General features: G+C 37.8%; 3 protein-coding genes across 3 annotated transcripts; 2 read left to right on the plus strand and 1 right to left on the minus strand.

Moving 5' to 3' along the window:
• The first annotated feature begins 7,473 nt into the window (after window positions 1–7,473).
• On the plus strand, window positions 7,474–8,406 carry LOC142847254 (olfactory receptor 7E24-like). Its single transcript, XM_075967971.1, has one exon. It carries the CDS (start codon window positions 7,519–7,521, stop codon window positions 8,404–8,406), a length of 888 nt encoding a protein of 295 aa, XP_075824086.1. The 5' UTR covers window positions 7,474–7,518.
• Window positions 8,407–19,633: 11,227 nt separating this feature from the next.
• On the minus strand, window positions 19,634–25,618 carry LOC142847255 (olfactory receptor 7E178-like). Its single transcript, XM_075967972.1, has 2 exons — window positions 25,592–25,618; window positions 19,634–20,578 (listed from the first exon to the last, which is right to left on the minus strand). Exons 1-2 carry the CDS (start codon window positions 25,616–25,618, stop codon window positions 19,634–19,636), a joined length of 972 nt encoding a protein of 323 aa, XP_075824087.1.
• Window positions 25,619–60,781: 35,163 nt separating this feature from the next.
• Window positions 60,782–61,720, plus strand: LOC142847256 (olfactory receptor 7E24-like). Its single transcript, XM_075967974.1, has one exon. It carries the CDS (start codon window positions 60,782–60,784, stop codon window positions 61,718–61,720), a length of 939 nt encoding a protein of 312 aa, XP_075824089.1.
• Window positions 61,721–72,089: the final 10,369 nt, after the last annotated feature.

A 72,089-nucleotide genomic window follows, 5' to 3' on the forward strand; every position in this document is an offset into this window, starting at 1 on the left:
TTACCCCTGTGAATCTGCTGCCAAAAGGACAAACATCTTGTCTATACCCTACATTATTACTTCCTGTCTCTACCCCATGCTTTCTCTTCCTGTCTCCTGTATTTATAGACCACCAGACTCTATGGTTAACTAGTGGCTAGCTCCACTTTCTATCTCCAGGCCAGATTTATTTTTCAGAGCACAAACAAAATATCACAGCAGAAAATATGATTGTGAAAGTCATTGATTATGTGGACAGCCATTGTAAATATGATGAGGAGGTTTTCCTCTAGGAGTAGCACATACATTTGGTTTGATATGTGTTATTTTTTTCCCTGAACACTCTGTTTATTAACCTCTGTGGGTAAGGCCTACATTCAATGTCTTTAATAAACTACATCCATGCTTCAAAATAGTGCCAAAATGTATTCAATTATTTTCAAACAAAGAAGTTGTAAAAAATCAATTTCAAAAACTTAAGACTGAAATGTCAAAAGAAAAATATTTTCAAAACACTTCAAGATGCACACATAGACAAAGACTTTGAAAAAAGACTCCAGTAGGTTAGAAAATAACAGCATTAATCAGTGCATAGAACTGAATGAAATTTAAGCACTTTTGAGAAATGAACACTTGGCAGAGTGAAAATGCTGTCAGCAAAACATTCCAAAATAATTCATAGCTATATACCTGGTAATGAACTAATAATTTAGAATCTCTGAAATTCTAAAAATGTAAACACTTTATAACTGAATGATCCAATGACTAAATGTACCAATGAAATGAACTGGCACCTTTCAAAGGTAGAGGTATATGTAACTAATAAGTGTACGGAATAGGTCTCACCATGATTTGCCATTAAGGAAAATCTAATTCAAGATACATTAATATTTAAAAAAAGATACATTAATATTCTAAGTCATCCCTAGAAGAATGGATCTTTAAATAAATGGACATACAAAGAAAGCAAAAGCTGGTGAGGCTGTGGGACAAAGGAACTCACATACAATCTTGGACACAGTTTTATTCAGTGGAACCACTATGGAATTTAGTATGGAGGCTTCTAAAACTGAAAATAACTGGCAATAGATGCACCTACAACAACTCTGCTAATAAGTGCAATGGAATGTATGTCTGTACAGTATAGAAATCCCTGCAGTCCACCTGTTTATTAAGGTGATAATCTTAACAGTCATTTGATGAATTCATCTTAAAAGCCAATGAACAGGTGAGATATGGAATTAACTTATATGTTGATTAATATATAGATAAGCAAATATATTGCATACATATAATGATTCTCTCATATTTCATATAATCAAATTATTAAGAATTCTATACATTTTTACATTTTATTGCTATTTTACCATGTTTTTATTCTTCATATCTGAAATAAGCCAGAATCAGAAAGACAAATTAGTGAATGTTTTCTGTATATGGAAGCTATATTTTACACACACACACACACACACACACACACACACACACACACACCTCACATTTGTAGAGAACAGGCTGTTTTGGAATAGAAAAGAGAACAGTGGGAAAGGAAAAGAAGAGCAAAATGAGCAAGAAATAAAACCTAAATGGATATGTAAATTGAGTAAAGGTGTAACTATTTAAAATGGAAAATCTAAAATATGTTATTTGTATTCTGAAACAGAAAAGCATGATCTGAAGACCTATGTCATGCACTGTAATGCAATTTGAAAAACCAATAGTTTTTTTTTTATTTAAAACACTGCTTGGCCCATCATTCGCTCTAGCTTCTTATTGTTAACTCTTAAATCTTAATTTAACTCATCTCTATTAATAAAAAACCAATAGTTTTAACATGCAGATTTGTAAGTGTTGCAATATTAATTTTGCGATTTCATCATTTTAGTTTCTCATGAATTTGCAAAGTGGGATTATTGTTTCAATTATTGTGTTTTGTGTGATAAAGTTGTAAAGTGATGATTGATTTTCAATCTGAAAGATTAAAAGTTTCTAGTGAAATAGGATTTTGATTGTTGTAAGATATAGAGGATGCAACTAGAGTGACAAACATATTTTAATTATATTTAAATTGGAAAGTGTAAATGCATATGTTTCTTAAAAATATAACTAAGCAGACAAATGACTTTTAGAAGTGCACAAAAATAGCATGTTCCATTTTGTCCTCAGGCCACATAAATGTGACTTTTATATGCAGTAATAAAAGAAAAAAGCAGTACTTAAGACGTTTTCTGGAGTAGAGAAAAAAGTCTAAAAATGTTTTTGTTGATATCCATTTTCTTTTCTTATTCTTCCAAATTAATTTACGAAGTCCTTAGAGATTGAGACAAACTGAATCAGTCTGGATAATAATCTCTGTGCATTCAGTCTCCCAGTCCTAGTGGAGTCAATAATTATCCTGTGCTTCCAGTTCTTCACTTTCACGTTACGGTGAACTTGGCTCGTGCATCTTTCTCTTTGCATGGATAACCACACAAGAAAACTATTAAATGCCACTGCTCATATCTTCTGTGGCACAGAGACTGCACACCCCTCAGGATCTGGTGTGATAAGGTGAATGTATCTGTACTTCCTGATCATGACAGAGCAGAACAGTAGCTTAAACTGGTAGGTGGCGAGAATGCAGATATGTGAAGGAATATTGGAAAGATTCTTTCCACATTGGTGTAGATGAACTTGACAATCCTTGTATAAAGATGGGAGAATAGCGACAAACTATTTCAGTTATTTGGAATATGAAATATATGTTCTTTTGTATTGAGTATACAAGATACTTCATTCACAATTTGTTTTTCATTGACCCTGATTTTCCATACACTTACCTCACATAAAATGGATACCTTTAAACTATTTCCTGCAAATTCACACATGTCTATGATGTACATGGTGAGGAAAAGTTGGACTAGGCTATTAAACATAAAACTGAGTACTGTTTTTTATTAATAACCAATCATATTACTTCCTGTTACTGCAGGAAGATACCTCATCTCCCTGTCTTCTTCTTTTGGAGATGCATGGTTGATTCCAAGTTAAATTATCAGATACTCAGGCTGTATTATCTGTAGGAAAGAGCTATAGAGGGAAAACAGAGTGCACATATCATACATACATCAGAACAGATCTGTCTCTGGAGTCACTATATGATATACTTGCAGGCTTCTATTGTTTCCTCCATTCTCACATTAGGCCACACATTTTCAAAAGAAGAGATAGTGTCAGAACTTGTATTCTATATTGTCCAGAGAATGATCTACAATGTACCAAGCAAAAATAAAAGAATAGCAAATTATTAGTAGTTACATAGCAAAACATCACCAAATCAGACACTCAGAACAAGCAACATAAATCTACCTGGAACTCTTTAAAGTTGTCAACTGGAGCTCCCCATAGGATAAGTCTGTGAAATAGCAGAATGAGTGATTCCAGGTGAGAGAACAAATAACAGATAGGGCTGGCAGCATCAAATTGGGATCTCATGACATCCAAAAGAAATCAGCTGGTGAGATTGAGGTGGTCAGCTAGTTCTACTTGAACTGTTCTTTCATGCATGAGCTCCCCACGTGTGAACTTCCTGTGACTGAACTTTCAGATTCTCTTTTCTAATACATGCCCTTACATTACATCATAAAAATAGTCATATTTATTGGATATAGGTTACTTTCTAGCTATTTTCAAGGACAAAGTGATTTAATCTTAGTCTGTTTTATTCTTCTCTTCCCTTTTTATCAGAAAGACCACCAGAGCTTTAAGGACATTTGACACAACTTGTTTGGGTATGAAATGTGCTCGAGCCAACTCCAATATCAGACGTAATTTCTCAGTGAACTCAAACAACACACTACAATTTACTAATGTAATGAGCATTACATCTAGTTTTTATTCCTACTGAGGAAAACAGGAGTCAGGAAAAAAGTACCTGCAACTAATTGTGATAAATATCTCTGAGCACCTGCTTAAAAATTTCTCTTGACTAGAAACTGATAGAAAGAAATTAGTGAATCACATGCATACTATGACAGATCATTTGTTGTGCTTTGTTTTGAGATAGTCTTGTTAAACCAAGACTACTCTGGTACTCACAATTCTCCTATACCAGCTCTCTGATTACTGAAGTTACAGATATGTGCCACTATATACACTCTGATTATCTTATTTTTAGTATTTTGGCTCCAATTACTTCTATGTGTGGGAAGTTATTATTAAAGTTGATTTCTGGGACCTAAACACAATAGGTTCTCCATATAGGTTTATATATGTATATATATATGTGTGTGTTACATGTAATATATATATTAATATTGTATATTGTATAAAATTGACAGAAAAATTAAGATAATTTTACTTGCAATAGTTAGGCAAATATACATGCCATTCAAGTAATATATAACTTAACTGTAAATATTCAGATTAACATAATTCAATTCTTTTATTTCTAATTCTCTGGGGCCCATACTTTTTAAGATACAGGAAGCATGAACATGGAAACCTTTATTAACCACTGAATGAACACTTCCATGGCTTCCAATTGTTCGGAATTGACATAGTTTCAAAGTAACAGATTCTATCCTGTCTGCACATTAATTTAACTAGAGACAAAATAGTTTTAATTTGTGTCTTTATAATTATTTTTTCACACAGATATCAAAATATTGAGAGAAAATTTCCTCAATGAGAAGGAAGGATACATTGGCAGACACAGGCAGATGTACTTTAGACTGAAACATATTATGGAGGGTTCCATTATCCAATTCCAATGTCATATGAAACTATTCATCAGCTAATTATTTTTATAAGGATAGTATTTTGTATGTTTTAAGTCTACTGTGATTGATTTGTGAGTGAGCAAGGGGTGTAGATGTTTAAGACTGGAGGGAGTAAAAGGAAGAGAGGATGGTGTATTCTATTAAAATAAAAAATTAAAAAGTACCATGATTAAAGAAATTATGAAATGCCAGAGACCTTCTCCAGGTTAAGGTCCCAAAAAAGATGTGTGGAGTCAGTAGGGGCAGGGACTGATATGATCTGAGGATGAATCCAGATTGCTGCCTGCATGTTTGTGGAAAAAGGGAACCCACAGAGGCAGCTGACCTGAACTCTGGGCCAACAGTTAGGGAAACTGCATGGGACTGACCTAGACCCTCTGCATGTGTGTGACAGTTGTATAGTTTGTTCTGTTTGTGAGGCTCCTAGCAATGCGATCAGGATCTGTCCCAGGCACTTAGCTGACTTTTGAGAACCTATTTCGCATGCTGGATTACATTGGCCAGCCTTGATGTGTGGGTAGATCAGTCCTACCTCAACTTGATGTGATAAACTTTGCTTAAGACCAAGGGAGCCCTGCCCCTTTCTGAATAGAGAGAAAGGAGGAGTGGATGGGAAGGGGAGTGGATGGGTAGGGGGACTGCAGGAAAGGAGGGAGGAGAAACTGTGGCCCATATGTAAAATAAATGAAAATGTTAATTAAGTAAAATAAAAAGAAAAAAGCTACACATTTTATACTCAATATTTTAGCCACAGACAGGATTGAAAAAAGCAGGCTCAATCCTCTGGGACAAGATTGGTCATTAACTTCATTACAACATTTTTTTTTTCTGAGATAAAAGTGAAAAGTTCAACAAGGATCTAAATGTCTATTGTTTTCTGAGGTTTATTAACTCCCCATTAAGCCAGTGGAAGAGTCACAAGTTCTTCTTGCTAGAGATAAGGTTAATGACTGTTTTTAATGAACAGGAATTTTCTCTCCTGAGGCAATGGAGACTCTTATCCAAATGTCTGACCTTGGGAAAAGGATGTTTTTCTGGGGACCAGATACAGTACTGCATTTTAAGAGTAATTTTCATTCCTCGAGGGTCTCGATGCAGCATTATACTGTACTATTCCCTAATTTCACTCCTTTGTGTGTTAGTCTTACTGTATCTATCTGTTCTGCTCATATGTTCCCAAATGGGAAGGTCCAAGGTCTTACTCTTTTCTCACTACATAGCACTATTCTGATTCCTCTATAATTTTTAACTCTTGTCCTTAATGACCTTAGGATCTGGATCTGGATTGTGTGCTTTAGTCCTTGGTGTGATGTGTGTCCAATTAGTAAATCTCTAACTTTCCTGTTCTTGGTGTAATCAGGAGGCATAGTGGGGATTCGTATGTGCTAAGTCATCAAACTTTATGGTTTCACAGTGGTGGGGATTTTTCCAAAGAATTGTTTTCTTTAAAGAGGCTTCCATTTTATATATTTTCATTCTTCAAAGTCTGCACAAAGTTTCCCAAAGGAAAAGACAATAGGGAAATCCCATAATACGTACTAGGAATCATTAAAATTGAAAGTAAAAGGGTCCTGGAGAAGTGTGATCTGCAATATTGAAATTCTGAAACATTGTCAAGCAGTACTAATTGCTAAGCAGCCCATGCCATTAAATGCATTTTTTTCAACGACTTCAAATCCAAGACCTTCTTTAGGTTCTACTCATATTGCATAGGTAGGATTTTTCTATCTTTTACCATCTTATTGAAATATTTTGTTTCTTTAATTTTATTGAATTATTTCAATTACTTAATATTTCATTTATTCTTTGAGAATTTGATAGCCAACAAATATATTTATTTTCTGAACTCCATTCTGTGGCACTATTTCCTTTACTGGAAAAATGGCATGTTGAAATTTATTTGTGTATCATGAAACTGAACAGACTACTAGTATAATATTGACCTGAAATCTTACTAAATAGGATATTGGGAGATAAGGTTATCTCTTTTTAGAGAAAAACTAACACAAGTGATTAAGAATGACATCAAAGGTAGGTGATGCACTGGCAATCAGAGAACTTTACCCAGTCAATTTATTTAAAGTTCTTGTTTGGGTGTCCTCAAGAGTGGTAGAGTTAGATCTTAAGGTTCTATTCCCACCTCCCATTGAAAACACTAAGGACTTGTGACTGTACAAGTTTATGCTCCCATCAGCAATACCTAGGTGTTCTAGCTTCCTTTCATCCCCACCAACATGAGATGTCATTTGTTTTATCCATCTTGGCCAGTCTGGTGGGTATTAAGTTCAAATCTCAGAGTAGTTTTGATTTACATTTCCCTGATGACTAAGAATGTTGAACATTTCTTTCAGTATTTCTTAGCCATTTATGTTTCATCTTTTGAAAACTCAATACTTAGTTCTATACCTCATTTTTAATTTAGTTACTTGTTTTCTTGATGTCCATAATTTTCCCATATACTTTAGATATTAAACTTCTAATGGATGTCTAATTGCTAAAGATCTTTTCCCATTCAGTAATCTGTTGCTTTGCCTGAATGGTGTCTGTTTCAGTTTCGTGAAGTCCTATATATTGCTTGGTCTTAGTGCCTGTGCAATCCATGTTAGTGGGCTTATGAATCTCAAGTGGTAGACTTTTATTCCTGAGGATCTGCATAAGAAATATATGAGTTTTGGGTGCTTTTTTACTTGTCTCATTATTTAAATAAATTCTCTTTTTTAAAAGGGTTGTGGTTAATGAAGAGATAGAGAATCGCACAGGTGTCTTGGAATTCCATCTCATGGAGCTCTCAGAGGATCCAGAGCTGCAGCTTCTCCTCTTTGGATTATTCTTAGCCATGTACCTGGTCACGATGCTTGGGAACCTGCTCATCATCCTGGTCATCGTCCTTGACTCCCATCTCCACACACCTATGTATTTCTTTCTGTCCAACTTGTCTTTGGTTGACATCTTTTTCATATCTACTACAATCCCAAAAATGATTGTGGGCATTAACATGCACAGCAGAATAATTTCCTATGCAGGCTGCTTAACACAAATGTCTTTTTTCCTCCTTTTCGTATGTATGGATGACATGATTCTAACTGTGATGGCTTACGATCGTTTTGTTGCCATTTGCCACCCCCTTTATTATACAGTAATTATGAATCCTCAGGTTTGTGTTATCTTAATTTTGTTGTCATTCTCAGTGAGTATTTTTGATTCACAGCTGCACAATTTGATTGCCTTGCAAGTTACTTGCTTCAAGGATGTGGAAATTGAAAATTTCTTCTGTCACCCTTCTCAACTCCTTAATCTTGCCTGTACTGATACACTCATGAGTAACGTAGTAATATATTTTATTGGTGTCATACTTGGTATTTTTCCTGTTCTAGGGATCATTTTCTCATACTGCAAAATTTTTTTCTCTATTCTGAAAATCCCCTCCTCAAGTGGGAAATATAAAGCCTTCTCCACTTGTGGTTCTCACCTGCTAGTAGTCTGTTTATTTTATGGAACGGGGATTGGTGTGTACCTTGGCTCAGCTGTGTCACATTCTCCACGAAAGAATGCAGTGGCCTCACTGATATATACTGCAGTGAGCCCTATGCTCAACCCCTTCATCTATAGCCTCAGGAATAGAGATTTCAGTAATGCCTTGAAGAGATTACGAGGTAGAGTTTTCTAATCTCATAGCCCATGACTTCCATTTAGGACAATGACTAGAAATAAAATCTGTTGGTCACAATGTTTTTGAAGCCCATGAGTTAAATTCTGCATCATGTTTTTATTGTTGTTGTTTGGTTGTTTTTAATTTTTCTTTTTAAAATAGTATCACATTGCCTGGTGGTGTTGATGCACACCTTTAATCCCAGCAAATGGGAGGCAGGGACAGGTGGATCTCTGTGAGTTTGAGGCCTTCATCGTCTACAAGAGCTAGTTCTAGGACAGCCAGGGCTGTTACACATACAAATCCTGTCTTGAAAAACCAAAAAAATATGGTCACTGGTTGTTGGGATGAATGTTGAATGGCAATAATTTCAACAAATTGTTGCAAAAATTTCAGTTCAAGAATGTGAATAATTTCTGAATATGAATGGTATTTTGACTGTTGTCCCCAAATGTGTATGTGTGTGTGTGCGTGTGCACACATGTGTGTGTGTGTGTGTGCGTGTATGTATGTGTGTGTTATGTACAGCTGGGTCTAAAATCTCTATTCAGCAATATTATCAATATGTAATTCAAAGGTCAGATTAGAGGTTTTAAAATTGATCTAATGGACATTTCACTTAATTCTAGAGCCAATTACTGCTTAATGTTTATGGTCTTCAGTAAGCATTCTCATGATAATTGAATTCATTGTAATTGAATTCATTTCTTTTCATTTATTCTTTGAAAATTTCATAAATAAATATGATAGATTATGGTCCAAAATAATCATCTCTCCATTATCTCTTTTGTTTATTAAATTTTTTTAAATTAAAAATTTCCACCTCCTCCCCACCTCCCTTTTTCCTCCCCCTCCCCCCACTCCCCACACCCCCTCCTCTCCCCCTCCCTCTCCAGTCCTAAGAGCAGTCAGGGTTCCCTGCCCTGTGGGCAGTCCGATCTCCATTATCTCTTATACTTCTCCAAACCCAACAAACTCTCACTCCTTCTACCAAGTTCACATTCCACTTTCTTATCTCTCTGGGGTTTTTTGTGATCAACTGGGTTAACTTAGGCTACACACATATACATGAGATGAAGTGATCTACTGAACTGCTAGTGTCTCACAGTGCTTATTATCACTGCGGACAATGACTTCCCCTACATTAGACTGATATTAGCTTTGATGTATGGGACAAGTTCTATGAGCCCTTTATGATATGTTAGGTTTCTGCACTAGGTCTTGTGGAAGCCCTACACAGACAATTATTGTGAGTATATGAGTATAATGGCCATAAAACAGCATTTCACTGCTATCTAAGTAGTTATCAGGCTATTATGTCTTTCTGCCTCCTTTTCTGTGATGATTCCTGAGCCCTAGATGGGTAATACTGGTTTGATATTTAAAGATATACACAATTATTCTTATCATTTTGATCAACTATGAATCTTAACATTAGTTGTCAAACTGTATAAATGGAAAGTTCCTTGAACAATTATGAGAGTAATGACAGTCTAATGGTACAATATTTAAGAGGCATTTTGATAGAATGTATATTTTACAAAACAAAAGATATATATACACTCTTAGCACTTGTGACCACAATATATCTTGGACTTTGTCCAGTCCACAGTACTGAGTATGAGCTGCCTTAGGCCACAGAAAATAGTTGATTATCCTTATAGCATAGATGACATGACTGCATAAGTACAGAAGTTTAACTTGGCTGCTTTCATTTAGGGTGAAAACAAATATGACTATTGATTTATACAAATAAAGCTTATTTTTATCATTCTCATTATATTAATCTCTCTTATCTATTTCCTTCTGAAAATCTCATTCTTACTAATACTTTTTCTACTTTCATGTCTTTTTTCTTTACCTTTTATTATTCTTTACTATTGTGTGTATGTATGTGTGTATGTGTGTGTGTGTGTGTGTGTGAGAGAGAGAGAGAGAGAGAGAGAGAGAGAGAGAGAGAGAGAGAGACAGAGAGAGACAGAGAAAGACTCACTGAAGTTTTTCTTATGCTTTGTTGTCAGTCCTGGGATTAGTTCTTGCAGACCAGGCTGGCCTTAAACCCACAGAGATCAGCCTGCCTCTGCCTCCCAAGTGTTGGGATTAAAGGCATGCATCACTGCCTGGCTTGACTCGCTGAATTTAATCTGGTTTTCTGACATGTGTGAGGATGCTAAAAACACATATTTTAGAAAGTTTATATAGTAGTAGGTATCCATATTTCTTTTTGTTTTGAAAATTACTGTTATTTATTCCTTTCAGCTTCCCTCTTCTAACATTCTGTCATGTTCATCCCAATTTCATATTTTCCATTCTTTAATTCCCCTAAACCCTTTTCAGTGCAGTCTATCTCGGATACTTTCAATGCCTCTTCTCATGTTCATTTATTGGCAGGTATTGTGAATGAAGCAAGACACCTAGAAATACAAAAGTAATATCCACAATATTTTATGTTTCTGGGTCTGAGTTATTTTACTGAGAACGATTGTTTCTAACTCTATTCATTTATCTGTGAGTTTCATAATAATATTTTTATTTATAGATCAGCAATATTCCATTATCCACTCATAAGTTTGAGGAAAACTGGATTTTGTCCAGTTTGTGGCAACTAGAACTTTTATTGACAGGCATAACTATTTTTGAAGATTATGGCATGTGAGAACAGAGAAAATTAGGGAATCAGTAGAGTATATTTTTTTCAATTTTTCTGTGAAGTCTGGCATGCACGTATAGTATATGATATAAACAAAGCTTAGAGAAGTTGTATTTCATTTCAGGTACACACCTTGAAATATGTTGTTTCTATTTTTTACAATTAAGTATAATATCAGATTCTTTTTCTTGGCTTAGTTAGTTTGAGATATGTTGCTTTAATAACTTCCATGAAGAAATGTTGAATTTTACCATGTATTTTCTTGTTTTTCTTAATATTTATATTTTGCAACTCATTATGATAATACATAAGGAGATCAAGTCTAAGAGTAGAAATAGAGTAAGGAAACGAAATCCAGGCCAAAGGCACAAAAAACATATTCAAAAGAATCATCAATCAAAAAGGAGGTCCTTATCAAGGTACAGAAATCAAATAGACTGTCCCAGAAAAGAAATTCCTTACAACACATAATAATCAAAGCATTAAGCATACAGAACAAAGAAAGAATATGAAAAGCTGCAAGGGAAAAAGACCAAGTAACATATAAAGGCAGATCCAATAATGGCAGATGATTTTTCAACATAGACTCTTAAAGTCAGAAGATTTAAATACCTAGATAGATATTATGCAAACTTTATAGATAATAAATGTCAGTAGAGACTACCATACCCAGAAAATTTTAAATCACACTAAATTGAGAAAGACATTGCATAAAAAATACTAAATTTAGCAGGGCAGTGGAATCACACGCCTTTAACCCCAGCACTCAGGAGGCAAAGGCAGGTGGATCTCTGTGATTTTGAAGCCAAGCTGGTCTATAAGAGCTAGTTCCAGTACAGACTCTAAAGTGCTTTGGAATTCCTACCACCAGTAGCCTGTAAGTTACCTGCCCACTTGGGCATGGCCTCTTATACTATATATACCAATGTAAAGCACACCCCCGGCCTCTTTTCCAGCTGCATGATTTGGTTGCTGTTCCCTGTTTCAGCAGAAGACTATGATCTGTGAGTGTGCCCCTAAATAAATAACCCTTTATTATTCTCAATTCTGAGCTAGTGTGAGATTTCTTTTAAGTGTCCTTCTTCATCTGGCGCCCAGGATGTAGACTCCACACCTACCAGGTGGACCAGCTTAAAGGTGCACAGTCTAGAAAGTCTCCCAACCCTGCCTACTTGGCTTGCTTTAACCTAAGCAACTTTTTGTAAAATTCCCTCCACAGAAGAGATAACTGCATTCAGTGACTTGGAAATTTCCCAAGCTTGTGAACATCGCCTCCCCCACTGTTGCGTTCCTTGCCACGTGGAGACTTGTGCAGCTTCAGTTTGTGCTCCCTACCTGTGAGTTTTAGGATTCTTGTTCCATGTATGGAATTGATTTAATTGCTTTTAATGTATCAAGCAAAGCATATTTCTCAGTATTTAACCAGTACCAAGGCAGGAAACCAAAGCGGCTCAGAACTGTTCATGTTGCCACTGGTTGCATCGCTGCTAGTTGTGACTCTGCAACCATGACACCTGCTGGACAATAAAGAATATTACACCTAAAACAATTTCCATAACTGGTAATTAATGAATCAATAAACCTGAAAGTTATATAATGGCGGAAACATTACTATAGAATCATTTAGTAACTTTTTTGTTAATACTGTGGATTGTATTCTGCAAGGCTTATATGATTATTGTGATACATCCATTTATTGGATATTGGGATTCAGTTTTTCTTCATATTATATTCTTTTTCTATTTTTATTTATTTATTTTTTTATTGAAAAAAATTTCTGCCTCCTCGCAGCCTCCCATTTCCCTTCCCCTCCTCCGCCCCTCTCCCCCTCCCCCCACTCCTCTCCCCCTCCGTCTCCAGTCCGAAGAGCAGTCAGGATTCCCTGCCCTGTGGAAAGTCCAAGGTCCTCCCCCCTCCATCCAGGTCTAGGAAGGTGAACATCCAAACTGGCTAGGCTCCCACAAAGCCAGAACATGAAGTAGGAACAAAACCCCATGCCATTGTCCTTGGCTTCTCATCAGCCCTCATTGTTCACCATGTTCAGAGAGTCCAGTTTTATCCCATACTTTTTCAGTCACAGTCCAGCTGACCTTGGTGAGCTCCCAATAGATCAGCCCAACTGTCTCAGTGGGTGGGTGCCCCCTCGTGGTCCTGACTTCCTTGCTCATGTTCTCCCTCCTTCCACTCCTCATTAAGACTTTAGGAGCTTAGTCCGATGCTCCAGTGTGGGTCTCTGTCTCTATCTCCATCCATCGCTAGATGAAGCTTCTATGGTGATATGCAAGATATTCATCAGTATGGCTATAGGATAGGGTCATTTCCTTCTCAAATTTTGCATGCAAATGGATGGAAATAGAAAACACTATCCTGAGTGAGGTAACCCAGACCCAAAAAGAGGATCATGGGATGTACTTACTCATTATTGGTTTCTAACCATAAATAAAGGTCACTGAGTCTATAATTTGTGATCCTAAAGAAGCTAAATAAGAAGGTGAACCCAAAGAAAAACATATAGTTATTATCCCTGCTATGGAAGCAGAGAGGGAAATCAGAGAAGCATCACCTTTCACGATCGCCACAAACAACATAAAATATCTTGGGGTAACTCTAACCAAAGAAGTGAAAGATCTATTTGACAAGAACTTTAAGGTACTGAAGAAAGAAATTGAAGAGGATACCAGAAAATGGAAGGATCTCCCTTGCTCTTGGATTGGGAGGATCAACATAGTAAAAATGGCAATTCTACCAAAGGCAATTTATAGATTCAATGCAATCCCCATCAAGGTCCCATCAAAATTCTTCACAGATCTTGAGAGGACAACAATCAACTTTATATGGAAAAACAAAAAACCCAGGATAGCCAAAACAATCTTATACAATAAAGGAACTTCTGGAGGCATTATCATCCCTGACTTCAAAGTCTATTACAGAGCTACACTAATAAAAAGAGTGTGATATTGGCATAAAAACAGAGAAGTCGACCAATGGAATCATATAGAAGACCCGGATTTTAACCCACAAACCTATGAACACCTCATTTTCGATAAAGGAGCTAAAAGTATACAATGGAAGAAATAAAGCATCTTCAACAAATGTTGCTGGCACAACTGGATGTCAACCTGTAGAAGAATGAAAATAGATCCATATCTATCACCATGCACAAAACTCAAGTCCAAATGGATCAAAGACCTCAATATCAATCAGAACACACTGAACCTGATAGAAGAGAAAGTGGGAAGTACCCTACAACAGATGGGCACAGGAGGTCGCTTCCTAGGTATAACCCCAGCAGCACAGACATTAAGGACAACATTGGATAAATGGGACATCCTGAAACTGAGAAGCTTCTGTAAAGCACAGGACACTGTCACTAAGACAAAAAGGCAACCCACTGACTGGGAGATCTTCACCAACGCCGCAAAAGACAAAGGTCTTATCTCCAAAATATATAAGAACTCAAGAAACTAGACTTTAAAATGCTAATTAACCCAATTAAAAAATGGGACACTGATCTGAACAGAGAATACTCAACAGAAGAAGTTCAAATGGCCAAAAGATACTTATGGTCATGCTCAGCCTCCTTAGAAATCAGGGAAATGCAAATCAAAACAACTTTGAGATATCATCTTATACCTGTCAGAATATCTAAAATCAGAAACACCAATGATAGCCTTTGCTGGAGAATTTGTGGAGGAAGGGGTACCCTCATCCATTGCTGGTGGGAATGCAAACTTGTGCACCACTTTGGAAAGCAGTGTGGCAGTTTCTCAGGAAATTCGGGATCAACTTACCCCTGGATCTAGCAATGCCACTCTTAGAAATATACCCAAGAGATGCCCGATCATATGACAAGGGCTGTTGTAATAGGAGCGGCGGGGCTGCTTTCCCTGTACCCTGGCCGCCTGGCTAGCTTATGCCCCGAAATAACAACACACAAATTGTATTCTTTTAAACACTGCTTGGCCCATTAACTCTAGCCCTTAAAGGCTAATTCTCATATCCTGATCAACCCATCTCTAATAATCTGTGTAGCATCAGTCTTACCGGGAAAGATTCTAGCCTATGTCCATCCTGGGTCAGAGCTTCATCACGTGTTCCTCAGAGAGCAGAGCTCTCGCTTCCGCCAGGGAGAGGGGAGCATGGCGTCTCTCTGAGCTCACTTCCTCTTCCTCCCAGCATTCTGTTCTGTTTACTCCTCCCACCTATGTTTTAACCTATCAGGGCCAAGTAGTTTCTTTATTGCTTAACCAATGAAATCAACAGATTGATATATGACACTCCCACATCAAAGGGCATTTGTTCAACTATGTTCATAGCAGCATTATTTGTAATAGTCAGAATCTGGAAACAACCTAGATGTCCTTCAATGGAAGAATGGATGAAGAAAGTGTGGAATATATACACATTAGAGTACTACTCAGTGGTAAAAAACAATGACTTCTCAAATTTTGCATGCAAATGGATGGAAATAGAAAACACTATCCTGAGTGAGGTAACCCAGACCCCAAAAAAATAGACATGGGATGTACTCACTCATAATTGGTTTCTAGCCATAAATAAAGGTCAGTGAGCCTATAATTTGATATCCTAAAGAAGCTAAATAAGAAGGTGAACCCAAAGAAAAACATATAGGTATCCTCCTGGTTATGGGAAGTAGACAAGATTGCCGGGCAAAAAATTGGGATCTTGGGGGTGGGGTGGGAGGGGGGTAAGGGGAGATGGGGAGAGAAAAGTAAGAAGGGGAGGATGGGGGGAACTTGGGGAAACGGGATGATTGGGATAAAGGAAGGTTGGATAGGGGAGCAGGGAAGCACATATGTTAATTAAGGGAGTCATCTTAGGGTTGGCAAGAGACTTGGACCTAGAGGGGCTCCCAGCTGCCCAGGGTGATGTCCCCAGTTAGTTCCTTGGGCAGCTGAGGATAGGGAACCTGAAATGACCCTATCCTATAGCCATACTGATGAATATCTTGCATATCACCATAGAACCTTCATCTGGCAATGGATGGAGATTGAGACCCACACTGGAGCACCGGACTGAGCTCCCAGTGACCCAATGAGGAGCAGAAGGAGGGAGAACATGAGCAAAGAAGTCAGGACCACAAGGGGTGCACCCACCCACGGAGACAGTGGGGCTGATCTATTGGGAGCTCACCAAGGCCAGCTGGACTGTGACTGAAAAAGCATGGGATAAAACCGGACTCTATGAATATGGCGGACAATGAGGGCTGCTGAGAAGCCAAGGACAATGTCACTGGGTTTTGATCCTACTTCATGTTCTGGCTTTGTGGGAGCCTAGCCAGTTTGGATGTTCACCTTCCTAGACCAGGATGGAGGGGGAAGGACTTTGGACTTTCCACAGGGCAGGGAACCCTGACTGCTCTTCAGACTGGAGAGGGAGGGGGAGAGGACTGGGGGGAGGAGAAGAGGAGTGGGAGGAGGGGGAGGGAAATGGGAGGCTGGGAGGAGGCAGAAATTTTTTTTCAAAAAAAAAATAAAAAATTAAAAAAATCCCAGGTATAGTCAGCCAAAGCAATGCTAAGAAATCAAATCTTATGTGAAGTATTAACAGTTTTTAGATTTCAGATAATACTTCAGAGCTGTAGAATTAATAGCAGAGCCAACCGTACTGAGACAAAACAGAAACACAGATACATGAGGTAGAGTAGAGGACAGAACTACAGCTACCCTGTTTTATTTCAAGATGCCAGAAAACACACATAGGAAGTTGAACAGCATTTCAAATAAATATTGCTGGGAAAACTGGATTTCAACAGGAAGATGAAAAGAGAAAATTAAACAAATCTTCCCAAATCCTCATCCCTTATTCTGTACAAAGTACAATTCCAAGTGAATTAAGGAACTACACATAACACTGGAAACAATAATCCTAACACTGGAAAATCCCTAATCTCTGCAAGTAGGGATTAGGCTCCAAAGTATAGGCAGAGGTAGAGATTTTCTAATCTACTCCAGTAGTATAGAAAATGTGAAAAATTGACAAATGGAATCTCACAAAACTTCTGGGTACAGAAAACTGTCAAGTGAGATTAGTCATCCTGGATAAAGCGAGAAATCTTTAGAGTTTCATTGATCAGAGGATTAGTATTGATAATTTATACAGAGAGCTCAGAAAACAAAACAACAAGAACATAGAAAACAAAGAACTAAACAAAGTTTAGTTTATTTCCTGTTGATAGAAATGCAAACTACTGTTATCACCTTGGAAACTGGTCTAGAGGTTTCTAATACAAAAATGGAAAGAAAGCTATTATTATGCCCAGCTCTGAACTCCTGAATATGCACCTTTTGTACCTTATCCTACTACAAAGATACTTATACAACATTGTTCATTTCTTCTCCACACACAATAGCTAGGACATGGAAAGGACTTAGAAGCCCGACAGTAGAATAGATTAAAATGTGGTATATATATACAATGGAATAGTAAGTAGTAGTAAAAATTGAAAGAATAAAAATTATAGATAAATAAAAGGGACTGGAAAGAAACTGACCCAAGCACCTAGGGCCCTGAAAGAGAAATAGTGAATGTTCTCTCTCATGTGTAGATATTAGCTTTTTATCTTTTGTTTTAGTCTGTTTCACATGAAGTATGAATAAAATCAGGTAAAGTAAAAATAGGCCATTGGTGAAGGAATGCATTATAGGAGTCTGAATTATAGGTAAGACAAGAGTAAAAAGAAGGCATGTTTGATGAAATACGGCATATCCCAGAAGGGTCATAGAAAGTTCTCAGAAGTCAACAAAGGTGCAAGATAAACCAATGTGGAAACTTACTATCTTGCAGTCCAATAATTTAAATTTATTATTCATGGCTATAGCATGAAACACGATATAAGACAGAGGTATATTAGTTATTATAGCTATAAGCATGGAAGGTGAAAGGAGAATATAGGAGTTCAGAGGTAGTGGGTAGAAAGTGTGATGTGGGAGGTCCTTCTGTATATGTGTTGCTTTTATTGATTAATGAATAAAGAAACTGCCTTGGTCTGTTATAGGGCAGAAGAGAGGTAGGTAGAGGAAACTAAACTGAATGCTGGGAGAAAGAAGGCATAGTCAAGAGAAACCATGTAGCTGCTGCCAGGAAGTGATGAGCCAGAACCTTGCTGATAAGCCACAGCCACATGGTGATACACAGATTAATAGAGATGGTTAAATTAAGATGTAAGAGCTAGCCAATAAAAAGCTAGAGCTAATAGGCCAAGCAGGGATTTAAGTGATATAGTCTCTGTGTAATTATTTCAGGAGTCTGGGTGGCCAGGAAACGAATAAGCAGCCTCTCCCACTACAGAAGTGAGTTCACAAAGACTAAGGATATATGAAATTGCCCATGAAAACATTGATTAATAGATTAGTTTCAAAATACCTAATTAAAGAAAATTAAAAACAGAAGAACATCATGTAGGTACACAATACTGCTCCAAGAAGTCATGGGATATTAAACAAAAGTAGCAGAAGTAGTTGAGAAAAACATCCCTATGAGTTTAATAAGAAATTATTTATCTTTCTGAAACTTGCAAAACTTACTTAATATGATTATTTCTAGATGGATCTATTCTTTCTGCAAATGAAACGATTTTGTTAATCATGGCCAATGTTCTTTGTGTAAAAAAAAATCTCATATTTTCTTTATTTATTCCTCTATGTTTGGAGATGCAGGTGCCTTTGAAACTTAGCTATTGTGAATAAAGCTGAAATAAACATTTACAGGAAATTATTTCTTTGATTTGTTGACTTAGAATTTTTGTACAAATAATCAGGAATAGAAGAGCTGAGGGTTATAAGGAAGAGCATTATTTAATTGTTCCATATGACTACAATATTACTGCACTAGTTTATATTCCATATATATATATATATATATATATATATATATATATATATATATATATCCTCTTTTGTTCATATCTCAAGTATAATTTACTGCTATTTGTTTTTTTAATCACTGCCATTGTTACTGGGATGAGATGAAGTATCAGTTTAGTTTTGATTTGAATTTATATGCCAAATAGTGAAGTTGAGTATTATTTGTTTTGTTTTGTTTTCCCAAGACAGGGTTTCTCCATGTAACAGTTGTGGCTGTCCTAGAATGAGCTCTTGTAGACCAGGCTGTCTGTGAACTCACAGAAATCCACCTGCCTCTATTTCCCAAGAGCTGGGATTAAAGACATGCTACACAACCACTCAGCTGAAATTATTTCTTAATTCATCAGTATTTTAAAACTTTAATATAACCCCAGATATATTAATTTAAATATATATTTTAAAATATAGTTTACATGGACTTTAGAGAGGGGTATGTCTTGTGAAAATATAATGTTACTTAACTGTTTCACTTTAAACCTGGGGTTTTTACTCAGTTGTTGTGGGTCTTTCTGGATATAAATGATTTGTTTATGCTTAAGAGAAGACAATTGAAGTCTTATTGAATTCAATTAAGGGCAAACTGAACGAATATACATTTATGTAGTAGTGGAGTGGAATGAAAGCCATAATACCAAAGAAGTTGTGTTTTTAGGTGTAAATAGTTGGAATAACAACTCATCCTTCAGAAATGATGGAAGGGTTTGTGCAATTATATTGTTCTTTTCTGAAACCTCCAGAGGGCACTTTTAATGTCCCTGTTCCTTAGGCTGTAGATGAAAGGATTCAGCATAGGTGTGACCACTGTGTACATCAGTGAAGCTACTGCACAGTTTTTTGGAGAATTTGATACAGTTGAGCCAACATATACTCCAACGGATGTTCCATAAAATAAGCAAACAACTGAAAGATGAGATCCACAGGTGGAGAAGGCTTTATATTTTCCACTTGTTGATGGAACTCTCTTGATGGAAGAAATAATTTTATAGTAAGAGAAAAGGATCACTGAGGTTGGAAATATACCAAAAAAGGCACCAATAAAATGTGTGACTATGATTTTGCTGAACATTTCATAACAGTCAAGATTTAGGAGTGGTGAAGGATCACAAAAATAGTTAGAGATTTGAATATCCCTGAAGTATGTAATTTGGAGCACAACCAAATTGTGTACCTGAGAGTCTAAAAGACTGGCCAAAATAGATATCAAAACTAAGAATGCACAGAGGTGAGGGTTCATAATGGTTGTGTAATGCAGGGGATGACAGATCGCCACAAACCTGTCATAGGCCATTGCAGTCAGAAGCATACTATCCATACATGCAAAAATTATGAACATAGACATCTGTGTTAGGCAGCCCACATAGGAGATGTCTCTGCTTTGAGTTTGAATATCCCAAATCATCTTTGGAACTGTGGTGGAGATGAAACAGATGTCAGACCAGGAGAGGTTGGAGAGAAAGAAATACATTGGGTTATGGAGCTGGGAATCAGAGGTGACAGCCAGGATGATGAGCAGGTTTCCAAGCACTGTAACTACATACATTAATAAGAACAATCCAAAGAGGATGGGCTGCAGTTCTGGATCCTCTGAGAGGCTCATGAGATGGAATTGTGAGACAACTGGTAGGTTTTGTGCTTCTGTATTGTTTGGACACCTTTGGGTAAACAAAATTAATTGGAAAAATTACATAAAATAAGGCATAATTACATTATAATCTCAAATATAAAAGAAATAGTTTAAAAAGGGGAAACCCATATATTTTAAATTCAAATTATTACAAGCAAAATTTTCTCTTGAGGATCACTGATGTGGGAGTGTCATATCAATCTGTTGATTTCATTGTTTAAGCAATAAAGAAACTGCTAGGCCCATTTGATAGGCCCACCCTTAGGTGGGTGGAGTAAACAGAAGGGAAGGCTGGGAGGAAGAGGAAGTGAGGTCAGACTCCACAGCTCCGCTCTCCAGAGCAGACGCCTTCAGAGATACGCCATGCTACCCGCTCCAGGGAAGACGCACGCCATGCCCCAGCTCCGACCCAGGATGGACTTAGGCTAGAATCTTCCCGGTAAGCGCACCTAGGGGCGCTACACAGATGATTAGAAATGGGCCAGAGCAGTGTTTAAAAGAATACAGTGTCTGTGTAATTATTTGGGGCATAAGCTAGCCGAACCAGGCAGGCGGCTGGGGTGTTTGGGGACGCAACCCTGCCGCCGCCCCTATTACTACAAATGACGCCCAGACGTGTGGCTAACTAAACCTACTTAAAAAACCTGAGAAGGCTTAAAAATAAGTGAGAGAGAGTTTAACACAGATTTTTGCTGTTTGTTGGTGGCGTGCTGTAGAGAGATTTCCTGATTCGGCAACAGCAGCAGAAAAAACGCTGTGTCATTTCAAAGAGTGGCTTCCTGGGGCTGTGCCGCCAGTGCAAACTCTGGCTTTATGTTTGTGTTCCCGCTTGGGATCTGAAGGAGAGTGCTCTGAGACCTTGACGATGACTCAGAGCTCCGTGCCTGCTCCTGGGCAGAAGGCAGAATCAGGCTTAGGCAGGCGGAAGAGCATGGCGGATTTCTGCTGCCATACAGAGATGTGTTTTCAGACTGCTTAGTGCTCTGCGTGTCAGATCTGGATGTAACTTGGATGAAAAGAATTTCTGTGCTGCACGCTCAGTCTCAGAATTAAAGTGCTGAGTGCCGCTCCTACCTGGTAGCCTCAAGAGGCTTCCTGACTCAGCTTTAGCTGCAAAACTCTGCGGCTCATTAAGAGGTCCTGCCACAAAACACTTAAACAGTGTTGATGAAAAGCTGAATGCATGCTTTTCGGTTTTCAGCCGTAGCAGGAAAAAAGCTGCGCTGTTTAAAAATGCCAGCTTTCTGGGCCATCCTGCCAGGGCAAACTCTGACTGTTTGAGGCAGGAGGGCCGGCTACTGAGAGAGGACTTGAGTGTTGTCTGTTGTAGCTTGCTGGCTGGCAGGGACCTTGAAATGCTATAAACATGGCTACAGCCAATACCTCAGCCATGAGGCTGGAAAGCTAAGGATCCAGCCGGCGAAGCCACACCTTTAGTCCTACTGAGATTGCTTGGTAAATTAAAGACTCATGTGGTCAAAAAACAGAGAGATATACAGTAAAGAGAGATTCAGAGACAAAGAAAATTTCTAAATGGTTTACTGTGTGTTAAAAATATATGCAAGCTAAAAGTTGAAGTTCTTAAAAAAAAAAAAGGAAGAGAGTTGTTGTGTGTCCTAGTACACACCTTTAATCCCAACACTTGGGAGGCAGAGGGAGATAGACCTCTGTGACTTCAACGTGTGGTAGCACACGCCTTTAATCCCAGTGCCTAGAAGGCAGAGACGAACAGATCTCTGTGAGTTCAAGGTGTAGTAGCAAACACCTTTAATCCCAATGCCTGGGAGGCAGAGACAGGCGGATCTCTGAGAGTTCAAAGACAGCCTGGTCCACAGATATACGCTCAAAAAGCAAAAAGTTAACTTAGGAATGTCTCAGCTTAGATTCTTAAGCGCCTAATGATTTAAAGGTGCAAATCAAAAGTGCTCCTGGATAGTAAAAAATTGCAGATTCACAATAGGACAGATTCAGACCACTGAATGAGTCACACTGTTGGATGAATGTACGTAGGCTTGGGAGAGAGAAGAAAAAGAATATAGAGAATAAAGTTAATGGTTTAAAAAAAAAAAAGGTAAAGTCTTTAAAGAGACAGAATAAAGTAAAGTGATAGAGTAAAAATAAGCCGCGTAAAGATGAAAAATTCACAGAGAGTCTGGATTCTTTGTATTATTGTGTTTTCTTTAAAATTTTTGACTGTGAAGGAGCTAAGTACAGAGAGACATTTCATTACATGGGCTGCCAAGCTAAACCAGAATGGATATAAGGGTATTACGATTTCAGAATTTGGGTCTAAGGATATGATGCTTTGGAGAGAGTCTTCTTTTGTTTTCACAGAGGATGAGACTCTATGGATTTCTTCTATCCCGATTTGGTATGATAGACCACGACCTCCTGAAATGTTCCTGTGAACGCCCTCAAAAAATTACGTCACTCAACTGCCAACTGAGATAAACCTGGCACACAGGTTACACCCTAAATAATCTGATTAACGACGTCCCCATTCAGCAGGAAGCAGTTTGGAGAGAAAAAACTGCGCCCATGTTCCCAAATATAGTTTATAAATGTTCTTTTACATTTAAAGGGGGAAATGATATAGGTATGAATAATTTGCATTGGTATGGATTTTAAGGTCAATTTTGTTATATGTATAAATGTTTCTGATGTAACTTTTACTTGATAACTTATATGTAATTTTGCTATGTTAAGGTTAAAGCCTTCCTTTTTTTTGTTTAAACAGAAAAAGGGGAAGTGATGTGGGAGTGTCATATCAATCTGTTGATTTCATTGTTTAAGCAATAAAGAAACTGCTAGGCCCATTTGATAGGCCCACCCTTAGGTGGGTGGAGTAAACAGAAGGGAAGGCTGGGAGGAAGAGGAAGTGAGGTCAGACTCCACAGCTCTGCTCTCCAGAGCAGACGCCTTCAGAGATACGCCATGCTACCCGCTCCAGGGAAGACGCACGCCATGCCCCAGCTCCGACCCAGGATGGACTTAGGCTAGAATCTTCCCGGTAAGCGCACCTAGGGGCGCTACACAGATGATTAGAAATGGGCCAGAGCAGTGTTTAAAAGAATACAGTGTCTGTGTAATTATTTGGGGCATAAGCTAGCCGAACCAGGCAGGCGGCTGGGGTGTTTGGGGACGCAACCCTGCCGCCGCCCCTATTACTACAGATCACCACTTATACCATCAAGACAAGCCCAATAATTTACAACTTTCTGTTTGGGTTTCCAATTTACAAATCTCCTTTCATACAAATCTATTTTTGAGGAACTAAACTCAACAGGCTCTTAAAACCAAGGAAATTAGAAATCACATGTTTAGATCATGGCAAAATACATCTATCCTTTTTGTTGACACAGAGAAGAAAATAATATTGTTTTAATTTAAAAATTATTCCAATTACAGCAAAATTAAAGTCAGAATATATCATATATTTTCTAAAAAACCAAAATTTTCTTCAGTTAAATTATTATGAAAACACCAATTACATAAACTATATTATTTTGTACATTAACTTAATATGGTCCTTTTAGACAGACAAAGAAATTGTTATAAGGGAATATTTTAAAATCCTGTACTATCTTTAGGGAGAAAACCTAAAAGAAATGAATGTGTAAGTGGAGAGGTCATTTGTTCATTCCAGCCACTCAGAACCAAAATAACCACACAGAAATTGTATTAATTAATCACTGCTTGGCCCATTAGCTCTAACTTCTTATTGACTGACTCTTATATCTTAATTTAACCCATTTCTATTAGTCTGTGTATCACCATGAGTTTGTGGCCTACCAGCAAAGTTTCAGCACATCTACCTCTGGCCACAGATCCATGGTGTCTCCCTGACTCTGCCCTTCTTTCTCCCAGCATTCACTCCAGTCTTCCCCCTACCTAAGTTCTGCCCTATCAACAGGCCAAGCCAGTTTCTTTATTCATTAACCAAGAAAAGCAACACACAGACAGAAGGACCTCCCACACTGTGAACGAATCTCTAGAATCATCAAAGTACCAAACTAAGCCCAGAATTCAACAAACTAAACATAAACATTGTAAATGAGGAAGAGGAAAGTAGATTTCTTACTAAAAGTATTCAGGGACAGATCAGTTTACAGCTGAATTCTACCAGAATTTTACAGGAGAGAGAGAGAGAAACTTTGTAAATCACTTTCAAAAACAAAGAAAAAAACCCACATCTTAAGTCCTTTAATGAATCAAAGAACATTACAAAATCAAAACAAGGTACAGACAAATCAAAAATGATAACTTCATGTTAACATCCCTGGTCAATACAGACCAAAAATGTTCAATGAAATACTTGCAAATAGAATACAGACACACATAAAAAGAGTTATTTACCATGATCTTCTTGGCTTTATCCCAAAGAGGCAGAAATTTTCAACATGTGAATGCAATAAGCCACAAAAATTGGCTTAAAAACAAAAATCCCACAATTATCTCAAGTGATACAGGCAAAACCTGTGGCAAAATCCAACATGCCTTCATCAAAAAAGTATTAGAGAATGTAGGTCTAGAGGGAACATATGAAACATAATAGAAATCTATATATGAAAATATGCAGTCTAAATATATATTCATTCAATCATTCTAAATATATAAAAGCATGAAAGAATCCCATTGAAGTAAAGAATCAGAAAGGACTGTCAACTAACCCCACTTCTTTTTGATATTGTACTTGAAGTTCTGACTGATATAAAAAGGATACTAAATTGACACAAATAGGAGAATTCAATCTATCCCTATTTGCAGATAATATGATTTTATGTATTAAAAATCCCAACACCACTAGCAGAAAACTGCTAGAAAAAAATTCAGTCGTTTGGAAAAATATAAGACAAACTTCCATAAGTCAGTAGCTATTCTATATGCCACACAACTGCCCTTAACTGCTGAGCCGTCTCTCCAGCCCCTTACCTCCCTTTAAAGTGGGCATAATAAATCACCTACCTAAAGAACTTTTCACCCTGGAAAACCAATCCTTCCAAGACCTCTTTATTCATCATTCACCCCACTCAATACTTAAATGTTTAAGTTGATTCTCTGCTGGGTCATGATCAAGATCCAAAGTCATTCCTTTGTTTTGTGCCCATGAAAGGCTCAGGCTTATTTCTCTAGGGTTGATGTAAATATATGATGAAATAACCCCCTGATACTGTCATCCACCAGAGGAGAATACACATCACTGTCCCCCTGTACTTTCAATTTGCAATCTTGAAGGCCGGGAGTAATTATTGACTCTTTTACAACCTTGGAGACAGAATGCCCAGAACTCATAATTACACAAGTTGTTACACAATATCACAGCTCCTTAGAGATTCTTAATATTATAAGTGAAAAAGAAAGAAAAGAAAAAATATATCTTTAAAATCTTTTAGCTCTTTCTTTACTTAAGGGAAACTCTAGTTACCATTCAATGTATTTATATATTATTTAAAATATCTATATGTTAGATACCAATAACTTGGATGAAGTTTTTTCAATATGTGGTATATGGGAGGGTTTGAAGGAAAGAAATAGAAAGGGGAAATCATGAAGTGATTTTCTTCAAAAATAAAAGAAATAATTCAAAATTTCTGTATGTTTGAAAATAGTTTCATTATTTTCTTTAAGTTAGTATTCAAAGTAAAAAAATACTATGATGTTTTCTTTTTCTTTTTTAGATTGTAGATGTTTATTTGATCACAGAAGTGTAAGTTTATTTGGTCACATGAGTGTAAATGTTTATTTGAACACATGAAGCATTGGAAAGTCCTGACTGGGGTACTTTCTTTTTTTCAGTATTAAAGGTCAGTTAATATGAATTGGCAAAAGTTTGGTCTAGGCTTTCTTTTATAAATGGTTCTGTATATGTGCTTAGAGTATAGGTCAATCTGAAGAGGCCTTTAAAGGACATTTCCCAATGTTTTCTAAACAGATTACTAAAGGGAAGAATGAAAATGAATGTGGCTTATATGTTCATTTACTTAATTCTTTATAAATTTATAGATTTAGTTTTCTTCTCCCAAGTATATAAACTATGACTTTCATCTAGGTCTTATGATAGACTCTAGTTTGTTATTTATGCTCTAAACCATATATTTTCCATCCTGATATAAATATGTCCAAAGTAGTCAGCTTGAAATCCCAAATTGTTCTTGGGGTAGGAAATAATTGTGGTCTGAACTTAAAGTTTTCCTGATTTTTTTTTCTATTTTTCTTGAAAGGGTTTCTCTCTGTAACAGCCTTAGCTGTCCTGGAACTAGCTCTATAGAGCAGGTTGACCTTAAACTTCCAGAGATGCACCTATCTTGCCTTTTGATTTCTGTGATTAAAGCCGTGTGCCACCACTACCTGGAAAATTCTTTTATTTTTATTTTTAAATTTAATTATTTATTAAAACTTCCTACCTCCTCTACCCACTTCCCTCCCACTTCCCTTCTCCCCCCCTCCAGTCCTAAGAAAAGTCAGGGTGCCCTGCCCTGTGGGAAGTCCAAGGCCCTCCCCCCTCCATTAAGGTCTAGGAAGGTGTGCATTCAAACAGACTAGACTCCCGAAAAGCCAGTCCATGCAGTAGAATCAAAACCCAATGCATTATCATTGGCTTCTCAGTCAGCCCTCATTGTCAGCCATGTTCAGAGAGTTCGGTCTGATCACATGCTCGTTCAGTCCCAGTCCAGCTGGCCTTGGTAAGCTCCTATTTTGTGGCATACAGGTTTTTGTAGTAAGATCTAATGATTCTCTGAATTTCCTTTGTGTCTGTGGTTATGCCCACCTTTTCATTTCTGATCTTATTAATTTGTGTGTTCTCTCTCTGCTGTTTAATTAGTTTGGATAGGGGTTTGCCACTCTTGTTGATTTTCTCCAAAAACCAGCTTTTTGGTTCATTGATTCTTTGGATTGTTTTCTATGTTTCTATTTTCTTGGTTTTAGCCATTGTTTGATTATTTCCAGTCTTCTACTCCTCCTGGGTGAGTCTGCTTCTCTTTTTCTAGATCTTTCAGGTGGGCTGTTAAGTCTGATTCAGTCTATTTGGTGTCCTCTATGCTTCTTGTACCTTCATAGGAATATCCTTCTTTAGGTTGGGAAAGTTTTCTTCTCTTTTCTTGAATATAATTTCTGGGCCTTTGAGCTTTAATTATTCTCCTTCCTACCCTATTATTTTTAGGTTTGGTCTTTTTATGGTGTCTCAGATTTCCTGGATGTTTTGTGTTAAGAATTTGTTGGATTTGTTATTTTCTTTAACAAGAGTTTATTTCCTCTTTAGTATCTTCAGTGTCTGAGATTCTTTCTTCTATCTCTTGTATTCTGTTGGTTATACTTGTCTCTGTAGTTCCTGTTCATTTATCCAGATTTTCCATATCTAGCCTTCCCTTGGTTTGTGTTTTCTTCATTACCTTCATTTCATTTTTCAAGTCTTAAACTGTTTCCATTACCTGTTTGATTGCTTTTTCTTGGTTTTCTTTGGTATCTTTGAGAGATTTATTCATTTCTTCTACCTTTTTGTTTGTCTTCTCCGTTTCTTTAAAGCAGTTTTTCACATCCTGTTTAAGGTCCTGTATTATTTTCATAATGTTACGTTTAAAGTTGATTTCTTCTACTTCTTCTGGAATAGGGTGTTCAAGTCTTCTTGTTGCGTGATCTCTCAGATCTGGTGTTGTCATGTTGCCTTTCAGGTTGTTGGAGGAATTCTTGCATTGGTGCCTGCCCATCTCTTCCTTCAAATGCAGCCAGGAGAGTCTTGGTATCTTGGTCCAATCCTTGCTTTGACTGATTCTCTGGGTGGATCTCCTCAGTGTAGGAGCAGAAATTGTTTCCGGACCAAGGACTTCCCAGACAATAGGGCAGGCTTGGGGGAGGCAGGGTCCTGTGGAACCAAGAAGCCCCTGCAGCAGGATCTGGAGGAGCCCTGTGCTCTGTTCCTGGACCGTCTGCCCCGAGATGGTACACACTCACCTGTCTGGATGAATCTCCTCAGCAGAAGAACAGGGACTCCTGGTAGTCAAAGGAGGATCCCACAGACAAAAGGTCCAACTTGGGGGAGGGCAGGGTCGTGTGGAACAAAGAAGCCCCTGCAGCAGGAGTTGGAGGGGCCTTGTGCTCCATTTCCAGACTGTCCGCCCTGGGATGGTACACACTCATCCATCTGGATGGATCTCCTCAGCACAGGAACAGGGACTCCTGGTAGTCAAAGGATCCTTCAGACAAAAGGTCGAACTTGGGGGGAGGGCAGGGTTGTGTGGCTTGGAAAATTCTGAAAAGCATGCTAGGTTTTCATATTTGTGCCTGGAAAGTAGCAAGAGTTAGCCAATAGTTTATTTTTTTCTCACATGCAGTGATCATTGTGGATAGGAGCCAATAAGTAATGTTGATACTCTTGTTCTTCAAAATGTTTCACAAACTTGTAATTAGTTCATGATTAACTTTATATTAACTTATATTCTTGAAGTTGGAAAATCAGTTTTGAAGTTAATTTCAGCAATACTAAAGTGTTAGGTTGCAAAGGAGAAAAGTACATGTGGAGATAGCTTTGCTTGCTCCCCCAGAAAAGTTTTGATGCCCCATGCTTTTTGAGATGTATAACTTATGGTCAATTCAAGAATAGAATTATATAGAGTGGAAAAAAAAACACTGGGTAGAATGGTTGGAAAGACATGGATTATTCACTTTCAAATCAAATTTTAATTTATGTAGACCCATAAATGAGAATTATCTTTTTTGTTGAATCCTTTTCATTTTAATTGTTTGGATAAGGATGGGCTATACATTTTCTCCACTCCCTTTCCACCCTCCTCCCTTCCCTTCCACCATCTTCTCAGTTTTTAATGCCAGCACTATGACATTTTCATCCACATTTGGTTTTCATCTGTCTGTCTCTGTTAATATACTTTAAGTCATCCTGGCTCACCTTGCTGGATCCCAAATTATCCTATTTCTCCTTTCATGTCACATGTTAGAATTTACTTCCCTTTCTCCCCATGCTCTCTATAAGCTCTTGCTCCCCTCTTGTGGTCCCCTTTAATTTATAATTTGAGAAGTTCATAAATATAAATATATACAAAACTATTATATATAAATATATAATATCAACTTCAACCTGACTGGGAAGCTGACTCACCGCTAGCTTTTCCTAGTTAGTTTGAACCTGATTTCCATATATCCTGCAGCAAAAGTGTGTGGTATCTTCAAAAATAGGTGCTTGTCATGGTCCTATTTTGTTTAAAACACACACACACACACACACACACACACACACACACACACACACACAAAAAGAGAGAGAGAGAGAGAGAGAGAGAGAGAGAGAGAGAGAGAGAGAGAGACATAGGGAGAGAACAATATAGAATCTGCATATGCGGGAAAATAGGGTTATTTGTGTTTCTGAATTATTTTCCACAACATATGATTTCAGATCCATTCACATTCCTACAAATGCTGTGTTATAGTGGCAGAACCAAAAATGTCTAAATATACAATTTTTCTTCACCTTGTCCTCTATTGTTAGACTGTCAGAGTGGTTCTATTTCTACATTGTCTATTACAATAAACATGGAGATGCAACTATCTCTTAGCTAGAATTCAGAGTAATTTGAGCATTTAAGCAAAAGTGGTCCAAATCACACCCAAAGTCAGTCAATGGCAAGAAATAATAAAAAAAGGAAAGCAACAAACAAAATACAAGAAAACAATATAAAAAAAGATCTAATTGCTGGTTCTTTGAGTAGATGATAAAAAATTGACATGCCTTTGATCCACCTAACCAAAAGAGAGGACTCAAATGAAAAATCGCAAACAGACAAGGAAATATTATAATGGACACCAAATAAATTCAAATTCATATGAGACTATTTTTAAAACCTGTACTTAAGTAAGCCTGAAACTTTAAAATAAATGGATGAATTTCTTGGGTCAGTCAAACCACCAAAATGAAATTAAGATGAAATCAACAACAATACAAATTCATAACAAACGATTGAATTGAAACAGTATATGAAAATGTCTGTGTAAATGAAGTCAAGGAACAGATGGATTCATAGCAGAATTCTATAAGATAGTCAAATAATACCTACAGTCAGTCCTTCTTCAACTATTGAAGTAAACAAAATAAAATTTTGCCAGTGGACATATCAAAGGAGAAGACAGGTTGCAGTTAAGGTCTGGAAAACTGACCCACCAGAAATCAAAGTTGAGTCTCAGATAGGCAAGGCCCCAAGACCCTAGGCCCTAGAATATTTCTTGCTACTGCTGTGTCTTTGCAAGTTTGCCACTGCTCTTTTTCTCTGGTATCTGACATGGTTTGAATGGGTATGGGGAGATACACTGCCTTTAATGCAGAATGATTATCTGCGTTCTACTTTGCATTTTTGCTTATGAAATTTTATGGAGGCAATTTCCCCCTAAATCGTGCTGTTTAGCTGATGCAATAATTTTATACAATAATAACACCAGTAAAAGTAGACTTTTGATAACTGAGGGTTTTAAATAAATATAGTAAGTGATTATAATAGTTCAAATGGCCAAAAGATACTTAAGGTCATGCTCAACCTCCTTAGCAATCAGGGAAATGCAAAAACAAAACAACTTTGAGATACCATCTTACACCTGTCAGAATAGCTAAAATCAAAAACACCAATGATAGCCTATGCTGGAGTAAGAGGATGTGGATGCTGGTGGGAATGCAAACTTGTGCAACCACTTTGGAAACCAGTGTGGTGGTTTCTCAGGATATTGGGAATCAATCTACCTCAGGATCCAGCAATTCCACTCTTGGGAATATACCCAAGAGATGTCCAATCATACTACAAAAGCATTTGTTCAACTATGTTCATAGGAGCACTATTTGTAATAGCCAGAACCTGGAAACAACCTAGATGCCCCGCAATAGAAGAATGGATAAAGAAGGTGTGGCACATATACTCTTTAGAGTTCTATTCAGTGGTAAAAAACAATGACATCTTGAATTTCATATTAGTCACAGGAAAAATTCATTAAAAGGAAATCTCAATATTGAATATCTGTGATTCAAATATAAAGGAACCCTCATATGTAAAAAATACACTACAGAAGTTTCAATCAAACATCAAAATACACACACAAATAGTGGGAGAGTTTAATACTATACTCTCACTACTGTACATGTCTGTCAGACATAAGCCCATTGAGAAATTAGGAAACTAACAGATATATTATGAATCAAATAGACTTAACAACCATCTATAGACCATTCCTTTAAAACATAAAAGAATATTATTTCTTTTCAGCGCCATATGTAACCTTCTCAAAAATTGAACACATACTAGGTAGCAATGTGAGGCTTAACTGATAGAAAAAAATTGGAATAGCCCCATGTATCATGTTGGATCACCATGACTTAAAATTAGAATTCAACTGCAACACTAATTTCAGAGAGCTCACAAACACATGGAAATTAAACATTACTCATTTAAATCACCAAGGGGTCTAGGAAGAAATTAGAGACTTCCTGTAAGTCAATGAAAATGACCACACAAACTACCCAAATTAATGAGACACAAAGCAGGGTTAAGAAGAATGTTTATAGCACTAAAGACCTACATAAAGCAGCTGGAAAAAATCTCACACTATTGAATTAACAGACCACATGAAAACTCTAGAACAAAAAAGCAAACTCACAATAGACAGCAGGAAATAATCAAAGTGAGAACTGAAATCAACACAATAGAAACAAAGAAAACAATATAAAAATAAATAATATCAAGAGTTGGTCCTTCTATAAAATCAACAAAGTGGACAAACCTTTATTGAAACCAGCCAAAAGGCAGAAAAAACACATCCAGTTAAACAAAATCATAAGTGAAAAGGAGAACATAATAACAGACATAGAGGGAATCCAGAGAATCATCAGAACATACTTCCAAAACCCCGTATTCCACAAAATTGGAAAACTTAAAAGAAATGGACAATATTATGGGAAACTATTACTTACCAAATTAAATAAAAATTATATAAACAAATAAAATAGACCTATAACTGCTTAAAAATTAGAAACAGTCATCAAAAGTCTCCCAACCAAAAAAATAAACCAATAACCAGATGGTTTTAGCACAGAATTCTACAAGATTTTCAAAGAAGAACTAATACCAATACTCCTCAAATTATTCCACACAATAGAAAAATAGAAATAGAAGAAACATTGTGAAATACTTTTTATGAGGCTAAAATCATCCTGATAAACAAAAAAAAGACATCACTAAGAAAAAGTATTATAGACCAATCTCACTCATGAACATTGATATAAAAATACTCAATAAAATAGTAGCAAATAAAATCCAAGAACATATCAGAAAAATTATCTATCATTACCAAGTAGTCTTTATTCCAGAGATGCAGGTATAGTTTAATACACAAAACAAAATTTTGTAAATGCAATCCACTATATAATAAACTCAAAATAATAACACATGATGATCTCATTAGATGCAGAAACAGCCTTCAACAAAATCCAACATCCCGTCATGATAAAAGTTTTGAAGAGAGCAGGAATATAAGAAACATACCTAAACATAATAAAGGGAATATACAGCAAGCCAACAGCTAATATCAAACTAAATGGAGAGAATCTTAAAGCAATTCCGCTGTAATCAGGAACAAGACAAGGTTTCCACTCATCCATATCTATTTAATATAGTACTTGAGGTTCTAGCTAAAGCAATAAGACCATAAAAGGATATCAAGAGGATACAAATAAGAAAAAGTACAGTCAAATTCTCACTATTTGCTGATGATATGATAGTTTACATAAGTTACCCTAAAAATACTACCAAGGAACTTCTATGGTGTAGGAGGTTTATGTGCTTATGTGTTGCTTTCATTGGTTAATCAATAAAGAAACTGCTTGGCCTGATAGGGCAGAACTTAGGTAGGCAGAGAAGACAGAACTGAATGTTGGGAAGAAGGGCAGACAGGCAGATGCCATGGAGCCCCTGCCTGAGATGGACGTTAGTTAGAATCTTGCCGGTAAGCCACAGTCATGTGGAGATACACATTAGTGGAGATGGGTTAAATTAATATGTAGGAGTTAGCCAATAAGTAGTTAGAGCTAATGGGCTAGGCAGTATTTAAATGAATAGTTTCTGTGGATTATTTTGGGTGTAAGCCAGCTGAGCAGCCAGAACAGAACAAAAAGCCGCCCTCTGTTCAACACTTCCACAACTCATAAACACCTTAACAATTTAGCAGGATATAAGATTAACTTGAAAAAAAAATCAGTAACCCTCCTAAACACAGATGATAAATGGGCTGAGACAGAAATCAGAGAAATATTACCCTTCACAATAGTCACAAATAACATCTTCGATTAACTCTAACCACACAAGTGGAAGACCTGTATGGCAAGAACTTTGCAGGATTATACCTTGTAGGATTTGGTTAAGGAGGCAGAGAAAGTGTTTAATAAGTGAGAGACTAAGGAAGAGAAGTGAGCAAGAGAGAGAGAAAGGCAGGAGGCAAAGAAAGAGAGGACCAGAGGGATCGTAGACAAGAGAGAAATTTGACTAGAATTTTGGCCTCAGTGGTAGGAGAGAAAGAGAAGACAGGACCTAGACAGATAGGGAGCCTGGGCAACAGAAGACCAAAGATAAGTGAAGATGGACAGAGGCACCCCTTTGACAAAGACCAATGTGCTTATTGCAAAGAAAAAGGACATTGGGCAAAGAAGAAAGGAAGGGTCTATAAGTTACTGGCCTTAGAAGATGATTAGAGGGGACAGGGCTCAGACCCCCTCCCCTGCACTAACTGTGCAGTTACCTAACTGTGGAGGGGACCCCTATGGATTTTTAGTGGACACAAGGGTTGAGCACTCTGTGCTGAAACAACCATTGAGTAAGCTAAAGAAGAGACTATCGTAATTGGAGTAACTGGACAGAAACAATATCCATGGACCACCTTATGAACTATAGATTTGGGGAGAGGACAAGTGACTCATTCCTTCCTGGTTATCCCTGACAGTCCCACACCTTTATTAGGAAGAGACTTGTTAACAAAGTTGAAGGCCCAGATCAGGTTGACTCAAACTGGGCCAGAGGTGATCCTTTGCTCCCCCTGCTGTTCTCAATCCCGTTACCCTACTGCCTGAGACTGATGACTCCTCACCTACCCATCACTGCACTGACATTTTGCAGAAGAAGCTGGTACCTGAAATGATCTGAAGGATTAGCCTTGGCTTGGGAGTTCAAGCTGGTATACGGATGGCAGCAGTTTCATGAATGAAGGTAAGTGGAAGGTAGGGGAAGCAGTAGTGGATGGGAAGCAAGTGATCTGGGCCAGTAGCCTCTCTGAAGGGATGTCGGCCCAGAAACCCAAAGTTGTGGTGAAAGACCCTCAGAGAGGACCTTCCCTCAGGAGGAGACCCCCGAACCCAAAGAACAATCCAAGATCACTGGCTGCAAACTGCAAGAGGTTTTTTTATTGAGAGTACACAGGTACCTGTGGCGTTAGAGTCTCTTTGGAAGACTTACGCACCCTCAGGCTGAGCAGGGGGTCTTTTATATGGAAACGGGCGGCAGAAGCATGCATGGTTACAGGGATTCCATTGGTCAGTTCGGATGAGGTGATGGGTTCACTTGGGGACAAGCTCCTTGGGGACATGAAGATATGATAATAGCTGACTTGGCTCTATCTAGGGCACATGTAGTTTTCCCCAGAACTTTTCGTTCCCCTCCTAGGCCTGATGTCTGACCATAGATATCCTGTTTGGCAGCCTAGGAGTACCGACTTTACCTTGAACTTATACTTGTTTGTGTGAAAGCCTTGCAAAATGGCGTTACAGCAGCTAAGCTGGGGTCTTTCAGTGGCTTTGATAAAAGCTTTACAGATGGCAGAGGGGAAGTCTATCAACATCTACACTGACAGCAGGTATGCTTTTGCCACTGCCCATATACATAGAGCAATATACAGACAAAGAGGACTGTTGACATCTGCAGGAAAAGACATAAAAATAACAAATTTTGAGCCTCCTCAAGGCCATACATTTGCCAAAGAAGGTAGCCATCATACATTGTCCAGGACACCAAAAACCTTGAGATGTGGCTAAAGTAAATCAGATGGCAGAAAAGCTTTTCCTACCAGGATTGAGATGGCCAATGTGGTGGCTAAGAAGATCATAGAAGAAATCTTTCCAAGGTTTGGGATACCTAAGGCAATTGGGTCTAATAATGGACCTGCCTTTGTTGCCCAGGTAAGTCAGTGACTGGCCACCCAACTGGGGATCAATTGGAAATTACATTGTGCTTATCGACCCCAGAGCTCAGGTCAGGTAGAAAGGATAAATAGAACCCTAAAAGAGACCCTGAAAAAATTGGTCCTAGAGATTGGCAGGAATGACTGGACAGCCCTCCTTCCCTTTGCCCTGTCTGGATTTGGAACATCCCAGGGCAATTTAAACTCACCCCGTATGAGATCCTATGTGGGGGACCACCACTGCTCACTGAGTTGGGTGGAGTGTATAATCCTGATGCTATTCTTTCTAGACCATTATTTGCCTGCCTAAAGGCCCTTGAAGTGGTGAGATGCCAGATCTGGGAACAACTGAAAGAAGTATGCATCTCTGCCTGGATCCATGCCTCCCACATGAAGCAAGCTCCTGAACTACCCAAATTGCAGTATCTGGGGCTTTTAACAACACCACCACTCAGGATGCTTGTGTTTGGGGGACTAATCATAGCCTGACTCTTACTGAGGTTATGTAATGAGACTCTTAAGAACACTAAGACTCCTGACACTAGGTATTGGTTCCCTGGTTTATATAAATGATGGGCTTGTAGTACAGGCCTGACACTATTGCTAGGTATCTTAATTAGGCTTATCCTTGTAGATTCCTGGGGGTTTCCCGTACACCAGGTTTTACCTGATGAAATGCCCCCTTTCTACTCTCTTTTGGTACTCCTCCATCCATCCCCCAACCCAATTCTCATGTTCCCATCCCACCCTCCCAGAGTCCACCCAGGAGATCTCTTCAATTTCCCCTTGCCAAGGAGATCCATCTGCCCCTTAGGCTCTTGTTGTTACTGAGAATCTCTGAGTCTATAGGTTGTAGCAAAGTTATCCTTTCTTTACAGCTAATATCCACTTATGAGTGAGTACATACTATGTTTGTCTTTCTGCATCTCAGTTACCTCACTCAGGATGATCTTTTCTAGTTCTACTCATTTACCTTTGAATTTCATGTTGTCATTGTTATTAACAGCTAAGTTATAATCTATTGTGTAATTGTACCACATTTTCTTTACCGACTCTTCAGCTGAGGGACATCTAGGTGGTTTCCAGGGTTAATCTATTATGAATGAAGCTACTATTGTATGATTAACATAGTTGACTAAGGGTCCTTGTGGTATGATTGAGCATCCTTTGGGTATATGCCCATATATATATATATGATTCTTGAGGAAGATCCATTCCAAACTTATTGAGAAAACCCATATTGATTTATGAAGTAACTGTACAAGTTTTGTACTTCCACCAACAACAGAGGAGTGTTACTCTTGTTCCACATCCTCTCCAGCATAAGCTACCATTTGTGAAAAAATAATGTTTTTTTAAATCAGATTTGTCCTGTATTCTTTCACTCTTTCTCTCAAAATCTGCTACCCCACTTTCCTATACTGTATAATTTTTTTTAAAAAACCGTGTTCCTTAGAGTCTGTTTCAAAGGAGCTCAGTCTCTTTCTCTCTTTCTCTCTCTCACTTTGTGTATGTGTGTGCGAATAAATATGTGTGCATTCATGTATGTGTTCTGCTTTATTTTATTTTATGCTTATTTTTATTTGTCCATTTCATCTCTAAGGAGAAACAATATGTGTGAATTCAGATTGGAGTGGAAATGATGATCTCAGAGGAGTTGGAGAGGAAATCATAACAGAATATATTGTATGAGAAAAAATATAATTTCAATAAAGGAAAACTGGGGTAACTATAGATACCATCAGGCATCTATCCAAGTCGCCCCACATTTGAAAGGCTTCATTTTTTTCTCACCTATAAAATAAATCATAGAAGAGTATTAAAAGTAATATCTTTTCTTAATCTCAGACTTGCTAATTCTTTAATGCTGCAGGAGCTACTTTTGCTCCTTCAGCTAATAGCCTTTGAGATACCAGCCCACTGGGGTGTGGTATCTTTCAGTTTAAAAATAAGCGGCAGCAGCCCTCGCTCTCTCTTGCTTGCTTTGGATTCCGCTCTGGCTATCAGATGCTTTTCCTGGTCATGCAGAAGGTTGTTGTCTAGGACGGTGATCTGTAAGTTTTTTTTCCTTTAAATAAATAACCCTTTTATTAATCGTAATTCCAAATTGGTGTGGGATTGTTTTGTTTTGTGACTTACTCCTTTAATTGGCATCCAAAGTTGGGCAAATACTTCCTATCCTTCCACCCCCTACCCCGTTCGGCTGCCTGCCTCCAGGGCAGCTTGGCTCAAGCCCCCCCCCCCCCCCCAGCTGTGGCCTGTACATGGAGCCAGAAGTAACCTCCATGCCTCCCAGGATCCACAGATCTGGACAGTCTCTGCTGGCCTTATTTGATCTATTCTGAACGGGTTTTTAAATCCCTCCTTGGAACATGAGTCACAGAGCTCACAGTGCAAGCAGTTGCCTAAGCTAAAAACCCCTTAGTGAAAATCTCTCTTTGAAGTCCCAGCAATGCGGTTTGAAATCCCCACCCGCCTGCGAGTCTCTTAGTCCACCTGCATCAGGCATGCCAGCAGGCTTTCCCGGCTCAGCAACCATAAGGCGCTCAGCAAGCCTGGGGTCTGGGGTGCTTCCTCCCCGGCAGAGGGATCCATGGCGACTGAGGAGGCAGCACTGAGCCTACTAGGAAGAGGTGGCTATGGCAGTGGCAGCTGTGGTAGCAGCGGATAAAGGGGCCAGCGCCGGGTGACGGGGGACTCAGCCTCTCTAGCAGCAGTGCAGTGGCTGTGTCAGACCCTCTTCATCAGGTTGAGCAGAGCGACAGGGCAGGGGCACCCGGGCTGGGGTGGGCCGGGCTGCCTTGTTTATTGGCCACTAGAAGCTTTTTGACTGTGCCTGTGTGCCTGGCCTCTGGATTTTCTCTCTGTGTACATCTAACCTCTCAAGAGACTAATTTCCCCCAGTTTTTTTTTTTTTTTGGTTTTTCGAGACAGAGTTTCTCTGTGGCTTTGGAGCCTGTCCTGGAACTAGCTCTGTAGACCAGGCTGGTCTCGAACTCACAGAGATCCGCCTACCTCTGCCTCCCGAGTGCTGGGATTAAAGGCGTGCGCCACCATCGCCCGGCTCTCCCAGTTTTTAAACAAATAACAGAGCAGATTTTAAAACAGGATTTGTGATGATGCCTGAAGCGGTTCCAGTCATGACTTGGAAACAGCGTCATCTGCTGGTTAACAGGTAAAATGGCAGGTTTCATTTTTAATGGGACTCTTGCTGCGGTTTTGGCTGCCATTTGGAAGAAATCACAAGAGGCTTATATGCCTATGGAGATACCTCAATTTCCTGGTTATTAGGTTTCAGTTTCCTTATTCATATTATATTAATATAAAAGTATATTGCATTAGTTGATAGGATTAATACCATAGGGAAATCACTAGAAACTTTTGCAGATCAGGAGATTCTGGCCTTACATGAGACAATGATTAAGAGATTTGAAATGATTGAAGAAATTATCGGAACTGAACCAGATGAGAAGATACAAGGGCAGGATACTATGCCACCACCAGCTATCAGAACTGGCTTACCCTGGGTTTTAGCGACATATCCTGTGATTTATTCTGACAAAGCATCAACTTCTAAAGGATTAAAAGGAGCCAAAGAAGCTAGATGAACATCAGTAGGAATAAATGACCTAAAGAAAATTAAGCAAGCCATCGTTAATTATGGCTTGCACTCTACATTTGTTAAGGAAATGATAAGAACTTGGGCTTCTAATGTCAGGGCAATCCTTCATGCTTTCTCGCAGTTAGCTTCTGCGGTGCTTGAAGATGGGCCTTCCTTGATGTTTGGGGTTTATTTCAGAGAAGAATCCAAACATATGGAACAGCAAGGAAGAGCAAAGGGTATAGAGGTTTTGCAGGATCAAATACTTGGTGTAGGAGCGTATGCTGATCCACAGGTCCAAGCTCTTATGATGATGAAGTATTGTCCCTATGTCATAAAGTAGCCCCGAATGCCTGGGATAGGATGCCAGAGCCAGAGAGAAATGTAGAATCATATACCAGGGTTAGACATGGCCAGGGAGAACCCTATACTGACTTCTTGCAAAGATTAATTAAGGCTCTGAACACAGAAGTAACAGACCCAGAAGCTAGACGACTACTTCTTGATCACTGGCTTTTGAAAATGCAAACTTAGACTGCAAAAAAAGATAATTGGGCCTTTAAGGTATAGATCAGCACCTACGGATGAATGGATCCAGCATACCATGAATTTTCAGACCTTTAATTACGATGATGAATTTTGGGTAGGAGAAGCAATTTCCAAAGTGATGAGGGGACATCAACCTGCCAAATGTTCTAATTGTGCTAAATTAGGACACCTAAGAAGGGATTGCAGGCAAAATATTTCTAGGAATAACATTAACACTTAATCTGGGAATGGCAGGAATAGAAACCTCGGCTTTCAGGTATATGTAGAAGGTGTGGTAAAGGATTTCATTGGACCATGAATGCAGGTCAACAACATACAGACAAGGCAACCCGATACCATCGGGAAACTACCTGAGGGGCCTCTCTCAGGCCCCCAAGCCAAAAGTGGCCCAGTCATTTCCAGTAACCAAGGCAATGTCCCCAGTTAGTTCCTTGGGCAGCTGAGGAGAGGAAATCTGAAATGACCCTATCTTATAGCCATACTGATGAATATCTTGCATATCACCATAGAAGCTTCATCTGGGGATGGATGGAGATAGAGACAGAGATCCACATTGGAGCACCAGACTGAGCTCCCAAAGTCCAAATGAGGAGCAGAAGGAGGGAGAACAAGAGCAAAGAAGTCGGGACCACGAGGGGTGCACCCACCCACTGAGACAGTGGGGCTGATCTTTTGGGAGCTCACCAAGGCCAGTTGGACTGTGACTGAAAAAGTATGGGATAAAACTGGACTCTCTGAACATGGCGGATAATGAGGGCTGATGAGAAGCCAAGGAAAATGGCACTGGAATTTGATCCTACTGCATGTACTGGCTTTGTGGGAGCCTAGTCTGCTTGGATGTTCACCTTCCTAGACCTGGATGGAGGGGGGAGGACCTTGGACTTCCCACAGGGCAGGGGAGAAGAGTGGGGGGAGGGGGAGAGGAATAGGGGAAGAGACATGGGAAGCAGGGAGGAGGCAGAAATTTTTTCAATAAAAAATATGAAGAAGTATGCCACTTGTCCAGATGGTAGGAATCCAACTAGTTTTATGCTTTTTTCTCTTTGAATTTCAACATCTAAGCAGATTTTTATGTAGTCATCTCTTCACAGTTGATCATTCTTTATTAAATTATGCTGTGTTCTTAGAGATAAAATAATATTTTTGGTAAATATCTTTCTGTAGGATTTATTACTATTTTATTAAAATATATAATACATTAAAACTAACTTCAATGAAATAGATTTTGTTTTATTTTATGTTTAATTTTGTTATGTTTTGTTGTTACTTCTTAGAAGCATGTTATTTTTTATTGAAATACAGAGAAGAGTGCATCCAGATAGGAGTGGAGGTGGGGAGAAAGTGAGAATACTAGAATGAAAGGAAACTCTAATCAGAATATATTTTATGAGAAAAGAATCTATTTTCAATAAAAGAGAAAAAATTAAAACTCCAAACTATTAAGTTCTTGTTTTCCTTCTTTCTCTTAAGACAAATATTACTGATAGATAAGCTTTCTTAATGTATATGACGTTTATCTTAGTATACTATATCTCAATATTTTTATTTGTATACCATAGGCTAGATGCTTTCCAAGATGGATAAAGAAGGATTACTGGACTATCTTCTATAGTGCAACATTGAAAACACTGAAACTAAATTCCATCCTTAAACATCATTTTTCAGGCGGTTCATACCAGTTATATCCTAAAGTAAAGGAGTAAGTCACAAAACAAAGCAATCCCACACCAATTTGGAATTATGATTAATAAAAGGGTTATTTATTTAAAGCGAAAAAACTTACAGATCACTGTCCTAGACAACAGCCTCCTGCACAACCAGGAAAAGCGTCTGATAGAAGCAGAATCTGAAGCAAGCAAGAGAGAACAGGGGCTGCCACTGCTTATTTTTAAAGGGAAAGATATCACACCCCAGTGGGCTGGTATCTCAAAGGCTGTTGGGCTGAAGGAGCAAAAGTAGCTCCTGCAGCACCTCCCCTTTTTGTTTAAGTAAGAGCATTCTAAACCTACTACAAAATTATGTACAATAAGAACAAATATCCTATTCTAACTATCCTAAGTCTTGTATAGTAAATAACTTGGCCAAGTCATGAGAGGAAAGTAGCAACATTTATCTAGTCTTCAACTCCATTGAAGATCTGAGAAGGGAAATAATGTTACCTGAGTAATTAGGAAGTGCAATCAAACAACTTCCAAAATATGCAACAAATCACAGAGACAACTAGCTACCTGGGCAATCACCCAAAGTCTCGTTTGCAGTGTTGAAACAACCAACTTTGGCTAAGGCCTAGAATAACTGACAGATTATTTTTAAAGGCAAGAAATATTTCTTGCCTGTCTTGGCAAGATTTGACAGTTCTGCTTATGCATTTCCGGATACTATGTCTTTTGTCAGTAGTTGAGGTATGGGCAGTTCCTTGCCCAGAGGCCGGTTTTTCCAAGAAGAAGACAAGCTCCAAGTGGAGTGTCTTTGGTGCTCAACAATCTCTCAGGAATAGATAGGTGTTGCCAGGACCGATTGTGTCTCACTTACCACAGAACTCTAAATCTGCTGAAATGCCTTTTTTTACAGCTCTTTGAAAAGGTTGAAGATTATTTATATAGAATATAATCTCTATGTATCTAAAGAACCTGATTAGTCTAACTATAAATATGACAGACATAGATGACTCTTGATCTACAATTCTTAATATCTATCTAACTTAAAGACTAAGAGAATAAACAACTGTGTAATAAATGAGGACAATGATCTCCAAATGTAAACAGTGTATATTAATACATAAACAATATATAAGTATCTTAATCAGAGGTAGAAATGTACACTGCAATATGGTAAATATATATCAATACAATATATATCAATACATAAAAATGTTTTAAACAGAGGTAGAAGCATGCATGCATACAATTTTCAATATAATTTAACTTTGTATCCGTATACAAAAATCTATGCCAATGCAATTATCTATAAAAAATAACTCACAAATACCAATCTATTATCCCATCATCCAGTTTTCCTTTTTTTAAAAGATCCCTGAGCTTATAAAATTTCTCCCCCAACCCTCAACCATATACGAATTATAATCAACCCCTAAATAATGTCCCTAAACCCAAGGACAAACTTTGCTGGGAAAGGGGGTGTCGTCCTCTAAAATTACTTCCAGCTGTCATGGGGGTGACGTTCTTTCTGGGGGATCCTGTGAAAGTAAAATGATGTCTAAATTTCAAGATCAATATCTTTTAAAATTGCAAATAGTCTCTGAGTATTTTGTGGAGGTCTGGCTAGAATGTTGTATAAGACGTTCACCATTTCAGTTAACCAAGTTGGAACTGTCTGTGCAGCTGATATCCGAAACAGGATTTGTAGTAGTATTATCAGTATCATGATGTCATATCAACCAGGTGGAGTTGTCGTTATGGGCCCCCATCTTCGCCCTAGAAACTTCAAATATTACTGCAGGAAAAACTCATTGTTTATTGTGGAGAACTTAAACATTAATTATATAGACATATACAGACATACATATATTCAATGAAATGCATGATAGATATGAAGAAAAGCAAAGATATATTCTAAACTTATATTTCTTTCTGTCCCATATCATGGCTCTTGACATGAGACAGAAACTCCGGAAACTCTGGGCTTTTCTTTTAACAACAGGCTTGGAATTAGAGAGGGACTGAGTCAGAGTCCAATTCCAAAACCAGCTTAACTTAGAAATATAATTTAGTATGTCTTAAATATTTATACTTACAGAATCTATTCAGTTTTCTTGATAGTCCCTATTGGGTAGTTATTTTTCCATCTGTCAGTATTCAAACATCCATAGTCGTTTGAATTTTTCAAAGATGAGTGTTTCCTGTGGAGATAAGAACAAAACCCTGCCTCCATTCAATATGTTGTTCTTACCACCTGTATGATTATCATCATTGTGGATGAGCTTTCATTTACCCTTTTCAAGGTTTCTCCTCTTCAAATCGAACCTTTATTAATTTTGGCATTTTGAATTTTGAAAAAAAGAATGGATGGAACTAGAAAATATCATTTTGAGTGAGGTAACCCAGACACAGAAAGACAAGTATCACATGTACTCACTTAAAACTGGATTTTAAACATAAAGCAAATAAAACCAGCCTACAAATTACAATCCCAGAGAACTTAGACAACAATGAGGACATTAAGAGAGGCATACATAGATCTAATCTACATGGGAAGTAGACAGTAGAAAAAGACAAGATCTCCTGAGTAAATTGGGAGCATGATGACCCTAAGTGAAATTTGAAGGGGAGGGGAGAGTCAGGGAATGAAGCAGAAAAAAAAATGTAGAGCCCAATAAAAATTAATAAAAAATATATTTTTTAAAAAATGTAGATGCTTCTTAAAATTAAACTGCAACATTGCTATGGTATATACGGTACTTTCTGCTTGCCTGCCCAGTCAGGCATTGTGGAGCTGCTTCCCACCTCTGAGAGCCATTCCCACAGCCCCATTCTCAGGCAACAGCCAGTCCGTGCCACCATTAAGCAAGCTGCTGCAGTCTGCTCACAAACCCCACTCAAGTGCTCTGTAGCCTGACTCACCCTGAAAGAGTCACAGTTCACACTGGCAACACCCAGAAAGCCAGAATTTCAAAACAGCACAGCTTTTTTCCTGCTATAGTTGAATCAGGAAAACTTTTCTGAAAGGAGCTGTGGCATGCTGCCAGCTGAAAAAAATGTGGCTAAACTTTGATTTGTGTGTGTGTGTGTGTGTGTGTGTGTCTAGAGTTCCTTTCCAAGCCCTCCCATGTTTTACATAGATTTAGTCCACCACGTTGGTATGCCAATTTGTAGGGGAAGGGTCATTTATTCATCCCAGCTGCTTATCCTCAAAATAATCACACAGAAACTGTATCCATTAAATCACTACTTTGCCCATTAGCTCTAGATTCATATTGGCCAACTCTTACATACTAATTTAAAGGGGTTAAATCAGCTCCCTTTAGAGGGCGGGGTTTGCCTCAGGCGAATCCCTGCCAATAAAGAGTGCGCAGAGAGGCGGCTCGGCCCTTTTGTTCCTCGCTACCTGTGCTACGCTGGAACTTTGGTTCAGTAAGTTTAACAATAAACTGGTAAATATTCTTTGATATCTGCATTGCCTTTATTTTGTGCCGGTACATCTGGCGCCTCCCCCGTGGGGCTTTGCCGAGAACCGGCCCCGAACGGAGTCTCTTGCACCCCGGGGTCGCTGCGGCGGTCTCTCTGGGCGCGCGCGGAAGAAGTAGAGATTCTGAGCAGTCTCTCTGGGCGCGCGCTGAAACAGCTGAGATTCTGAGCGACTCGATTTTCCCTGCTGCTTGTTAGAGTATCAAGCAGTGAGTTTGATATCCACAGAGCTTTTTTAACAGCGCCTAAGCCTCTGTTCCGAGCCGCCCCGGCCAGATTTCCCGTGCGCAACCGCCCGCCGGCGCGCGCGCTGCCTGTGTCTGCTCCCCCTCCCACCACCCCCACCGCCGCCAGCGCTCAGGTCACGTGACAGCGGCTTGAGAGCCCCGGCAAAAAATACTTATCAGCCTGGTGTCTGTTTCAATTTTGTTTTTGAGTCCTTTTATTTCAGATTTAGGACACGTGGATTCAACTGGGCTCTTTCGCCACCACTGGCAGGAACCAGTTATTACAGGTAAGAGAACTTTTTCTTTTCTAAATAATGTCTGACAATGTGACCGCAGCCTATTTCAATAGTTCTTTTGAATGCACCATTTGGGAGATCTTACAAGAGGTGTCTACCACACCACATATATGGATATTCCTGGGATTCTTAATTTTCCTTAGCACTATTTGGTTTGATAATAGGAAAATGATCAAATCTCTTAAGGCAGAGGTTGAACGTTTAAAAACTATTGAGAGTGACAACAATCTTCTCAAGAATCAGTTTGAAGTTCTCCAGGAAGAAAACAAATCTTTGTTTAACATGACTTGGTTAACTGAGCAAAATCTAAAAAAAGTACAGGTTGATGTTAAGGAGAAATTCATTACTATGGAAGAAGGAACAGCTGAATTGGATCGTAAGTTTCAGCAGTCCCTTTCTGATGTTAAGGAGAAATTCATTACTATGGAAGAAGGAACAGCTGAATTAGATCGTAAGTTTCAGCAGTCCCTTTCTGTAGGAACTGAAACGTTAACTGAGAGAATCAAAACTGCTGAATGTGACAATCGAATTTTGTCTAAAGCGTATGACAGATTGGCGGAAAGATTGTCAATACAAGAAGGCACGGTTTATGCCATAAAAATTATGTCCAAAGATGACAAGTTATCTCTACTGGATAAATTTCATACTCTAGAATCCTCAATGAAGGCTTTAGAACATAATTCTGGGCAGGAGATTCAGACATTACAAAAAGCAATGGTGAATAGAATTGAAAAGATTGAGGAATTTCTAAATTCTGATGAAGAAGAGCAAAGGGTAGAGAGGCAAATTTTAACTACATCTGTGGATAAATCCCTCCGGGACAATTTTCACAAAGCTCTACCTACAGCTCTACATGCCTTTCCTGTAATAACAACAGAAAAGGTGGTTGGTTCCAGAAACCCTAGGGTCATCAAGGAAGATACATGGGAGCCTGTCCGTATGAATGATCTCAAAGAAATTAAACAGGCCATCATGTCTTTTGGGATGCACTCCCCTTTTGTTAAAGAGATGCTAAAATCTTGGGCCACAACAAGCAAAGCAACCCCCTTGGACTGGCTCCAGCTGAGCTCCGCGGTCCTTGAGAGTGGACCGCACTTAAAATGGAAATGCTTATTCAGGCAAGAGGCTAGACTTTTAGAACAGCAGGAAAAGGCGAAGGGAATTGACGTTTCCCTAGATAAAATTCTAGGTGAAGGGCTCTTTTCAGACCCTCAGGAACAAGCTAATTTGGATGAAAACATACTCTCCATGTGTACTACAGCAGCCTTAAGGGCTTGGGACAGAGTACAAGACCCAGGACAGAGAATGGAATCATTTGTCACAGTTAAACAGGGTCAGAGAGAACCCTTCAGTGACTTTTTACAAAGATTAACTAAGGCTGTACAAATGGGGATACCTGACCCAGAAGCAAGACGTATAATAATTGAGTCTTTGGCTTACGAAAATGCTAATGTGGAATGCAAAAGGATCTTGAGGCCTTTAATGTTCAGATCAGCGTCCTTGGAAGAATGGGTCTTGCATACACTAGATGTTGACACATTTGACTATGGCACTGAAGCATGGGTAGAAGAAGCAATTTCCAATGGTAAAAGGAGACACCAGAATACCAAATGTTTTAATTGTGGCAAAATGGGTCATATGAAAAGGAATTGTAAACAACGGGTTTTCAGAAATAATAATAATGCGTCTTCTAGAAATAACAGGAATAGAAGGAATCAGCCTTCAGGTTTATGTAGAAGATGTGGGAAGGGCAGACATTGGACGAATGAATGCAGGTCTACAAGAGATAGACAAGGCAACCTGATACAGACGGGAAACGTGAGAGGGGGGCCTCTCAGGCCCCCATGGCAAACATGGTTCAGACATTCCCAGTTTCTGCAGAGAACATGCCTCGTCAGGACAATTAAAAAGCCACATGCCTACTGTTACAAGCAATAGTAATCAGAAAGATGAGTTACGTGTGTTTTGGCAAACTTCTATAAATGATCAAAGACCTAAGCTGAGAGTGTGTGTAAATGGCATTTTTATTACTGGCCTACTGGACACAGGTGCTGATGTAAGTATCATTACCCCAGAATCTTGGCATCCATATTGGCCTCTTCAGAATGTAAATGTTCAGCTCCTGGGAATTGGAACCCTATCTCGAGTAAGGCAGAGCACGAGATGGGTTGAATGTATAGGGCCTGAGGGACAAATAGGAAAATTAAGGCCTTATGTAGCCAATATTGCAATGAATTTATGGGGTCGTGACCTATTACAACAATGGAATACTCAAATTAACATTCCTGCTACTTCTAGAGCCCATATTTCTGAAAGGAATATTAAAAGTTATTACAAAAGGACAAAACCGGCTATTAGGGCTGTGCAGGAACAAGCAATTGATGTCCCTTCAGAAATACCAACAGCCTTGCCTCTAAAATGGTTGACTGAGAAACCAATATGGACAAAGCAATGGCCTTTAGCTGAGGAAAAGCTACAGGCTTTAGAACAGCTGGTACAAGAGCAACTAGATGCTGGACATATAGAAGAATCTACCAGCCCTTGGAATTCTCCTGTATTTGTGGTTAAGAAAAAATCAGGTAAATGGAGAATGGTGACAGATCTCAGGGCCATCAACAAGGTTATTCAACCTATGGGCCCTCTGCAATCTGGAATTCCGTTGCCCTCTTTATTACCAAAAGGATGGCCTCTCATAGTTATTGATTTGAAGGATTGTTTTTTCTCTATACCTTTGCAAAAACAAGATAGAGAAAAATTTGCCTTCACAGTGCCTACTTATAACAATTCTCAACCTTCGAGGAGGTACCACTGGACCGTCCTCCCCCAGGGTATGTTAAATAGCCCCTCCCTGTGCCAATATTTTGTGAACCAACCATTGCAAATAATACGCAAGAAATTTCCCAAATCTATTGTATACCATTACATGGACGACATATTGTTATCTGATTCAAACATAGATACCTTGAACAGGCTGTTTGAAGAAATACAGATACTGTTACCTAAATGGGGATTGCAAATTGCTCCTGAAAAGATTCAGAAGGGAGATTCTGTTAATTATTTAGGTTATAGAATAGGTTTGCAAAAAATTAAGACACAGAAGGCACAAATTCGGAGAGATCGCTTACGGACTCTTAATGACTTTCAAAGACTGTTAGGAGACATTTCCAGTTTACGACCAACTATTGGGATAACACCTGATCTAATAATTCATTTGAACAAGACCTTGGATGGTGATAAAGATTTAAACAGTCCCAGAGAATTAACAGCTGAAGCAGAAAAGGAACTGACAATGATTGAGGAGAAATTACAACAGGCACATGTGGACAGAGTGAATCCAGAGCTCGATTGTATTCTCGTCATATTACCATCAAAAATTTCTCCTACAGGAATTTTAATGCAGAGAGATGATATTATCTTGGAATGGATCTTTTTACCACATAAACCAAGTAAGAAACTGAAAACTTATGTGGAAAAAGTCTCTGAGTTAATTATAAAAGGCAAGCTGAGACTTCGTCAACTAGCAGGCATAGACCCAGCAGAAATTATAGTGCCTTTCACTGCTGATGAACTAAAGAAATTATGGGAAGATAATGAACCATGGCAAAGAGCTTGTGCTAATTTTTTGGGAGACATTAATAACAACTATCCAAAAAGCAAGCGGCTCAACTTCATAAAGAGAACTTCTTGGATTCTTCCTCGAATAGTCCGTGATGCTCCAATAACTGGAGCCCGTACATTCTATACTGATGCCAATAAATCAGGGAAGGCAGGTTACAAATCAGAAGACTTGGGTAAGGTGGAACAAAGTCCTTATGATTCTGTCCAGAAGGCAGAATTATATGCCATTCTTATGGTACTAAGAGATTTTAAAGAACCTATTAATATAGTTACTGATTCACAATACGCAGAAAGAGTTATTTTACATATTGAAACTGCTGAATTTATACCTGATGATACAGAACTAACCTCATTGTTTATCCAGGTTCAAGATTTGATAAGGAACAGGCTTTGCCCTATGTACATAACACACATCCGATCCCATACGGGTCTGCCAGGTCCTCTAGCACAAGGTAATGCAGAAATTGATCAATTATTGATTGGTAGTGTGCTTCAAGCCTCTGAATTTCATAAAAAACATCATGTTAATAGCAAAGGCTTGAAGAAAGAGTTTTCTATTACATGGCAACAAGCTAAGGAGATTGTGAAGAAATGCCCTACCTGCTCTTTCTATAACCAAACGCCACTGCCAGCAGGAGTTAATCCAAAGGGCACTCATAGAAATGAAATCTGGCAGATGGATGTGTTCCACTTTGCAGAATTTGGCAAATTGAAATATGTTCATCACACCATCGACACTTATTCAGGCTTTCAGTGGGCAACTGCTTTAAGTTCAGAAAAAGCTGATTCAGTAATCACTCATTTATTAGAAGTCATGGCTATCATGGGTATACCTACACAAATAAAGACAGATAATGGTCCTGCTTATGTCTCTAGGAAGATGAAACGGTTTTTTGATCATTACAATATCAAGCATGTTACAGGTATACCATACAATCCTACAGGTCAAGCAGTCATAGAAAGATCAAATCGAACTATAAAGGATATGTTGAACAAACAGAAAGGGGTGGAAAACACCCCTAGAAATAGGTTACATAATGCTTTGTTAACCTTGAATTTTCTCAACGCTAACGAGAAGGGAACGACGGCTGCAGAAAGACATTGGATAATGGAAAAGTCTGCTGAACTAAATCAACCAGTTTATTTCAAGGATGTACTAACCTCACAATGGAAGCCAGGAGATGTGCTGCGTTGGGGAAGGGGTTTTGCTCTTATCTCCACAGGTGAGGAAAAATTATGGATACCGTCAAAATTAATAAAGGTTCGGTTTGAGGAAGAGAAGTCACTTGGAAAAGATAAATAACAATTCATTCACAAGGATGACCGACATACAGATGGTAAGGATTACTAATAGGATGGGGGCAGGGTTCTTTTCTTATCTCCACAGGAAAATATTCATCTCCAAAGAATTTGAGGGACCCTGAATATTTAATTATTGATGGTTGGAAAATAGATACGACCCATTAAACATCAACAATAAAATTCTATACGTATCGTAAGTATTGGTTTTATATATATTTATTTATATTTATATGTTTTATTGAACACTTCTTTATAAATGTGTAGAGCTGGTTTTGGAGTTGGACTATGGCTCAGTCCTTCTTCAATTCCAAGCCTGTTGATAAGAGATATTTCAAAGTTTCTGTCTCAGGTCAGGAGCCATGAAATGGGACAGAATAAGAATAATTTTATACTTGATAAACTTTCTTTGCCTTCCCTCACATCTGTGTCTTTCTTTATATGTCAGTATAAGTCCTTGTTGTTAATGTTTAAATTTCCCATAACAAGCAACATATTTTCCTACAGTAATTTTTAAAGTTTCCAGGATGAAGAGGGGGCCCCACAACATCAACTCAATCTGGTTTTTATGACGTCATGAATTTTTTTTTTTAAGCACTAATTTTGGATCTGTTTTTTGGTACCAATTGCAAGAGACAATTTCATATGATGCACATTTTTGACGACGCTCTGGCCGGACCTTCTCGAAACACACAGAGACTAGTTATAGTCTTCTTAAGTCAAAGGTTAATTTGGGAATTTTACCATCGTTTGCTTTCACAGGGGCCCCTAAGAAGAACGTCGCCCCCATGTCAGCTAGAAGCAATCTAAGAGGACGACGTCCCCTCTCCCAACAGAGTTTGCCCACAGGGTTAGGGACATCTTTTACTGGTTGGTTTAGGGGTGAGGGGACGGGGAGATATTGTATGGAATTAGGGATATATATAAAAAAAAAAAGAGGGGGATTAACTGGGTTGATGGGATGATTGGTATTTGTGACTTACTGTTTTTAGAAAATTATGTTGGTACTGTTTCTTGTATATTGATATATTAAATATTGAATGTGAGTGTTCCTACCTCTATTTTGGTATAAGAGTATGCTTATATTGTATGGATACATCTATCATATCACAATGTACATTTCTACCTCTGGTACTATTTATGTAATAACATTGTTTACATTTGATAAGTAATGACATTGTTTACAGGTGAAGATCATTGTCTTCATACATTGCACAATTGTTTATTCCCTTAGTTTTCAAACTAGATAGGTATTGAGAATTACATGTTTGTCATATTATTTTTAGGTTAATCATGTCTTTTAGATACATAGAGATTATTTTCAGTATAGATAGTATAATCTTCAGCTTCTTTGAAGAGCTGTAGAAAATGGCCTTTAATCTAACCTAGAATTCTGTGCCATCGAGACACAATTTACTCCTGGCAACACCACTCTACTCCCGAGAGAACGTTGAGCACCAAAGACACTCCACTGGGAGCTTGTCTTCCTGGCAGAACTGGCCTTTGGGTTAAGAAAAACCCATACCTCAACTACTGACTAAGATATAAACAGGATTGTCTTATCTTGCCAAGACAGGGTAGGATAATCCTAAGAAAGTTCCTTGCATTTGAGAATGGTATGTCAGTTATGTTAGGCCTTAGCCAAAGTTGGTTGACTCAACATTGCAAACGAGATTTTGGGTGATTGCCCAGGCAGTCAGTTGTCTCTGTCATTTGTTGCACATTTTGGATATCTCTTTTTTGTTAAGTAATATTTACTCCCTTCTCAGATCTTTGATGGAGTTGAAGATTATTTAATTGTAGTTACTCTTTAGCAAAACTTTTGCTCTCAATATTGTTTGTTATATTTATCATTTGTTATTATTGTTATAGTTATATTTGGTTTAGTTGTGTCTTATTTAGACAAAAGGGGGAGATAAAGGGGTTAAATCAGCTCCCTTTAGAGGGCGGGGTTTGCCTCAGGCGAATCCCTGCCAATAAAGAGTGCGCAGAGAGGGGGCTCAGCCCTTTTGTTCCTCGCTACCTGTGCTACGCTGGAACTTTGGTTCAGTAAGTTTAACAATAAACTGGTAAATATTCTTTGATATCTGCATTGCCTTTATTTTGTGCCGGTACACTAATTTATCCCATTTCTATTAATCTGTGTATTGCCATGAGGCTATGGTTTACTGGGTAAAATTTTCCAGTGTCTGTCTCCAGAAGCTCATTGGCTTCTCCACAACTCTGCCTTCCTCCTCCCATGCTATAGACAAGCCAATTCTTTATTCATTAACCAATAAAAGCAACACATAGACAGAAGGACCTCCAACACCAGTGTAAAGATATGTAGTATTGTCTGACCCTTAGCTGGTGACTCACATGTCCTTCATATGTGTGTATATTTTAGTAAGCTTCTAAAGTAGTAGGTTTCCATATTACTACTCAGGTGACCATTAATGTTAGTTTCCCCTCCCCATATTCCTTCCCTTACCCTTCTGTTTCTTCCACACCCCATTTAATGTTTCTCCTCCAGTCTCCCTCATGTCTCTCCATAACTACATATTCTATTTTCATTCTCTTGGGAGATATTGCCCTTCCCCCAGTCCTAACTTGATACCTACCCTCTAGTTATATAGATTTTACAACACCTATAAAAAGGCTTAAAAGCTAATTTCCTCATGAAGAGAAAGTATACAATACCTGTATTTTTGGATCTGGGTTTACTCACTAAGGACGATTTTTCCTAGCTTCCTCCATTTACATGGAAATTTACATAGTTTAGTTTTTAAACATTTAGGCTTATTTTAATGTTATATAAATATATTCTAATATCTAACAGGATAGACTTCAAACTAAAATAAATTAAAAGATATGGAGTGGGATACTTCATACTCATCACAAGGAAAATTCATCAATGAGGTCTCAAATAAACATCCCAAATAAAAGGGCACCAACATATATAAAAGAAACATTACTAGAGCTTAAATTGCATATGAAACCACACACCCTAACAGTAGGAGACTTTAATATTCCACTATCACCAAAGGACAGGTCTGGTAGACAGAAAAATAACAGAGAAATGAGAGAGCTAACAGATTTCATAACTCAAATGGACCTAACAGACACCTATAGAACATTTCATGCAAACACAGAAGAATATATCTTCTCTTCAGCATTTCCTGGAGCCTTCTCAAAAATTGACTAAATAGTCAGTAACATAGCAGACATTAAAAGATCAAAAATATTTGTGTAACACCCTGTATCTTATCAGATCACCATGGCTTGAAGTTAGACTTCAGCAACAGCAATAATTACAGAAAGTCCTCAAACTCATGGAAATTGAACAATGCTCAAATAAATCACCTCTGGATAAATGAGGAAATAAAAAATTAAAGACTTCCTGAAATTCAAGGAAAGTGTGTGCATAACATACCCACACCTATGGGACACTATAAAAGCAGTGCTAAGAGGAATGTTCATAGCACCAAGTGTATACATAAAGAAAATGGAGAAATTGATTTATTATTGATTGGAAATGTGCTGAAGGCCTCGGAACATTAAAAAACAAAAGCATCATGTCAATAGAAAAGATTTAAAGGACTTTTCCATTACAAGGCAACAAACCAAGGAGATTATAAGGAAATGTTCTATTGTTTTTTTATACAACAAAAAAACCCTACCTTCAGAAAGTAACCAAACATGTATGAAAAGAAATGAAATCTGTCAGGTGAGTATGTTATATTTCATAGAATTTGGAAAATTAAAATATGTACACCACACCACTGATACCTATTCAGGTTTTCAATGGCAAAAATGCCTTGAGTTTAGAAAAATAAATAATGTTCACTGTGGCTGGCTTTATGTTGAGTTATTTGATCCATTTGGACTTGAGTTTTGTGCATGGTGATAGATAAGGGTCTATTTTCATTCTTCTACATGTTGATATCCAGTTATGTCAGCACCGCTTGTTAAATATACTTTCTTTTTTTCCACTTGATATATTTTGCTTCTTTGTCAAAAATCAGGTGTTAAAAGGTGTGTGGATCAATATCTGTGTCTTCTATTCAATTACATTGGTCCTAGTGTGTGTTATGCCAATACCAGGGTGTTTTCTATACGCTAGCTCTATAGTAGAGCTTGAAAGGCATTACCCAGAAGAAGAATTACAGACCAATCTCACTCATGGACATTGTTTTAAAAATAATAAAATACTGGCAAATCGAATCCTAGAACACATCAGAACCATCATCCACCATCATCATGTTGGCTTCATCCCAGAGATGCAAGGATGGTTCAACGTATGAAAATCTGTCAACATAATTCACCATATAAACAAACTGAAAAATAAAAATCACATGATCACGAGCCAAAAAAGCTTTTGACAAAATACAACATCCTTTCATGATAAAGGTCTTGGAGAGAGCAGGGATACAAGGAATATAATAAAGGCAATATACAGCAAGTCAACAACTAACATCAAACAAAATGGAGAGAAACTCCCAGCGATTCCACTGAAATCAGGAACAAGACAAGGTTGTCCACTCTCTTCATATCTATATGCAATATAGTTCTTGAGGTCCTAGCTAGAGCAATAAGACACCAAAAGGATATCAAAGTGGTACAAATCAGAAAAGTTGAAGTCAAACTCTCATTGTTTGCTGATGATATGATAGTTTACATAAGCGATCCAAAAATTTTTACCCATGAACTTCTACAACTCATAAACACTTTCAGGAATATAGCAGGATACAAGATTAACTCAAAAAATTCAGCAGCCCTCCTGTACACAGATGATAAAAAGGCTGGGAAAGAAATCAGAGAACAACACCTTTCACAATAGCCACAGATAGCATAAAATGTCTTGGAGTAACTCTAAGCAAATAAGTGGAAGACTTGTATGACAAGAACTTTAAATCCTTGAAGAAAGAAATTGAAAGACACCACAAAGTGGAAAGATCTCCTATGCTCTTGGGTAGGCAGAATTAGCATAGTAAAAATGGCCATCTTATCAAGAGCAATCTATATATTCAATACAATGCCCACTAAAACCCCAACAAAATTCTTCACAGATCTTGACAGAACAGTACTCAACTTCATAAGGAAAAGCAAAAAACACAGGATAGCCAAAACAATCCTGTACAATAAAAGAACTTCTGGAGGCTTCACAATCCCCGACTTCCTGGATATTTTCTGTTAAGGATTTGTTGGATGTTATAGTTTCTTTGACTGATAAATCTATTTCTTCTACTGTATTCAGCTCCTGAGATTCTCTTCCATCTCTCGTAAACTGTTGGTTATACTTGCATCTGTAGTTCCTGTTCATTTACCCAGATTTTTGATTTTCAGAATTTTCTGAGCTTGTGTTTTTGTTATGGTCCCTATTTGAATTTTCAACTCTTGAACTGTTTGAACTGTTGTGATTCACCCTTTTTCTTTTTAATTTTTTAAAAGATATTCATTGTTTTCTTACATTTTTTGTCTTTTCCTCCATTTATTTACAAGAATTTTTCATTTCCTCTTTAATGGTTTCTATCATCTTCTTAATGTCATATTTCAGGACATTTTCTTCTGTTTGTTTGAATTAAGATATTCAGGTCTTCTTTTTGCAGGGCCACCAGGTTCAGTTGTTGGCATATTACTCTTTAGTTTTCTGAAAGTATTATTATATCGGCACATCTCCATCTCTTTGTCCAAGGTGTGAAGGTGGAGGCTATGCTTCAGGTGAAATCTCTCTTTCTCTAAATGGTGCAAGTGGGGCATGCAGCCTATGTGGTCACTTTTTCTTCTAGTGTAGGCAAAATTGTGCCTCTCCTAGTTGCTGATGCAGCTCTGGGGGCTCCTTTCTATGTGTAGTCAGGGCCAAGGTTCTGATGGTCATAGGTATAGGGGGGATGGTTTCAGGCGTGGGGAAGCTACCCTGTTGTCTCTGGGATTTGGTAGTTGAAGGCGGGCATGGAATATTTCTTCAAAGGCTAGGGCCTGGAGAACAGGAGCATGCTGCTGGGAGTCCAGACACTCACCTCTCTAGCAGAAATCTGGGCCAAGATTCCTGTGGTCAGAGTTGTGGTGGGGGTGGTTGTTGGTGTGGGGAGGCTGCTCCCTCGTCTATAGGGCTTCACTACTTGGGGATGGAACATGGAATGTGCCTTCAGGGGATTTCTGTAGATAAGGGGAGCTGCTACCAGATGTCTGGGGCTTCCATGGTAAAATTTTATAGTTGGAGGCTTTTCTATGTGCTGTCCAGTTCCTCAGCCCCTCATAAAAGAACTACTCAGAAGCTTAATATTAGCTATAATTGTTTGGCTGATGTCTCAGGCTTATTACTAACTAGCTCTTACATTTAAATTAACCGATTTCAAGTCATCAGTAGATTGATATGTGGCCCATGTCTTGCCTGTAATTCTCTGACATCTTATTCCTTCAACAGGTGCTAACTACTATCTCAACTCCACCTTCTTTCTCTGTGTAAATCTGCTTAGATTTCTAACCTAGCTATATTCTGCCCTGCCATAGGCCAAAACAGCCTCATTCTTCAACCAATAAAAACAACACATATTCACAGTACAGTAGGACATTTCATATAAAAAATTAATGCAGAATAATTTTACTCAGGCATAAATATTCAAATTTCTGCAACATACTATTTTTAAGATAGGTAATACTCACTGTTTTGCACAACACCGGAATAATTAATGACACTGGTTTTAACATTTGACAATCATGATAATGCAACTCTCATTAAAATGTTAACAAAAGTTAATTAAAGAGAGATAATTGCAAGGTAGATGTGGTGATGCACTTATAATATGCAGAGATGAATACAGTTCAATAACATTCTTGCTTCCCTAGCTGCTTTCAGACCAGTTTTGGCTACATGAGAGTCTGGCATTACATATGAAAACAAAGGAACAGTGAAGAAAATGAGTTCTCAAGAAAACGAGATGATACAAAGAACAAAAGCTGTTACCTTTACCTTGAGATGTTAAGGAGGCTAGAGACAATTGTTCACATTGATAGTCCATTTTCATACTTAAGGCCTTCAAGTGTGTAATTAACTAAAAAGTCAGCTAATTATTACATATTTTTACTTGGTTTCACAGTCATACACTAATCTAAAATATAATTTTGTTCTGATTCTTCAATTTGTTGACTATAGAATGTGGTAATCTATAGCTGTACCTACTTATTCTTTAGTTGCTGTATGAGAAGCTCCATGAGATAATATTGCTTTGATTTAGTGGGGTGGCAGAATCTCATTGGGAACCAGACAGTGAGGCTTGTGCAATCTGATTTTATTAGTTTATAATCTAGCAGAAATCGAATCTAATTCAGTAGTTATGTGTTAGATATAAGGAAGCCCAGAAGGGAATTTGTTTCATTTTCAATGAAATCATGCAGTTGACCTGTTCAATTTGACAAAATTGACATAATTACAGCTCTGAGAGTGGTGAGTTCATAAATGACAGCCTGAATATCTTCACCTATCACTTGAAAAAATGATCATCAAAATTGCCCTGAGTAGAGTCTCTCCTAGCACAGTGACACCTCAAAACATGAGACATTCTTTCCAATGTAGTTTGGGAAAAAAAGGGATGGTGCGTAACTGCAGGCTTATAAATCCTTCATTTTGATACATTAGATTTACAACTTAAAATTTAATAGTTGATGGTCATTTAAAGGTTGTAACACTTCTTTGAATAATGATGTCAGTATTATTTTCTATGTGGAAAAATGAAAAGTTTCATATGTACCATGTTGATACATTCACAAAAATGTGGATCCATTTTATATTGTGGAAGTGTGTACATATGCTTATAATTATATGAGGTTTGGGTACCTTGTCTCCATATGTAATCTCCATTCTCTGGGCCTAGAATTAGTAAATCTCATTTTTTCAGCATAAATTGATGGATCACAAATGTTCATCAAGTTCCTAAGCAATAATGGAAAAAGTGTATAGAATTTCAATGTACATAGGATGACGTACAGGGTTTCATACATAATAGTTTAACCTAAGTACAGAAAGCTCAAAGTCATACTGTGGATATTTACTTTCTCCTGTTCTTCTACAATTAATGTCATGAATTCCAGAGAGACTGGTACAACCTGATCCCATTTGTGAAATTATTAGCTCCTGCATTAAACCTCTAAGGCCATGGAATGGTCAATAATCAGCCTGTGGAAGCTTATGACTCCATTTATATCTATCCAGGGAACAAAGAGTGGACCTTAATAAGACACTAGGACTAATATGTTCAGATCTGCATTGCCTCTTCGTGACCCAGAAAGAGACACTTGACTAAATGAATGGTGAGATATGGTTGATATGGGGAGGATTATTAAAAGTCTTCAAACCTGCCAATTTGAGGAGGCAGCAGGGAGAATACTGATATAATCTATTATATTCGGAGGACTATGGCATTTGAAGTGATGTTTCAGACATGCTATTCAATTTGGTTTCCAACAAATTTGATTCTACTTTACGTAGGTATGACAAAATATCAGCCAATGAAGGGTTATCTAGATATCAAATCCTTTTATTTAAATCCAATCAAAGTGGAATTTTTTCTTGCATATTTTCTTACATTTAGAAAGTTTTCAATAAATATTGCTTGTTGTTGCTATCAGCAATGGTAGCACACTGTATCTACATAAATATTCAAGCACCCAGTGATATGTGCAACTAAACTAACATGTTTCAAAGGCCTGAAATATGACTTCTGGAATTTACATTATTGATATCACTGGTCTGGATATCTGGCTGTGTAAAACTTTCCAGTTAAATATATTGATTAATGATACTGAATACTGCTTGTCATTTTCCTAAGATATTTTAAAACTACATTCATGCAACAACCATTCACAGTAAGTGTTAATTATGTGTGTCTTGTACATGAGGAGAATGACGTTATTCACAAGGAAGTTCAAACTTCTTTTTATCCTTTTATCTTTTGCACATGTGCTTTAATGTTGGGTTAAATTAATTCATTTTTGTTGTTTATTTTCTCCCATTTGTATACTGTGATATGACAAAAAAATCAGTTCTATTTCTTTTAAATTAGATACAGATGAAGTTGACAACCATCCACACAGCAGTAAGAGTGTTTTTAATATGTTAATATAGAAATAAGAAGACTAGAATTAAATTTGTTGGCTTTCCTTGCTTCTAAGGATTTCAAATATAAGTTACAGGTCTTGCTGTCATGAATATTTAACATGGAATTCACCAAGAAAAGCAGCAACAACTAACCCCCCCAAATGATATGTTATTTGTTTTAGTACAAATAGACATGTACATTTTTAAATTTTCAAATGAACTTTATATTATTTATTGTCTTTTAATTATCCAGGAGCAGTGAATGTCAATGACTCAGATATCATATAATTATCTTCAACCAGCTAAACAACTTTTATAAAAAATTGAGCATTACCAAAGCCAGAAATAGGACTAATATGTCCAATTTTTTTTAAAAAAATCATCCACATAAAAGGTAAGTTAGAATGATGATTAATTTCTGGAAATAACTGCCACATTGCAGTGCTATAAGAGTCTAAATTATCAACTTTATTTTGAGAAAGAGTCACTTTCTATATAGCCCAGGCTGTCTCAAAATGTTTCTGTTATTTTGAGAAATAGATACTAATTTAAAATCTTATTATTGTCTATTTGCTGCACACAATGTTGAATTTAATAATTATGTTTTTAAGGAAAGTATGAACTTTGAGAATGTTTATGCCCTAACAAATTCTTCTGCCTATCTCTCCTCCCAATGTTTCCTCTTCTTTTTCTAAGATAGTGGAACTCCTAGTTTTTCTTCTGCTTCAATCTCCCATATGATATTATTGTGTCAACTAATTTGCTGTGCATACAGTATTTGCAGCTCCCAAATATGTATTCTCCGGTAGAGGGAATGATACCATCTTTAGTAGAATGAACTGTGGTTGAGTAGTGTACTTCTTAGTCTTCTGCTGAATTTGAATGATGTTTTTCTTTAGAGGGAGATAGTATTACTTCTACTGGTTGTCAAAATAGAGTGTGTTCTATTTCCTGTCACTATATACCCCTTTTATCTACTGGTTATGGTTTTCTAACTTGGCTTAAATGAATGTAGATAAATTACTTGTGCACATAAGGAAGTGTATAACATATGAAGCAATAAAGAAAGGCTGCCTTTGTGGGATGCAAAAATACTTCTGTAAGAACATGTAACAACATAAATGAGATTATTAGCGTTCAAATTATGTAGAATTTGGAGTGAATTTATATTTGGCTTTCTTTTTACCATTATTTCTTTCCTTTTTAAAAGGTAATGATGAAAATAAAAATGCAAAATATCACACATGTTTCAGAATTCTATCTTCTGAGAGTCTCTGATGATCCAGAACTGCAGCCCATTCTCTGTGGATTGTTCCTGGGCATGTACCTGATATCAGTCCTTGGGAACCTGCTCATCATCCTGACTGTCAGTTCTGACTCCCACCTCCACACTCCCATGTACTTTTTCCTCTTCTTTCTGTCCTTGGCTGACATTGGCTTCATTTCTAGCACAGTCCCCAACATGGTCGCAGACCTTCAAATCCACAGTTCAGTCATATCCTATGTGGGCTGCCTGACACAGATGTCTCTTTTTGTCACTTTTGCATGTATGGATAGTATGCTTCTGACTGTGATGGCATATGACAGATTTGTTGCCATCTGCCACCCCCTGTATTATACAGTAATTATGAGCCCCTGTCGCTGTGGTATCCTGGTTTTAGTGTCATTTTTAGCGAGCCTTTTTGAATCCCTGCTTCACAGTTTCATTGCCTTACGATTTAAATGTTTCAAAGATGTGGAGATCACTAATTTCTTCTGTCACCCTTCTCAGCTTCTAAATTTAGCTTGCAACAACACGTTTAATAATAGCATTCTCATGTATGTTATTGGTATCATACTTGGTGTTTTTCCCTTATCAGGGATCCTTGTCTCATACTTTAAAATAATTTCTTCTATCCTGAGAATTACCTCTTCAGGAGGAAGGTATAAAGCCTTCTCCACCTGTGGGTCTCACCTAGCGGTGGTGTGCTTATTTTATGGAACCGGGCTTGGGGAATATTTTGGTTCTATTTTGTCTCGCTCTTCTGGAAACAATGTGGTGGCCTCATTAATGTACACTGTGATCACTCCCATGCTGAATCCCTTCATCTACAGTCTGAGGAATCAGGACATTAGCAGTTCCCTAAAAAGGCTCCACTTTTGTGTTATTTAAACACAGGCGCCATACATTTAATATAAGATGCAAGTTGGAAAACTTAGAAAAATTAAGCACCTAGAACTGTGGATTCTGCCTCATTGGATCCATATTGCTTCTAAAGGTTGATGACTGTAATTTATCCTCATTTATCCACAACAAAAGGATATTTTACTAGAGTGACAATAGAGTAATTCAGTTATTTTGACTTACTTATTTTTTTTCGAGACAAGGTTTTTCTGTATTTGCCACGTTATCCTGAAAACTCTGTAACTGCTTTTCTCTCTTTTGAGTGTCAGGATTAAGATGTATGCCACCACACTCAACTGAATTTAGTTGTTTTATATTTCCCAAAAAAATTCAGTTTGGAACATGAACTAAACTTATGAGTTATATGATAATGATAGCTGCTGAAAATTGTGAATGTAAACAAACTGAGATCCTGATAATTCTTACAGTCGTCTATTCTTCCCATGAAAACCCTTACACTATAAAAATTGGAAAGAACAGTAACACCGTATGAAATTTATCTAAATAAATATGCATAGAATCATTTCAAAGACTTGAAATATTTTAAATCTTAATATTCCTGATATTGATTTTATAATAATAGCACATTTGTGGTCTTATAGCAAATGTTAATATGTGAGCTGTCTAGTTCTATTTCATCTTGACACAAGCTATAGTTATCTGAAAGGAGGGTATCTCAATTTTAAAAACTGATTCCATAATATCTGGATGTAGGGTATTTTCTTAATTAGTGATCAATGTGGAAGCCCCAATTCAAAGCAGTTCTTTTCATCCCTGGGCTGGTGATACTGTTCACTATGAGAATTCATGCTGATCAACCCATGAGAAGCAAACCAGTAAGAATATGCCCTTGAGGGACTCACATCAGCTTCTACCCTCAGGTTCCTGCACCTTTTCAGTTCCTATACAACTTGCTTTAATATTGAACAGTGCTGTGGAAGTATGAGCAAATTAGCCCCCAACTTGTTTATGGTAACTCTGTTTCATTACCACAATAGCAGCCCTAAGAAAATGTGGTTCTGAACAAAAATGGTTAACATTTGATGTTCACAAAAATAGATAGAGAGGAATTGTATATTAGTTTTCAACAAAAATGATGGCTATTTTCCTGATTTTAGAAATATTTTATCACATCAATAGATACAAAATGTTCTATATGTTGAAACTAAACCAACTCCTCTTACCCCTTTCTAGTAAATAAAAATAAGTATTGACTGATTTAATATTGACATATAACTTGATGAGAGTAAAAACTAAATATTCTTTATCCTAGACAAGATAATGAAACAATTATAAACTTTCTAAATCTTTCAGTTGACTGACATACACAAAAATAACAGATACACTCCTGTCATATGCCAGCATACAGCACTGACAGGTTAAGAGGCCATCAGACTTTTTGCTTCTCCTGTACACTTCCTCTGCACCTCTAGCACTGGCCCAGACAGAGAAAATATCCACAAACCATCTAACCATCTACTTACAATATTTATTGAATCAAATTATATTAGAAAACTGGACAAATTTTAAATCTGAATTCTAAAAGAATCTGTGACTAGGTGCTTAAGATGTAAACACATTTCTATTTGTGACATTTCTTTACCAACAGGGATCCAAATGAAAATACAACATATATCAAAACTTATGGTACTCAATAAACTCAGAGGAATGTTTACAATTACAATTCAAAGAATTGGTATTTCAAATCAAAAATATAATAAGTAAATAGCTGAATTATTCCCTTAAGATTTAGAAAAACAAGACAAAAACAAGCCACAAATTAGTGAAGAAAAACAAAAGTAAAGTTAGGGAAGAAAACAATGAAATAGAAACGAAAAATAAAAAAATGAAATAAAAAGTTGATTCTTGAGAAAAATCAATAGTATTAGTAATCATTTAACCAAATTAACAAAAAGAAATAGGAAAAAAGACAAAATTTATCATATTAGATTTATGAAGATGAACATTATAACATATACCAGTGAAATCCAGAAGATCAAAGTGTCATACTTCTAAAACTTATTCCAATAGATTAGAAATTCTAAAATAAATAAATTTCTAAATGCATATGAACTACCAAAGTTCAACCAATGAAGGCTAAAATGATCTATCACAATGAGTTTGAACCAAGAAAAACAAAATGAAACAAAAACCTCCTGACTTAAAACATAAAAATTTAAACTACCAAAGTTCAACCAGTGAAGGCTAAAATGATCTATCGCAGTGAGATTGAACCAAGAAAAACAAAATGAAACAAAAACCTCCTGACTTAAAACATAAAATGTCTGCCAGGTGCGTGTATCTGTTAACTTCCTTAACTTTCCTTAATGTTTTGTTGGTCAGAATTGTTACAGATGCCTGCTGACCAGTGTAGAGTACTTTAATCTTTCTTGGTTACCAACCAGAATTAAATGATAAAACAATTATTTCTACTAGAAGTTAAGATTGAGCCGAGCTTAAACTTTGTTCCTACTAGATTTCACAGTGCTGAAGTGCTATGCAGGCTTCAGAAGCGTTAAGTCTTCAGTGTGCTTCCCAGAAAGGAATTGTACAGATGATAGTGCCAACCTGCCATGCAAGATAGATGATAACTAGTGCAATTGTCTTATAACTGCAATGGGAGCAACCAACTGCTATCAATGCGGCTTGATACACTCTCCACAGTAGCAAACATATGCTTGGTACTGTAAACCTGATCAAAACATATAGGTAGGGATTTCAAAGACAAAAGAAAAAAATCTCATTACTCTTGTTTAGCTAAATTGGCATGTCATCAAATTGTAGTTTTAAATTTTATGTTTATAGCCACAGAAAAATGTTCCTCTCATCCTTAACCAGTGAAGCTTCTCTTTGTCATCAATAGCAGATACATACAGTTAATGATGCTTAGAATAAGTGATGGCTAAAGGATCAGCTCTAAAGAGGATATTTATTCCATGCATGCGAAGGCTCAGGAAACATTGCAGAAGACAAATAATAAAAAAATGTAAGAGTCAGATGACAGGGAGAAGAGATAGATAATGCTATTTTCAAGGCGTGACACAGGACACACTAAATATCAGATTACATTGTAACCTATGTGACGTCATAAACTAGGTTAGCACAAAACTGAATTTCAAACCAAAAATAATCACATGAGATGGAGAAGAACAACATATACTCATAAAAAATACACCAAAAGGACATTAAATACTTAATATCTATGCCATAAACACACAGGTACCCAAGTTGGAAAAAAAACACCACTCAGCTTATACCACATACTGACCTTCACATACTGATAGTGAGAGAATTCAATATTCCACTCCCATCAAGAGGGAGAAAAAAACCTAAATGGAGAAATTTAAAGTGAACAGATATAATAAACCAAATGAACCTAACAATTATTTACAGAACATTTAACCCACATAAAAAGAAATATAAATTCTTTCTTTCTTTCTTTCTTTCTTTCTTTCTTTCTTTCTTTCTTTCTTTCTTTCTTTTATTGAGAAAAGGAAGAAAAAAAAACAAGTTTCCACCTCGTCCCAGGCTCCCATTTCCCTCCCCCTCCTCCCACCCTTCTCTCCCTCCTCCCACCCTTCTGCCCCTCCTCCCACTCTTTTCCCTCTCCAGTCCAAAGAGCAGTCAGGGTTCCCTGCCCTGTGGAAAGTCCTAGGTCCTCCCCCTCTGTCCATATCTAGGAAGGTGAACATCCAAACTGGCTAGGCTCCCACAAAGCCAGCACATCAAGTAGGATCAAAACCCCGTGCCATTGTCCTTGGCTTCTCATCAGCCCTCATTGTTCACCATGTTCAGAGAGTCCAGTTTTAACCCATGCTTTTTCAGTCACAGTCCAGCTGGCCTTGGTGAGCTCCCAGTAGATCAGCTCCACTGTCTCAGTGGGTGGGTGCACCCCTCGTGGTCCCGACTTCTTTGCTCATGTTCTCCATCCTTCTGCTCCTCATTGGGACCTTGGGAATCAGTCCAGTGCTACAGTGTGGGTCTCTGTCTCTATCTCCATCCATCACCAGATGAAGGTTCTATGATGATATGCAAGATATTCGTCAGTATTGCTATAAGATAGGGTCATTTCAGGTTCCCTATCCTCAGCTGCCCAAGGAACTAACTGGGGACCTCGGCTTGGGCTCCTGGGAGCCACTCTAAGTTCAAGTCTCTTGCCAACCCTAAGGTGGCTCCCTTAACTAAGAATTGTGGTTCCGTGCTCCCCTATCCAACCTTCCTTTATCCCAATCCTCTTTTTTCCCCTAGTTCCCCCCATCCTCCCCTTCTCCCTTTTCTCTCCCCTTCTCCCCTTACCCCCATCCCACCCCACCCCCAAGATCCCAATTTTCTCCCCGGCAATTTTTTCTACTTCCCATAGCCAAGAGGATAACTATATGTTTTTCCTTTGGTTCACCTTCTTACTTAGCTTCTTTAGGATCACCAATTGTAGACTCCGTGACCCTTATTTATGGCTAGAAACCAATTATGAGTGAGTACATACATATTCATCTTTTTGGGTCTGGTTTACCTCACTCAGAAAAGTGTTTTCTATTTCCATCCATTTGTATGCAAAATTCGAGAAGTCATTGTTTCTTACCGCAGCATAGTACTCTAATGTTTAGATATTCCACACTTTCTTCATCCATTCTTCCATTGAGGGGCATCTAGGTTGTTTCCAGGTTCTGGCTATTACAAATAATACTGCTATGAAGATGGTTGAACAAATGCTTTTGTCATATGATAGGGCATATGGGTATATTCCCAGGAGTGGTATTGCTGGGTCCAAGGGTAGGTTGATCCCGAATTACCTGAGAAAACGAAACACTGATTTCCAAAGTGGTTGCACAAGATTGCATTCCCACCAGTAATGGATGAGGGTTCCCCTTCCTCCACAGCCTCTCCAGCAAAGGCTATCATTGGTGTTTTTGATTTTAGCCATTTTGACAGGTGTAAGATGATATCTCAAAGTTGTTTTGATTTGCATTTCCCTGATCGCTAAGGAGGTTGAGCACGGCCTTAAGTGTCTTTTGGCCATTTGAACTTCCTCTGCTGAGAATTCTCTGTTCAGTTCAGTGCCCCATTTTTTAATTGGGTTAATTACCATTTTAAAGTCTAGTTTCTTGAGTTCTCTATATATTTTGGAGATCAGACTTTTGTCTGTTGTGGGGTTGGTGAAGATCTTCTCCCAGTCAGTAGGTTGCCTTTTTGTCTTGGTGACAGTGTCCTTTGCTTTACAGAAGCTTCTCAGTTTTAGTAGGTCCCATTTATTCAATGTTGCCCTTAATGTCTGTGCTGTTGGGGTTACACATAGGAAGCGATCTCCTGTGCCCATCTGTTGTAGGGTACTTCCCACTTTCTCTTCTATTAGGTTCAATGTGTTCTGACTGATAGTGAGGTCTTTAATCCATTTGGACTTGAGTTTTGTGCATGGTGATCGATATGGGTCTATTTTCATTCTCCTACAGGTTGACATCCAGTTATGCCAGCACCATTTGTTGAAGATGCTTTCTTTCTTCCATTGTATACTTTTAGCTCCTTTATTGAAAATGAGGTGTTCATAGGTTTGTGGGTTAAAATCCGGGTCTTCCATACGATTCCATTGTTCGACTTCTCTGTTTTTATGCCAGTACCACACTGTTTTCATCACTGTAGCTCTGTAATAGAGTTTGAAGTCAGGGATGGTAATGCCTCCAGAAGATCCTTTATTGTATAGGATTGTTTTGGCTATCCTGGGTTTTTTTGCTTTTCCATATAAAGTTGATTATTGTCTTTTCAAGATCTGTGAAGAATTTTGATGGGACCTTGATGGGGATTGCATTGAATCTATAAATTGCCTTTGGTAGAATTGCCATTTTTACTATGTTGATCCTCCCAATCCAAGAGCAAGGGATGTCCATCCATTTTTTGGTATCCTCTTCAATTTCTTTCTTCAATGCCTTAAAGTTCTTGTCAAATAGATCTTTCACTTCCTTGGTTAGAGTTACCACAAGATATTTTATGCTGTTTGTGGCTATCGTGAATGGAGAAGCTTCTCTGATTTCCCTCTCTGCTTCCATATCCTTTGTGTATAAGAGGGCGACTGATTTTTTGGAGTTGATCTTGTATCCTGCCACATTACTAAAGGTGTTTATCAGCTGTAGGAGTTCTTTGGTGGAGTTTTTGGGGTCGCTTATGTACACTATCATATCATCCGCAAATAATGAAAGTTTCACGATTCTTCCTTCCCAATTTGAATCCCCTTGATCCCCTTATGTTGTCTTATTGCTATTGCTAAAACTTCAAGCACTATATTGAAGAGGTATGGAGAGAGTGGACAGCCTCGCCGTGTTCCTGATTTTAGTGGGATGACGTTATGTTTCTCTCCGTTTAGTTTGATGTTAGCTGTGGGTTTGCTGTAAATAGCTTTTATTATATTTAGGTATGACCCTTGTATCCCTAATCTCTCCAAAACTTTTATCATAAATGGATGTTGAATTTTGTCAAATGCTTTTATAGCATCTAATGAAACGATCATATAGTTTTTTCTTTCAGTTTATTTATATGATGGAATACATTGATAGATTTGTGTATGTTGAACCAGCCCTGCATCTCTGGGATGAAGCCTACTTGATCATAATGGATAATTTTTCTGATGTGTTCTTGGATTAGGTTTGCCAGTATTTTTTTGAGGATTTTTGCATCGATATTTATGAGTGAGATTGGTCTATAATTCTCTTTCTTGGTTGAGTCTTTGTGCGGTTTTGGTATCAGAGTAACTGTAGCTTCATAAAAGGAATTTGGCAATGACTCTTCTGTTTCTATATTGTGAAATACATTAAGGAGTATAGGTATTAGGTCTTCTTGGAAGTTCTGGTAGAATTCCGCATTGAAACCATCTGGTCCTTGGCTTTTTTTGGTAGGGAGGTTTTTGATAACCTCTTCTAATTTTTCGCGACTAACAGGTCTGTTTAGATTTTTCACCTGGTCCTGGTTTAACTTTGGTATATGGTATTTACCTAAAAAAGTGCCCATTTCCTTTACATTTTCCAGTTTTGTGGCATACAGGCTTTTGTAGTAAGATTTAATGATTCTCTGAATTTCCTCTGTGTCTGTGTGTTATGTCCCCCTTTTCATTTCTGTACTTATTAATTTTCAAGTTTGCTCTCTGCTGTTTGATTAGTTTGGATAGGGGTTTATCAATCTTGTTCATTTTCTCCAGGAACCAACTTTTTGTTTCATTGATCCTTTGTATTGTTTTCTGTGTTTCTATTTTGTTGATTTCAGCCCTCAGTTTGATTATTTCCAGTCTTCTACTCCTCCTAGGTGAGTCTGCTTCTTTTTTTTTTCTAGAGCTGTCAGATGGGCTGTTAAGTCTCCAATGTGAGCTTTCTCTGTTTTCTTTAAGTGGGCACTTAGTGCTATGAACTTTCCTCTTAGGACTGATTTCATAGTGTCCCATAAGTTTGAGTATGTTGTTTCTTTATTTTCATTGAATTCCAGGAAGACTTTAATTTCTTTCTTTATTTCTTCCTTGATCCAGGTATGGTTCAGTAGTTGACTGGTCAGTTTCCATGAATTTGTAGGCTTTCTGGGGGTACCATTGTTGTTGAATTCTAACTTTAATCCATGGTGATCTGATAAGACACAGGTGGTTACTAATATTTTTTTGTTACAGTGGATGTTTGCTTTGTTACCGACTATGTGGTCGATTTTTGAGAAAGTTCCATGAGCTGTAGAGAAGAAGGTATATTCTTTCCTATTTGGGTGGAATGTTCTAAAGATGTCTGTTAAGTCCATTTGATTCATTACCTCCATTAATTCTCTTATTTCTCTGTTAGGTTTTTGTCTGATTGACCTGTCCATTGGTGAGAGAGGAGTGTTGAAGTCTCCTACTATTAGTGTGTGCGGTTTGATGGCTGCCTTGAGTTTTAGCAATGTTTCTTTTATGTACGTGGGTGCTTTTATATTAGGAGCATAGATATTCAGGATTGAGACTTCATCCTGATGAACTGTTCCTGTTATGAGTATAAAATGTCCCTCTCCATCTCTTCTGATTGATTTAAGTTTGAAGTCAACTTTGTTAGAGATTAGTATGGCCACACCTGCTTGTTTCTTAGGTCCATTTGCTTGCTAAGCCTTTTCCCAGCCCATTACTCTGAGTAGGTGCCAGTCTTTGTAGTTGAGGTGTGTTTCTTGTAAATAGCAGAATGTTGGATCCTGTTTTTTTATCCAATCTCTTAGCCTGTGCCTTTTTATAGGTGAGTTGAGTCTATTGACATTAAGTGATATCAAAGACCAGTGGTTGTTAACTCCGTTCACTTTTTTAGTCGTAGAATTTGTGTGTTTCCCTTCTTTGATTTGTGTTGGTGAAGGGTCTCTAGATGTCTGAGTTTGTGGTCATTGTTGGACTCCTTGGTTTGTGATTTTCCTTCCATTACTTTCTGTAAAGCTGGATTTGTGGCTGTGTATTGTTTAAATTTGTTTTCATCCTGGAAAATTTTATTTTCTCCATTTATAGTGAACGAAAGCTTGGCTGGGTATAGTAGTCTGGGCTTACGAAAATCTATCAATGTAATCCAGCATATAAATAAACTGAAAGAAATAAAACCATATGATCATTTCATTAGATGCTGAAAAAGCATTTGACAAAATTCAACACACCTTTATGATAAAAGTCTTGGAGAGATTAGGGATACAAGGGTCATACCTAAATATAATAAAAGCTATATACAGCAAGCCGACAGCTAACATCAAATTAAATGGAGGGAAACCCAATGCCAACCCACTAAACTCAGGAACACGACAAAGCTGTCCACTCTCACCTAACCTCTTCAATATAGTGCTTGAAGTACTAGCAATAGCAATAAGACAACATAAGGGGATCACGGGGATTCAAATTGGAAAGGAAGAATCGTGAAACTTTCGTTATTTGCAGATGATATGATAGTGTACATAAGCGACCCCCAAAACTCCACCAAAGAACTCCTACAGCTGATAAACACCTTTAGTAATGTGGCAGGATACAAGATCAAGTCCAAAAAATCAGCCGTCCTCTTATACACAAAGGATATGGAAGCAGAGAGGGAAATCAGAGAAGCTTCACCTTTTATGATAGCCACAAATAGCATAAAATATCTTGTGGTAACTCTAACCAAGGAAGTGAAAGATCTATTTGACAAGAACTTTAAGGCATTGAAAAAGGAAATTGAAGAGGATACCAGAAAATGGAAGGACCTCCCTTGCTCTTGGATTGGGAGGATCAACATAGTAAAAATGGCAATTCTACCAAAGGCAATTTATAGATTCAATGCAATCCCCATCAAGGTCCCATCAAAATTCTTCACAGATCTTGAAAAGACAATAATCAACTTTATATGGAAAAACAAAAAACCCAGGATAGCCAAAACAATCCTATACAATAAAGGATCTGCTGGAGAGAATACCATCTCTGACCTCAAACTCTATTGCAGAGCTACAGTAATGAAAACAGTGTGGTACTGGCATAAAAACAGAGAAGTCGACCAATGGAATCGTATAGAAGACCCGGATTTTAACCCACAAACCTATGAACACCTCATTTTCAATAAATGAGCTAAAAGTATACAATGGAAGAAAGAACGCATCCTCAACAAATGGTGCTGGCACAACTGGATGTCAACCTGTAGAAGAATGAAAATTGACCCATATCTATCACCATGCACAAAACTCAAGTCCAAATGGATTAAAGACCTCAATATCAATCCGAACACACTGAACCTGATAGAAGAGAAAGTGGGAAGTACCCTACAACAGATGGGCACAGGCGATCGCTTCCTAGGAATAACCCCATTAGCACAGACATTAAGGGCAACATTGAATAAATGGGACCTACTGAAACTGAGAAGCTTCTGTAAAGCAAAGGACACTGTCACTAAGACAAAAAGGCAACCTTCTGACTGGGAGAAAATCTTCACCAACCCCACAACAGACAAAGGTCTGTTCTCCAAAATATATATGGAGAACTCAGTAAACTAGACTTTAAAATGCTAATTAACCCAATTAAAAAATGGGGCACTGAACTGAACAGAGAATTCTCAACTGAAGAAGTTCAAATGGCCAAAAGACCCTTAAGGCCGTGCTCAACCTCCTTAGCAATCAGGGAAATGCAAATCAAAACAACTTTGAGATATCATCTTACACCTGTCAGAATGGCTAAAATCAAAAACACCAATGATAGCCTTTGCTGGAGAGGCTGTGGAGGAAGGGGAACCCTCATCCATTGCTGGTGGGAATTCAATCTTGTGCAACCACTTTGGAAATCAGTGTTTCAGTTCCTCAGAAAATTCGGGGTCAACCTACCCCTAGACCCAGCAATACCACTCTTGGGAATATACCCAAGAGATGCCCTATCATATGA

The sequence above is a fragment of the Microtus pennsylvanicus genome, chromosome 3 (genome assembly GCF_037038515.1).
Source record: "Microtus pennsylvanicus isolate mMicPen1 chromosome 3, mMicPen1.hap1, whole genome shotgun sequence".
NCBI lineage: Eukaryota > Metazoa > Chordata > Mammalia > Rodentia > Cricetidae > Microtus > Microtus pennsylvanicus.

Bases quoted from the DNA above. Each gene is read 5' to 3' on its own strand.
- LOC142847255 (XM_075967972.1), bottom strand. From the start codon at position 25,618: ATGACCCAGCAGAGAATCAACTTAAAC. The intron at 20,579-25,591 runs ATTTAAGTATTG...TTGTTTACCCAA, and splicing joins AGCAGAGAATCAACTTAAAC to AGGTGTCCAAACAATACAGA.
- LOC142847256 (XM_075967974.1), top strand. From the start codon at position 60,782: ATGATGAAAATAAAAATGCAAAATATCACACATGTTTCAGAATTCTAT.
- LOC142847254 (XM_075967971.1), top strand. From the start codon at position 7,519: ATGGAGCTCTCAGAGGATCCAGAGCTGCAGCTTCTCCTCTTTGGATTA.